This window comes from Lampris incognitus, chromosome 8 (genome assembly GCF_029633865.1).
Source record: "Lampris incognitus isolate fLamInc1 chromosome 8, fLamInc1.hap2, whole genome shotgun sequence".
In the NCBI taxonomy this organism is placed as follows: domain Eukaryota; kingdom Metazoa; phylum Chordata; class Actinopteri; order Lampriformes; family Lampridae; genus Lampris; species Lampris incognitus.
The window spans coordinates 27,556,812-27,628,900 of NC_079218.1; the positions used below are offsets into that span (position 1 = coordinate 27,556,812).

General features: G+C 43.2%; 1 protein-coding gene across 2 annotated transcripts; it reads left to right on the top strand.

Moving 5' to 3' along the window:
• The first annotated feature begins 8,417 nt into the window (after positions 1-8,417).
• LOC130117224 (moesin-like) lies at positions 8,418-20,435 on the top strand. Of its 2 annotated transcripts, XM_056285415.1 has the most exons (12): positions 8,418-8,513; positions 9,885-9,980; positions 10,129-10,403; positions 12,795-12,878; positions 13,357-13,503; positions 13,684-13,780; positions 13,900-14,063; positions 15,371-15,501; positions 15,643-15,803; positions 15,933-16,025; positions 18,473-18,703; positions 19,724-20,435. In XM_056285415.1, the coding sequence occupies exons 1-12, from the start codon at positions 8,451-8,453 to the stop codon at positions 19,886-19,888; spliced, it is 1,707 nt and encodes a 568-aa protein (XP_056141390.1). In that variant the 5' UTR covers positions 8,418-8,450; the 3' UTR covers positions 19,889-20,435. The 2 variants fall into 2 exon arrangements, with proteins under 2 accessions (XP_056141390.1, XP_056141391.1); XM_056285416.1 differs by lacking the exons at positions 9,885-9,980; positions 10,129-10,403 and having other exon boundaries at positions 8,455-8,513.
• The last annotated feature ends 51,654 nt before the right edge of the window (positions 20,436-72,089 follow it).

Sequence of the window (72,089 nt, forward strand, 5' to 3'; positions counted from 1 at the left end):
TTAGACTAGTCATAAGAAAAAAGGAAGTGTAGAGAGACAAACCCAACAGCAGATGCTAACCAGTGAGAGGTTCATAAGTCCAGTCTACACCCTGTGAAAGATGTGTGCCATTGGTTTTGTTGCTTTAAATCCACTGCTAGTTTACTTTTGGAGTGAGAGCTGTTTATGCTAAAAATAAGTTATTTCCCCTGTGAGGTTTTAATATTTTGACAGTATGGTTAAAGCAGATTGTTTCCACAGTGGATTTCGTTAACAGTGTTGAATACTAGAAGGAAAGGAATAAACTGTTATTTTTACTTTATGTTGATGTAAGAGATAAAAGTTTTTTGCTTTAGGTTACCAGCTATGTATATCCACCTTGGTACTGGTTGGTTCACAATAACAGCAATTATTCAAAAGCCATGCCTTTGCCGGACTCTTTCTGGCATTGCTTCAGTTTCCCAAGGAAGTCATGTTGTGACTCAAGGTTTCTGCAATTACATCAGTTCCTTTCTGGTTATTTCCAAGCCTGCAGCCTTATATGGACTTTCACATCACATTCAGGCTCTTCTCTACTCTGCTGAACCCAGCGTGGTCCTCAGCAGTAATACAGCAGGATGGGATTGCTACCCCTAAACAAAATTACAACAAAGGCAACTGCTAAGTAAAGGCCTTTGTTTATTTTGTTGTAAAATCTCTTTTTTACTTTTTTTACATCAAAATTAGCCACATCAGGCAGTTTGTGGACCTCATAATGGTCATGCAAAAGTGTACTCATTACTTCATGATTTAACACACAGTAGAACAGGCTGACGTACTTACCACTTGACCATTCTTTTTCACTGATACCAAACAAGCACAAAAAATGAAAAGTCGTTCTTGGTTCAGTCGTCCTGTCCTGTAAAAAAAAGTTGGTTTTGTTTTCAGTTGCAAGGACTATTTTGCAGAGGAGCCTTTAAAGCAATGATGATGCTCTGGGTCACAAAGATTTCATGTTTACAGGATGCTGTGAAAGAAGCTGCTACATACAGCAAGTCTGTTGCAGTGATCCCACAATACTAAGTTCTTCAAAAAACAAGACAAAACAAAATAATTCCATGTCCTTTCACTGCCGGTGGATCGTCTAATGATGCTATTATCCTCTTATTACACAAGGAATAAGTGGGAATTAATTTGCACTGTTCCCCTGATATGGAAAAAGCACAACACAAGTATTTTTTTCTTTTTGTTAGAGAGGCCAAACATGTAAGTGGGTATGCCCGAGCAGAAATGGTAAAGTAAAAAAGTCAGAGGTATGCTAGTGGGGGATTAAAGGAATCCGTAGTGCACATAGCACAATGGATTAAGAGCTTGTTAGCTAAAGGTGTTTGAGAGAAACTACAGCTACTTTTTGGACTTTACACAAATGCATAGATGCTTTCTATGTGGAATTTCTGCACAATTGCTTGAGAAAAGCAAAACAACTTAAGAGTAAGTGTTCTGATGCCTTTCTTTCTGTCTTTGCTCCTTTCTGTGTGTTTCTGCACATACATTTCTTTTCTAATTGTATTTTGGCTGTGGATATTAGATAACATTTTAAAAGGGATGATCAACCCAATGTTCTGTACAAAATCTTGTGCAACATACAATTGAACATGCCAAAAAAAACAAAAAACAAAAACAGCTTAACTTTAGGAAGAATCAAGGCTATGGCAGTGTTTCTTTTTTCTTTTTTTTTTAAACTACTGCTAGATTTTTGACAAAAATAACAACTAACCAAAACCAAAATAAGACTCATTTTTTGTACCACAGAATTCCACTAGTGACTGTGCGTCATGATAAGTGAGTGAATTGTAGTGCTTTTGGCTGATAAATTGGTCTTGTACAGTAATCAGCCAATGAAGTGCAGATGTCCACCACAAGACAGTGTACAGAGCTCCTCAGCAGGCCTTAGTCAACATATCACAGCATAGCACGACGATAAGGGCTGCAGCGTGGGAATGGGGGGGATCGCTGGAGGAGTCCTTTATCAGCGAGTCTGTGTTGCTATGGTAAAGGGTCTAATATGCTGAGGGTGACTGCTCTTGGTACCAGGACTCTGAATGTGCAGCAAATTGCAACAGCGATAAGATGCCCTTGCACAAGGCACCGCATATTTCTCTGTCTCCACTGTCTATTACGGTAAACTTATTTAAGCTGACAACTGTGACCCCGAGATATTAATGGTTATGTTAATTATCTTGTTTATGGTTATAGAGCAGAGCATTAATTGGTATTTAATTGTACAATGAAAAGATGCATTCATAAAAGACTTTACAAATAGATAAATCAATCCATTCATTTTAGATGAATCAATTTGACAATACTTTTTTTTTTAAGGGAATCATGAGGGGGATTCATTTTTTCAATTTGTCTTTTGATTAACCAATTGTTTTTCCATTTGCCAACTCTATTATCATCTGGGGCCTTGCTGTGGCAGAACTTTGCTAATCCACCGTGGAATGTGACGGGAGCTCCCATTGGCCATCGCCTACACGTGTTGGCGGTGGGCCCGAACATAGCCAATGAGAGCTCTTATTAGAGCCCACGGTGGAGTAATAAAGTTTGGCCAAAGTAAGGCCCCAGAGTGTCATTGAAATGATAATGGAGTCATCAAATGGAAAAGCAATTGGTAAATCATAAGGCAGATGGGAAAAAAATGAATACCCTTTTTGTTTCCAGTTTAATAAAATGTATTGTCAAATGGATTTATGATCCCAGCAATTTATTTCCTTTTTAAAAACTGTATTAACATACTGACTTACAAATTCTGCTATTTATTTAGGCTTTTATTTATTATATCTAACTGAATTTATTGATGCTTATTATTTTATTCAGTTAGCTATAAATCCTTTTTTGATATAATCAATTTATTGATGGACTGATGTATTGATTTGTAAAGCCTTTTGTTAATCCCATTTTCATTTTCCAGTTAAATACCAATTAAGGAATTGCTCTATAACCATTAAGAAGACTCTTTCGGTCTTTCATAGTGAGTGAGATAAATCTTATGGAAAATAAAGGTGCTAATGAACAAAAAACCTGACAAATGAAATGCTTCATGGAGTAATTGCTACATAGGTTCAGATCTTCATGGAGGGATGCAAACCATTACCATGTATCCATCAATAAGGACATGGCAGTGTTGCAAATGAAGTTAATGCAGTTTTTAAAATCTTTGGCTTTAATTTAGTTTGTAATATGATATGAGATGGTATTTAGTGGGTTATTTTATTTATGCAAACTCAATGTGAACATGAGTAATAGCTAATGGGGCGTTGAATCAGAAGTTGTCTCCCTGCCTTACTTCCTACATATAATGTCCTCTTAACAGTTTGAGATTTGTTCTGTGTCACTGTTTCACCCCTAGGTGTTTATTCTGAAAAACTAGTTATCTTTTTCTTACTCTGCATAATGATTATTTTGAAAAAGTATTTGAGGAAAGATGGGATGTGTTCAATTCTGTTGACTGAAGATGAACACATGCTCATGGCGGGGTTTACTCTAATTAGGGTTGCATTTTAAGTGGACTATCTGTACACAGACATGGTTCCCTGTCTTTTAATTTGAATTAGATAGGACATTTTAACAGCTTTGGCTCTTCCTCTTAGGGGAGAAGAAAAGGTAGATAGATTTCTTAAGTCAGATACTGTTGAAACAAAGTGTCATGGGGAATATTTATGGGCCACCCCAACTCTTGTGCAACTTCTATTTCAGAGAGACACCATCCTCTTCATCTTCATCACCCCCCTCCCTCACCTCCTGTCTGCTTTGTCCAGACATTGGTATCCCATAATGCAGTGTTGTAGAGCGCACAGCCAACAACAATAGGGCAATTTGGCACGGGAGTGTGTCCGTTTCCCCTCAGCCCTATGTCCCTCAACCCTATTTCAGTGAATTTACTTAAACTTAATCTAACCTACCTTACCCTGAATTAACCTCAACCACTACCTAACCCTAACCTATTCGATAGCTAACCTATTAGATAGCTAATCCACAGGGCTGAGGGGACATAAGGCTGACCCCATTTGGCACAGGGTGAGAAGTTCAGACATTGTCTGTAGTGGTGTGTAACAGCAAGCCCAATCCATGGGGAAATCCGTAAATTGCAGTCAGTCATTACACATAATTACGTTTTGAGAGCTCAAAGTGTGTGTGGCTCATGTCTCCCCTATTTTACACATGCAAAACAGTTGTGCAGCTGGTTTGTAAATTAATAGCTTTTTTATTTTCAAAAATTCAAATAAAGTGCATTCGCACCAATGCAAATTACCTCTCAGTAGGCATGAATGCGCTTAGCCTTTAAGTCTATAGTTCTCCAAATACAAGTTTGTGTTGTGTATGATCTGTGTTTAAGGTGGCAGGGGAATTAATAAGAGGTCTTGTCTGATTATCAGTATAGCTTGCAAGGAAAGGATCTTTTTCTCTCTCCATAATTATAGGCCTATATTTTTTCATGTCCTTGGTGTTGAGCTAGATGTATAGGTTCACGGGCGGGGAAAAGACTTGACTGTTGCTATGTGATTATTGGCTTCGGACAATATTGAATGTCCATTGAGTTGCTCCTACTTTCTTTATCCAGGATAAACAGCACAGAAAAAGAAAACCGAGGAGTTGTTGGAGGATGTCATTGTTAGCCCCCCACATTGAGTAGATTTTCAGCCAGACAGTTGGAAGTGTAAATATAGAGAAAAACATTTGCAGACATCTTTGCTCCAGCATCTTGTGTTGGCCAGTGTCTGTCTAGGCTTTCTAGAGTAACACAGTTTTGACACGGTTAATACCATGACTTGTCCTGAATCGGATGAGTATGGCTCTTGTATTGCTATAACTGGATAAATAACTTGGCATTCTCATGTTGACCTATATACTGTATACTGATAATCTGATGGGGCAAAGGACATACTTACTTTCAAGTTTCTAAAACACATTTTTTTCATTCAATAATTCCAGTCAGTAGCAATTTGGACTGCTGAGGTAGAGTATCCTGACCAGCATGAGCGTTTCCGTGTTAAGACAAAACTCCTCATTCGGACACAGGGCTAATGATTCTTAAAACAGCTTCAAAACACATAAGGATCTTTATATTAAGTTTGTTTTTCTCTATATGACATGGTGCAGTAAAAGGTGGAAGCCTAAATGTTGTGCACACCAGTGTTTCATATGACATTATAGTTTTAGGTTGGAAGAAATTCTAGTAAAAGCAGTAGGCATGGAAATATTTTAAGTGGGTCTATCAGGCCCAGCCCCGAGAGAGATGTTTTGTGCATGTGCTAATAATAGTGTGTTAAGTGTTTTTTTTTATGTTCTGGCCAAGTGAGGCACACCCTTACCAGGCAGAAATGTTCCTATCTGTCGTTTAATACAAGAAGTCATTTTTACACAGAAAAGAAAACATATCACCTCTGACGGCTGGTCAAATACTCAACCCCAAAACAACACATATGAAACAATATTCAATATAGTTTTAAAAAAAAAAGCCAACTTAAGAAGCATACCGAGATGACACTTTGAGATCTGAGTTGGGACATTGTTTCACTCTTAGATTATAACTCTCACGCCTACCCCAGCCGATGTGCTTTTCAGTGCCGATGACAGGAAGTGGTGGGGTGGCAAGTGTTTCCGAGCAGTAAATAGGGTGTTGCTGACACAAATGAGAAAGAACGCAGCTCTAATCAGCCCCACAACTGGGAAATAATGCAAACCATTGTAGTTCTGGCCCAGCGTGGGCCTCAGCCTGTACAGTTATTTTCCAGTAGACAGACATGCTGATGTTTTTGTCATCTGTGAGTACAGACAGAATAAGAAACCCAATTAGTTTGCTCAGTTTAGAATTATACACATCCATACATCCATCCACCCATACATGTGCATGCATGCATGCATGCATGCATACATACATACACTCTGTGTGTATGGCTTTGCCGCAGAACACAATATGTGTTTGTGTGTTGCCTAAGGAGGAATCAGACCAATCTTTACAATCTGTTTCTGCTAACCATGAAATTCTGTGAGGTAGAAAGTTCGGTTTTGTTAAATAAAAATGAAAACTGTTAAGTTGTCTGACACATGACAGGAAGTAGCCCACTCTCCAGAGAGTTCAGTGTTTAGCAGCAGTACCTCACAAGGCCCAGCCATCAGAGGATGTGGTTACTTCCTGTAGATAAGTTCTATAAAGAGGCCAAGTCAGAATCACACATTTGTTGCACATTCTGTGTTTCTCCCTACATATAGATGCGTAAGGGGAATAAACATCATCGCATGGTTTTTGTTATTTTTCTATTTGTTCTCTTTATAATTGGGAGTTTCTTCAATCATATAGACTTACATCAAATTTAAATGCCAGGGTGTTTGTGGGTCAGCCTGTTTAATTATTCAGGATCATAAATTCAACATTACCCACATGAGAATAATTGAATTAATTTAATGAATGAAAGCATATGTCACTTTTATTTTATGTCAGATTTTATGTCAATATCACCCAAACCACATTTTCGTGAATTTTCTTACAGATTATTGGCAAAGTGCCAAGCACAAGTTTCATGTAATTGGCTGTTTTCTACTTATAAAGTGAACCTGGACGTCTTGATGTCATTTTTAGTCACTTAACAACAGTAGTAATAATAAATTATAATTTTGATAAGTATAATAACATCAGTGAACAAAATTATTAGTATCATGTTGAGGCATTCCAAATTAAACTTAACTTCCTGTTCTCCACCTCTAAGTCTACTAGTGCCTGGTATATATGGCAAGTACTTGTCTGCACTGAACAGACGTTTGAATCACAGTGCTGACTCTCGTTTGTTGCTTTGGATAAAGGTATCTGCTAAATGAGCAAATGTAACATAAAATGAGTCAGCTTAAAAAAGGGGAACCCGGGGTCCACTTCATGTCAACTGCAGTATTGTTCATGGTTGGTATAAACGCAAACCGGTCTAAGTTGAGCAAATTTACTGCTGTTTATTATGTATATTTTGCTGAACTGTCACACACACGTGCACATGCGCGTGCACACACACACACACACACACACACACACTCATCGGCGGTCACTCGGGGTTGAGTATGGCTGTCCTCCTTCTAGGTCCTTGTGGATCTTCAGGTGGGCATAGAGGCTGATCCTGGAGCCACATATTTTTGGGGCAGTTTGGGCAAGGGTGTGAAGAAGTGGTTGAGGATGTGGTTTGGGCCTTTCTAGTAACTTGCTCCTTTCTGAGTCTGCGCTTGTTTTCAGCAGCACAGTGGAGGTTGCACACACGCACACACATACACACAAACACGCCCCAGCTCCCCAAAATGATGAAATATTAGGCAAGCGACAGCTGTGATCGTAAATCTCATCAATGCCTGTGTTCTCGAAAAATGTCTCCCTTGAGCGGTGCACCTCCTACTGGTAGGTAATGCAATGGTGATACAATGAACAGTACCAGTGTGTGTTGAGGACCGATATGCGCCACTTATTAATTATGTTATCATTGAAATAAAATGCTCCACAGTTCAGAAACCACATTCTAACAGCATTCAGACTAAAAGAAAAACAGCCACACAATCCCAGCCACCCCTTAACTACACTGAAAGTGGAAGTGAAAATGGCAACAAATCCAATTTTTACAAGGCTGTGTATCAACGCAGTAAGGCACCCCCTATTGAAACACAGTTATTCAAGCAGATAGTATATGACAGTTTTTACACATTTTGTGGCTTTTTAAGGTTTAAGATAACATTGCCAATGTTTAGAGATGCTGAAGGTAAAAGGCCTACACTGACAGAGGTATGATGGGTAAAGAGTTTGATAAAGCATTATATCCGTTTAAGTCAAACTCATCAAGATCAGTAAATCCAATATCAATAGAATCGATCAGAAATCCAAGTGTTTGAATGAAAGCACAATCTTTTCTGCGATTTATAACAGCAACGGTGTTGCATGTGTGCCATATGATGCGTATGTTGTACCTGCATATACAGCCTTGGTTCAACCCATATCTGTACCCATACACGGTGTTCGACAAAACACAGATTTTTCCGGAGACAGACTTCCTCTACTTTGCAAGCTTCTACACGGTGATATCCACAGTTATCCACAGTTTTATAGCCAGGGGGAGAGGTGCCATCTTTGGGCCGAATAACATTATCAATGAGCTGAAACTGAAGGAAAAGCTCATCTCTGGTTAAGGAAGTCTATAGACTGTGGTGTTAAATCTCAATGCAATAAAGAGATTCTTTCATATTACAGGGAGTCATTTGAGTCACTATTCATTTCAAAAATACCGCTTAATGCAGCTTTAATGTAAGACCAGGTCTGAAGTGATTTCGTTGACAAATCATCTTGCAAAACCAAAGAAACTATGTTGATGACTGATTTTATTACGGTCATTGAAACACCAACTTGTTTTTGATGGTGGTTCCTCCTGATTTGCTTTCTTCCACAGATAAGTGTGAAGGTAACCACAATGGATGCAGAACTGGAGTTTGCCATTCAGCCCAACACAACAGGCAAACAACTCTTTGACCAGGTATGATGAATTTCAGACAGGTCAACTTGTTATAAGGTTAATTTCAGTGACAGCTGCAGACAAACTGTGTTTAGGTTTGTGCATTCATTCTGTTGCCTACCAACACGGGGATCACTGGTTCGAATCTCCGTGTTACTTCCAGCTTGGTTGGGTGTCCCTACAGACACAATTGGCCGTGTCTGCAGTCGGGGCGCCTGTTCGGGGGAACTGGGGGGCTGCGCGATCCTCCCACGCGCTACGTCCCCCTGGCGAAACTCCTCACTGTCAGGTGAAAAGAAGCGGCTGGCAACCATGACCTGGATGAATGAGAACATTCACAGAAATGAGAACATTCACAGACAAGCGGCTGGCAACTCCATACATATTGGAGGAGGAATGTGGTAGTCTGCAGCCCTCCCCAGATCAGCAGAGGGGGTGGGGCAGCGACTGAGATGGCTCAGAGGAGTGGGGTAATTGGCCGGATATAATTGGAGAGAAAAGGGTGGAAATATCCAAAAAAATTAAAAATTGCACATTCATCTGTTTGCCCTCTTTCATCTCTCAGTGGAATTGTTTGAGATGCGTAATGGTCAAGTCTCAGAGAGAAGAGTTAATGGATAATTCATGTTGATTTTGTTTTTCATTTTTTTGTAAATCAAGGTAGCCATTAATCTTTGCAGTATGATACACTGTTAAAAGGTTGACATAAGAAACTTTATTAACCCTTGTAGGGAAATTCTACAGCTGTCAATACAATAATTCACTGGCTATCCAGATAGTGCTGTATTTCACACTGCAATATACACAGTTAAAGCAGTAATGTAAGCTATTTATGATGCCAGTTTTGTTTCAAAAGTGAATGAATGCAGAGAGCAAGGTTTGATAATGTCTTATAATGTAATTATAGTGTCTTATAAGCAAAGGCAACCACAAACAGTTGCCCTTAACATGAACAAATGGGTCTAAATTTGTGCCCTCTCAACCATCATCTGAATGAATTTGATAAAATTGTAGCTCTGAGGTTTTTGGGACAGACCTTATGAATTTTAGCAAGTAACTTAAAGGTAACTTGTATAAATTCCATAAAAATACAAATGTAAACATGCCAGCCACAAATGTGTTGGATATTCTGTTAAATTGAAGAAAGAAGATTTACTGTGCATTAACACAATCTGCGTTCTTTAAATGTGAATCAGCTGTAAGTGCCAAAGCTTTTACGAAGGTCTTTCAATAGCTATTTGGTATTTCATTTCAGCTGCGACATCAGTTTGGCTTCAGAACATCTCCGTAAGGGTTTTAAACTGGGCTCTCAATCAGATCCCATGATGTTGGTGATTCATGATGTCTTTGTTCATTACTTTAAGATTACAATTCCACTTATGTTATTTTAAGGTTGTTAAGACCATCGGACTGCGGGAGGTATGGTACTTTGGACTCCAGTACCAGGATACGAAGGGTTTCTCCACATGGCTCAAACTCAATAAGAAGGTGAGTTCTTTGATATTTTCCTTGATGAAATAGGTCAGGAGGGCCTTCGTGCTTATTTGGGCAATAAATGAACTTCTATGATAAGCTTATAATGTTTAGTTTTCTAAGTGCGGCTTTCACAATTCATCTGTATGATGTTTTACATCAGGTGACAGCGCAGGATGTGAGGAAAGAAAGCCCGCTGCTCTTCAAATTTCGTGCCAAGTTTTTTCCTGAGGATGTGTCTGAAGAGTTGATTCAGGAGGCCACCCAGCGGCTATTCTTCCTGCAGGTGAAGGAGGGGATTTTAAATGATGACATTTACTGCCCTCCAGAGACAGCAGTCCTGTTGGCCTCCTATGCAGTGCAGGCCAAGTATGCAGACTACAACAAGGATGCCCACACACCAGGATACTTGTCCAGTGACAAGCTCCTTCCTCAGAGGTAAATCATCACAGATGATGCTCCTTTAGGTCCCATGAAGTGAAAAATGCATTTACAATCGTTACGTATTTTATCTGCACTTAATTTACATCCATCTAACACTGTTTTGGAAGTTCACACAAAAACAAAATCTCTTTTGTAATTATGAAAATAACGTTTTTACTTTCTTGACAAATTCAGTAATTTTTAGTCATGTCACCGTCCTGCACTTGCAGGTGTACACTAATTAAAATATTCAATGAATTGGGAGCAAGAAACTTGAAACTAGCCAACAGCATATCAATGTTCATGTTCCTCTAAAAATGCCCAGCCATTATTGGCCGCGCAATAATTCATTATTATTGTCTTTGGAAGGAACTTGGGATATTATCATATGGGGATACACAAGTTAGTAGCCAAAATTTATAACAAGAATATACGCTAAAATGTCTCTCAAAACGAGGTGTGAAATATTTGATCAAGTATTATTTGAAACTATGTTGGATTTTATACTTAAGAGTACAATGTGATGAATCTAGGTAAGATTTTTAAACATGGTATCTTTTACATATGTAAGCATATATATCATGCTATATATATATAAAATCCAGTGAGTCAGGTAAATTCTTTATGAGAGAGCTTGTACTGTCTCATAATTTACTTGACTCACTGGATTATTTTGCTCCTTATTTGTTGAGAACTTTCCCTACCATTGAGTGTTTCTTTTAACAAAGTTTTATATAGATATATAGATAGATAGATAGATAGATAGATAGATAGATAGATAGATAGATAATCATGTAAAATTCCATATGATTATTGTGATAATATTTTTCCAAATCAAGTCAAATTAAACGCCCTCCCATCGCAAAACTCCATCGTCAGTTCCATTTGATTCAGATGTAATGCTAAAACCAAAACTGGAAGTTTGTAGTGCTCTAAATGCTATTTCATGCCATCCTTAAGACTAAAGCTCTAGATTTAAACTGAATCCATTCTCACTAGGTCCTAAATTTCGATCATTTATTCCCTAAGCTCTTTTATGTGTTGCCAAGTATTTCCAAACATTGGGTTCCAAATAAATGCATCTATTTTACATAAATATATTACTGAAAATACCATCAAGACCTGTCTCTGGTTGTTTCAGTGTTAGCATTGGATAGTTAGGTAACATATGGATAGCTTTTGGTTGTAATGTTATATTTTACTGTAGCTGGCTAGCATTTTGCTTACTGAAACATTAGCTTGGTGTTTGTAAACAGTCAGCTAGATGAGTTAGCATATCAGCTTATAATGGTGACATTTTGTGCTAGCTATATTCAACAAGTATTTGGCCGGGTTTCGGATTTTGTTTGAATTTTGCAAACATTCATCTGCTAGAGTATGTTCAATATAGCATTTTGACAGCTTTATTTTGTGGAATTTGTAGCAAATGTCAGCGGTTCATATCACAGTAGTTCACATCTGTACAGCTAGCAGTGTGGTTGACAGCGCCGCACTACACAGCATTTGGTATCTCAGTACCTTACACTTGTCTGATAACAGTATGTTTAGTTAACCAGTACATGAAATATCCTTTTGTGGAAATATGTTGATATGTAAACAATGTATGTGCAGGCGTTCACACACCAATACACGTTCATTACCTACCCCTGCCCCCTCCATAGCACATCAACACACACACACACACACACACATGCTCACACATGTACGCATTTGCCCCTCATCTGAACCAGGGTTTCTATCTGGCCGGAGTCAACCCACACCCCAAGCCACGTTTCCTTACTGCTAAGTATCCTCACCCAACACTGCATCACCCATCAACACGTGCACAACCACACACCATACAACCGTGCATTTGGTCCCTTTACTTCATGGCTCATATTCCCCCCTCTATACATGCGCACACAGACTTCTTTCTCACGTGTGGCTTCTCTAGTAATGCAGTTACATTGCTGTAAGCTACGTGAATCTGTTAAGAGACTTGTTGAGAAATGTTAAGGAATACAAGGCAGTTGAGCCTCTTGGTAGCAGTGCCACAGCGAGGTAGTTTGAGATAGCTGTTGGTGTGAATGGGGGACAGGAAGCTGCAATGCACTGTTGAACCTCGCAAGGTGGGCCTACCTCAAATGTACATTTGAGAAGGAAGCTTCCCTTGATTAAAAATGTACATTTGAGAAGGAAGCTTCCCTTGATTAACCCGCTGACATGCCAACATGCACACAAACAACCCTGTAACAGCTGTTTTAGGTAAACATTGAATGATGCTGCATGTGAGATCGGCCAGTAGGTTCACGATCGCGTATGTAATGATTAACCTAAATCTTCTTAAGTTAAGTATATTTACTAGTCCTTTTGTTGGGGAGCATTTTTCTTTAGTTGACCTCCAACTGTCATGTCCTATCCTCTCAGAGTACTGGACCAGCATAAGCTCAACAAGGAACAGTGGGAGGAGAGGATTCAGGTGTGGCACGAAGAACACAAAGGCATGCTGAGGTAGCCACACACACACACACACACACACACACACACACACACACACACACAATTGTGTCTGTATAGGTGTTCTGCTTGGTTTCTATTTCTTATCATAAACATACAAAGGACAGAATCATACATGTCTTTTCATTTTTTAAATTAAATGTTCTGACCTAGGAAGCATAAATTACAAAGACCCTCTGTTTGTTAGCAATGCAAGGACTTACCTGGTAGTTTAAACTCCAATGTGTGCATATTTGCACCATAGCTGTACTGTCAAGAGACTCTTTCTTGACAATACCTCTGATGTGTTTAGTCATTAAATTATTTTGCCACGAATTTTTAACGGGAAACATTAGGTGGAGAAAAACAGTTTTTAAAACTACTGTACTGATGTATTATTGTAATTACACTAACAGACACAGCCCTGTAACATGTCAGGCCTACTTGTCCTATTGATAATCTCTTCTCAACTTAACATTTTATTCTTGCACAGAGAGGAGTCCATGATGGAGTATCTTAAGATTGCTCAAGATCTAGAAATGTATGGCGTCAACTACTTCAACATCAAGAATAAGAAAGGATCAGAGCTTTGGTTGGGAGTTGATGCCTTGGGTCTCAACATTTATGAACAGAATGACAAGTGAGTTTCCACAATGCTACAGTATTGTTACTACATGGATGTTTATCAGGATATGTTTCATGATTTTTTACTTCATGAAACCAAAATATTGCAGGAACTGTGATCTGATACAAATAAATAAGCTTGGTATGCATATACAATGTTCTTGACCCAAACCTTTTTTTACTCTCTTTTCAACAGAATGACTCCAAAAATTGGATTTCCTTGGAGCGAAATCCGGAACATTTCCTTCAATGACAAGAAATTTGTCATTAAACCAATTGACAAGAAAGCACCGGTATGTTAAGCCTAACGAATATCCACCTAGGAAACAAATTCATGAATATTGTAAGAGCACTTGCACCTGTCGCTCATTTTTATGTCATCTAAAATAAATTTGTAATACTGCCATTGTAGGACTTTGTATTCTATGCTCCAAGACTACGCATCAACAAACGAATTCTGGCACTCTGCATGGGCAACCATGAGTTGTACATGCGTCGCCGCAAACCTGACACCATTGAGGTACAGCAGATGAAGGCCCAGGCTCGGGAGGAGAAAAATCACAAGAAGATGGAGAGGTCAGTGTCATTGTCTGTATTGCTCAAACAGGGTCACTGGCATTAACATAAAATAAGGAAATGTCATGTCAAAAGTCCTTTAACCTATTAGCAGCATAACATGTTAATGACATGTTTTAAATGACATATATGTTATAGAACAAGAGCCCACAGTTTTCTTCTTTGTGCAATTCAGTGTCAATATGGCTTTCAGTAAAACAGTGAACCACTTCCTGTTCCTGCACAACCCAAATGGGCATCTGACCGATTTCATATTTGATATGGTAACCGTATATATTATTGACAAGTATTAGTTTTTCCTTTTATTTAACATGTTGGTATGGCGCACATGTACCCTGACTCTGCCAAATGACAGAAGCTAAGCAGGTATGGACTTGGCTAGTACTTGGATGGGAGACCTCACAGGAAAACTGAGTTGCTGCTGGAAGTGGTGTTGGTGGGCCAGTAGGGTACAGTCTTCCCTCTGGTCCTAATAAAAAAACAACAAATATCAAATCCCAGTGGCACAGTGGTTAGTGCGGTCGCCTCACAGCAAGAAGGTCCTGGGATCAAGCCCCGGAGTAGTCCAACCTTGGGAGTTGTCCCTGGCCATCCTCTGTGTAGCTTTGCATGTTCTCCCTGTGCCTGCATGGGTTTCCTCTGGGTGCTCTGGTTTCCTCCCACAGTCCAAAGACGTGTGTGTCGGCCTTGTGATAGACTGGTGGCCTGTCCAGGGTGTCTCCCCGCCTACCGCCCAATGACTGCTGGGATAGGCTCCAGCATCCCCGCAACACTGAGCAGGATAAGCGGTTTGGATAATGGATGGATATCAAATCCCAGTGCCCCAGCACAGTGACGGGGACACTGTGCTGTAGGAGATGCCGTCCTTCGAATGAGACGTTAAACTGAGCTTATGACTCACTGTGATTATTAAAGATCCCATAGCACTTATCGCAAAGAGTAGGGAGTTCCCCAGTGTCCTGGCAAAATTCCCAACCTGGCTGTCTCCATCTGGCCACCTAATCATCCCCCCATGTAATTGGCTCAATGATTCTGCCCTCTCCACCTCAATTTGATGTGTGGTGAGCATTCTGGCGCAAAATGGCTGCCATGCATCACCCAGATGGGTACTACACATTGGTGGTGGTTGAAGTGAATTACCCCCTTCAATGTGAAGTGCTTTGGGTGTCTAGAAGAGCCCTATATAAATGTAATGATTATTATTATTATTATTAACAAAAACAAGCTTGCCATGTAAAGAGTTTTCTCCTATAGTGAGTCGATCTCCGTGTGCTGCCTGTACAATGTACTGTCTTTGTGTCCATCAGGGCTTTACTGGAGAATGAAAAGAGGAAAAGAGAACTTGCAGAAAAAGAAAAGGAAAAGATTGAAAAGGAAAAGGAAGAGTTAATGGAGCGATTAAAACAAATTGAGGAGCAGACCAAGAAAGCTCAACAAGGTAGGTAAACTATAAATGTTCTACAAAAGCACATTTTGTTGCAGCAGTTATTAACAATAATCTGTTTTGCTTTTTTCCCCCCAAAATACCTTCCTCTTCATTTTTAATTTTTAATTTCTCTGTGTCGATCTGTGCACTCAGAGTTGGAAGAGCAGACACAAAGGGCTTTGGAGTTGGAGCAGGAGAGGAAGCATGCAAATGAGGATGCTGAACGCCTGGAGAGCGAGCTCAAGGCTGCCGAGGACGCCAAGGTTGCTCTGCTTCAGCAGTCCGAGAACCAGATGAAAAACCAAGAACACCTGGTCAGTTATACCTGTTTATAACCAAATAATTAATGCAATTACATTTTTATGAATAACTTATTGCCTAATTATAAGCACTGGAACTATGCAAAAATGCAAAAAGAACAAAAATAAACTTTGTTCCCTCAGGCAACGGAGTTGGCTGACTTGACCTCAAAAATTTCCCTGCTGGAGGATGCCAAGAAGAAGAAAGAAGATGAGGCTGTACAGTGGCAGCAGAAGGTATGGGAGGAATTTCTACTTTTCATATAATGCTCTTATACTCTGGCTTTGACTGCAGTAACATCCAGTTTGGGTTTTTTTCCCTCAATATTTACATGTAGCAGTCAAGGAACATTATTATATTGTATTGAATTTTGGAAGGGAACAGTATCAATCTCTAAAGTGGCTCATCATTTTTATGCCCACGTTCAGGATTTCAAATCCATACTGGTTTTACCTCAATGGAAAAAATCCAGAGATGTATAAATGTATCCATTATTATTATTATTATTATTAGAAAGGGGTGTAAATATGTTCTATGATTTTCATTTTGATTAATGCTCCAAGTAATGCACTTCTTTATCTGTTGAAATTAATTTTGGTGGGCTTTCAAGTTGAAGTTAAAAGAAATCAGAAAAAAATCATTAATACAAATACTTCATTGCCTAGATTCATATTATTTAATGTCACTGTTTCTTCGAGCGTCCCTCCACAATCCTCCCTCCACCACCATGCTCCTATACCTACACCAGGAGCTATACAATGTTATATGAATTGTTGACATTTGTTAAAAGATGAAAACAGATGTGTTAAAAAACATTTTGTATCTGGGCCCATAGCAAAAATATAGCTTTTTTTCTAGCTTAATGGCTTTGTCAGGTTTGGCTGTTAGAAAGGCTGTAGCATAATTTTTGTTTCATATATAATAAGTTGTTTAAATATATAATAGCCATGCAGCGTATCCTCTATATCCTTTGTATTTAACATATAAAGGCAGAGAGATTTGTAAAAAAGAGATCCAGAGGTCCAACTTCATTTTTCATACAGCAATAATTGAATGGGCCTGAATGTGCTCCGAGGGACACAAACTGACACCATCCTTTTAGAGGTCTATTGCTATTTTGTATGTTGATAAACTGTTGTTTGACAATGATGTGTGAATGTGTGCTGTATGTGCACATGCGTAAAAGATATGGGAAAAAACTATGTCTGAAGTAGCTTTATATAAGCGGTGTTTAAGCTGCAGAGTCAGAAAAAAACTGCTTTTACCTTGTTGTAGTTGCTAATGACAATGGATTCATTAGCATCTAAGCTTCTGCTGTTCACACTGGTGACTGCTGGTGGGTCATAAAAGCAGGAAATTAGTAAATAAAGTGGCATTTTTGGTTTTGATGTTCTGCTGAGTAGATGACTCCTCTGGGAAAGATGGAAATTCCTGGGGCTCTGTGTGTGTGTGTGGGGGGGGGGTTTATAGGGAGAGGGATTAGAGTTAAAAGCTCCTGTCTGATTTGGTAAAAGTCATGTTGGCTGACCTAAACCCTTGACTTAGGGAAGAGTGACTCATGGCTCATGGCATCCTGTTTGGGGTAGCTGCTAAAATGATGCTATAATACAGAGAGGATATTTCTCACCCCAATAAACGTTCTGGCTTACTAAACAAGGTTGTATGAAAATGTAGTGTCCATTGTCTTTTTAGTCCAATATTCATAACTGGAACTGAAACACTCCAACTTAATGTAAACAAAAATGGTAAATTTTGTAAACATTCATACATTCACATAATTAACAGTCATGCAAGTGGTATGGTACAGATAATAAGATGGCAGACCAAGGCAAAGGGCACAAGGGTTAGAGCTGAGATGGAACAATACAATGCATGGTCTGCTTTTCTGTGCAGACCTCAGTGAAGACAGCTATTTTCTTTACTAAAATGCCTTTAATTGGCGTCCGAGTAGTGTAGTGGTTTATTCCATTGCCTACCAACACGGGGACCGTCGGTTCGAATCCCTGTGTTACCTCCGGCTTGGTCGGGTGTCCCTACAGACACAACTGGCCGTATCTGCGGGTGGGAAGCCGGATGTGGGTGTGTCCTGGTCGCTGCACTAGCGCCTCCTCTGGTCAGTTGGGGTGCCTGTTCGGGGAATAGCATGATCCTCCCACGCACTACGTCCCCCTGGTGAAGCTCCTCACTGTCTGGTGAAAAGAAGTGGCTGGCAATGTATCAGAGGAGGCATGTGGATCCAGGGAAGGTTGAGGGGGTAGAGCAGCGACCAGGACAGCTCAGAAGAGTGGGGGTAATTGGCCGGATACAATTGGGGAGGAAAAGGGGGAAAAAAGATGTTAACAGATATGAAGGTTTAAGAGTCCCCCCTTCAACTGCTGCCTTATCTGCTCTTTTGTCTTCAGTAAAAGGGGCCAAGACTTCTGAAGGCAACTGTAAACGTTGGTGAAAGATAGATAGCTGGCACTATGCTCCCACTCACATGCGTTCATTGCTTTCATGTTGGGCAGTCAGAAATGTTTGTGACGGCCCAAATTAAAAGCTGTCTATATATTTTATCATCGTTATGCTCTGGTCCTTAGTCAGCAACTTGTATTTGGATGTGTGCTTTCCATATTTCCCCCCTTTATTCGGGAACTGGAGACACTGGGTGACATCATCTCACGTCCACTGTGTTGTCCCTCAGGCTGCCATGGTGCAGGAGGACCTGGAGAAGACCAAAGAACAGCTGCAAACCAAAGTGATGGCGGCCCATGTACAAGAGCCTGTGAACGCAGAGAACGAGCACGACGAAAATGACGAGAGCAGCGCCGAGGCCAGCGCCGAGTTCACAGCTGCCGCCACCTACAAGGACCGCAGTGAGGAGGAGCGCATGACCGAGGCTGACAAGAATGAGCGTGTGCAGATGCATCTGCTTGTGAGTCCTCATTTCTATCTAGATATAACTTAACTCTAACTTAGCGTTTTAAAATTTATCCATATCCACTTGTTGTGCTACTTCTTGTTGTTGCACAGTTTGGAGTTTGCCAAAAAAATAATTTCACTGCTCGTTGTACTTATACGTGAAGGTCCTGTCATGAATCTTGAATCTCTAGATATGACACTGGATGTAATACTGCACCAGAGGGGATAGGAAATTAGAATACAAGATTATTGAATTTGGATGAATTCCACAATTTTATAGATCCAATTAATTGATTCACAGGAAATCTAATTTCAGAGCCTCTAACTCACACAACAAACACAGAAATTAAATTGTTTTAAGTTAAATAGTAAATATGGATTAACACTTGAAAAGAAATGTTTGCTATGTCAAGCAACGTGAATACAAAAGAAATTACCAAAAAAGGGCCAACGTGCCTACTGAAGTAACTATTCATTCAGTGCCAGAACGTTAAGTCAGTTCATTATTATTATTATTATATAAAATTCATTATTGGTCTTCTTAATAGTATTGTTATTGTAGTGGGCGGCTGCCCACTGCTCCTAGCTACACAGCTAGGACAGGTTAAATGCAGAGCATGAATTTCCCCACGGGGATTAACAAAGTATATCAAAATCCTAAAAATAAAAAATTCTCATGAGAGTATGACAAAGTCACTTAGATGAGTGATGAAACATTTCTCCTACTAAACTTTGTGTCCAGATGAACTGATTCAACTTTCTGGGATTTCCTTACCTGGATTATTGAGCATCAAGATAATCATTCAGTGTGTAGTTGTTCATTCTGGCTGACTAATCATGCAGTACCTACAGCTGAACTATCTTTAAACTGTTCTTTTTCCTTTTACCACTCAAGGTGAGAGTAAGTGCGTGATACATAAGCTGCTGTTTCTACATAATAAGAATGTGTTAACTGTGCCTTTCTCAGTGTGACTTTTAACTGTGATTTAACCACTGAGATGTGGCATTAACGCTCCGTTCTCTGTTCAACCAGGCTTTGAGCTCGGAGTTGGCCAATGCCCGGGACGAGACCAAGAAAACGGCAAATGACATGATTCATGCAGAAAATGTGCGAGCAGGACGTGACAAGTACAAGACCCTTAGACAGATCCGGTCAGGCAATACCAAACAGCGCATCGATGAGTTTGAATGTATGTAATGTATCCATGCAGCAGTGCAAAAGCCCACACACCACGGCCATTCTGCTAAGACTGCAGTCCCGCCTCACGTAAGATAGAGTGCCTTATACCCAAATCAATCAGACACACCAAAAGGAAATGGTTACAGAAGTTAATTGTATAACTGGAAACTTCCACACAGTACGGTTTTATTATCTCCGATAATGAATTTATGTAATTGAATTTTTAAAAAGGGACATACTTTGGCAACATTCCCCCCATTAAGGGTTTACAGAACATATTATAAACTGTCTCATGCCATATTTCATGTGACATCAAATAATCAGTTTCAACTCGAGCACGTATTTATGTCACATCCCTGTAAGATGATATGATATGATTTTAACTTTTAAGGCTTTTGGACCATCACAATGTCATATTGATTTTTTTTGTCCAACTGCGGTAGCACTTCAGCAGCAAGGTTGATTTTTCACAAACAGTATTATTTCTGCCTTGATGGATTGTCATTGGTTCTCAACCAAATGCATTGTAATCTACAGCGGCAAATACATGTAATATGACTCCAGAGTGTCTGTGTAGAGCATTATTTCTCACAATCAACAGAGGCAATGCTGCTTCGTTTCATTTTCAGAATTTTAAACAAAACTCACTGCTGTCACAATTCACATAGGGGTAATGAAGTCTTGGAAAATTTGTATATTTGTAACTACAAAGCTTCATTCTAGCTCAATTAAAAATTCATTCTTAACATGTTGGCATAAACAAGGTCATGCATTCTGTATGCATGCAAAGTCAGTGCAGCACTTTCAGAATATAAACATCGCAGTGAGCTCTCTTATGAATCATTCCAGACAGAGATAAAATGCACAATTCATCTTGCTAATATTTCATCTTTATTTTCAAGAAACTACTGTATTTTTGTTTCATTATTGGATCATCTGGGATTTATCTCGATAGGTTTGTTTACAGATATTTGGACATTTTGTAAATGCAACAAAAAGATGCTCCTTTTATCCAAGTTCGCTGTAATGGATGCTATATTTGGCTTTTTGGTATGAGTAATTTATAAATAATTTCCCAACGTTAGGTAGCTAAGATTTCAAAGATTTCATTCAAATACAACTACTACATTAATACTAATTTGCACAAACCAAAACCATACACAAAGCATACACTGAATACAGCATGTTGCACCACTTAGTTTATAATTTTCTTTGGGATTTAGAGAACACATGCACATGCACACGCGCACACACACAAACATCATTCACTCTCCTTCGTGAGTCTTGTTGCACAATTTTTTTGCAATCCCCTGCTCCCACCATAAGAAAAGGTCCATCAGCAATATCAACAGCAGGACTTGGGACTGGAGGAAATAAATATCAGATCACAGTACAGACTGTTTTGGCAGGCAGAATTCTGCAAGTCACTCATTTAGGTTTAAAAAAAAGTCGATATTGAATATTCATATGAAGGCCGGAATCGTTTTCATCATGGTAATTGCAGCAGAGAGAGGTAAAAGTACATACTTTGGTAAAAGTGTGGTACAGTGGTAGTATTTCCTTCTTAATATGCAACCCTATTATCTAAATTTGAAATTCTGTTATTACTCAAACACTTTCAAGTAATGCAATGCACACAGAGAAGAAAAATTATATCCTCCAGATATACAAGTGATGATATACTGAATGATATTTTGTGTCATGGTTTCTGGATACAAAAGGACAATTATGGGAGTAACATGAAAATGCTACTCAGCTGAGATTTGAGGATTTTCAATTCAATTTTCAGTTCAATGTTATGAATTAGCTACTGTTCATGTAAGAACAAGGTCAGGGTTTTATACACCATGACAACATCTGACATTGCACAGAAGCATCTCAAACTTGCTCCTCTAATAATAATAATCCCACAGTCCAAAGACACGTAGGTCGGGTGAATCGGCCATACTAAATTGTCCCTAGGTGTGAATGTGTCGGCCCTGTGATGGCCTGGCAGTCGGTCTGTCCAGGGTGTCTCCCCGCTTGCCGCCCACTGACTGCTGGGATAGGCTCCCGCATCCCCGCGACTCCAATTGGGATAAGCGGTTTGGATGGATGGATGGATGACTAATGACAATAATATTAAATGGTGTGTCAACTCCAACATTACTGTCATCATTCTAAACCCAAATTTCAATTGGCATAGATAAATTCATGAACTTCTTTGTGGACATTTGGAAAAAAAAAGCCTTTTTGTAAAGCTCGCCTGCTGATGAACATTACTGTTTTAATCTAGAAGCATAGTGAATTAAAATAATATTTGGCAATGTGATATTTGCATAGGAGCTGCTACAAAATGTTGATTTGTCAGCTTGAGAAATATAATGATGTGACTTGATGTGATATCTCTGCAGTATTACGGTGGTTTATTCATTGACTCTCGGACTGGCACACAATAACAATTTACAGCCCTTAATCTGTGATTTCATTGACTGACACTCGAAACAGCCAGTTAAGGACATGACTGACACTTGGATAGGAGGCAGACTTTGATCGGCATTGGCATTCTGATAGGGGTGAGGACAATTGAACCCTGAACATTCAGCTCTAATATTGCTTCTGTTTTTTAAAGGTAAAAAAAGCAAGTTTGACACTCAAAATCTGCTTCAGTTTACTGTCATTGGTGTAGCTCCAGATTTACAACCTCACAGATTAAAGTCTAGTGGGGGAGTTATGCCCCCCTCTTGAATCCTGAGCTCTTACTGTAGAAATGCCTGACTGGTTGGTGGTCAGAGAAAATAATGGTATTACTATTTGCATATTATTTGCATTGAAACTTCCATAGCTCTTCCATTGGGGGGGGGGGGGGGTTGGAGTTATTTCCCCCCAAATGAGAGCGTGATCCAACCTGACTATTCAATTCAAAGTATCACGACACATTGCCACTACACCTACAAATAGTGATGAAACTGAATGCATTCAATGGGGACTGGATTTGCTCTTCAGCTTCGATGTAGTGTTATTGTAATCTATATCAATGTGGATTACAAGTGAAGGACATTTCTTGATCTGCATATCGTACTGCTTATCTTCACATACAATTCATTTTGCATTGGTACAGCCCATAGGGAATTAGTGTAATGATAATTTTAGGTGTCAAAACATGTTTGTCTTCCCCCAGAAGAACAGGTATTTTGAACACACTGACAGTATTTCTTACATAGATGATGACAAGATGCATGTTATATATGTATTTTTCTTCTTTTTGAAGTGTCATTTGAAATTCTAGTATTATAAAATCTCTTGTAGGAAATGTTTTTTGGTGAAAATGGAAATATTTCCTCAAATCCGTAAAAGTTTTTGTTTGGAACAACTACATTCTGAAAACACACTATGAATCCTGGCAGAGCCATGTCAGCAGCTCTGAGTTGGGACTGCGTTATAAAACCTCTAATTAGACCGGTTAAATGCTCATTTGAATACAGCAATTATTACTAACAGGCAGGCGGAGGTAACATCCACCTGTACATCCAATGTAAAGGAGCCACAATACTTACACAGTATTCAGGCTCCAATGTAAAACCATTTAAACCTCTTGAGTCAGAACCTCCATATAGAAATAACTGCATATCCCCTCAAAATAGGCACATCATGTGGCAATTTACACAACTTGCTTGTAGCTTTTGTTTTTTGGTCCAGTATTTAATTTGGCATGAGATTTTGTTTTGCTCTTGGGTAGAAATAACATTTTCAGAAATGTCTTTACAGTATTTTGAAAGGACAAAGTTAATGTATTTACTGGTATATACATTTCTTTTTACCAGTATTTTGTTCTTTATTTTAGTAACTTTATTGAAGGAATATTTGTACTTTGTAAGAAATTACATTTTGCCAAATTTTACTCAAGGTTTTTATACTTGCCATGACATATACAGTAGACATGCAGAGTTGTAACATTAGCTTAGTAATTTTTATTTTCACTAGTCTTTGGCTAAAGCTTTTGTTATACTATATCCAAAGCTGTAGTTTCAAGGCCTGCTTGGACGAATTTTGAGTAATTTGAAATTTTCAAATTATCAAGTCATGGTGTGTTAAAGACAAGCATGTCATTAAAATTTTGGTTAAGACTGGTTGGTCAAGTAAGTTATAAATAAATGACTGGAATCTACCAGGATAAAAGCATGATAAATATTGTAATGATACAGTAAAAGGCAGTGCCTTGTCCAGGATAGTCAAAAGGTTTGTCTGTTTAAAAGGTATTTCTGTCAATAAATAAAAGAAAAATGCCAAACACATTATTTTTTGCCCAGGTTTGTTTCATTTGCACCCCATTATTACACATTACAATGTTTTTGAGATTGCAGCAGTATGTTTCATGCCCTTTGTCTATTTGTCTTTCATGAGCATCCTAACTCTTAGTTCCTCCTGAGCACAGTTTAACACATTTTAAACTGTTAGTGTGACATTATGCATGGAATAGCATAGAATTTGCAGTTCATGCAACATTAACATTGTTTTTATATTACTATGTAAACCATAGTGCTCCCACTGATATATCATATGTGGCTTATCTGTTTTTGTTCTTGTGGTAGGTAAAACAGATAAACAGCATGTTGTCTGAGTGATCCATCGTGCATACTGGTGTATTTTATTAATTAAAATCCTACCAAAAAGCACCACTAGGTGATGCTTCACTTCCTGTTTATGAGAACACTGCATTGAACTGTTTGAAACTGGTTCAGCTGAATTTATTCAGGTTAATTAGGTTAATTATTATTAGGTTAGTTATTAGTTGTTATTAGGTTAAATATTATTATATTAATTAGGTTAATGGTTAATTATAATGCTGGTTTGTGTTTAAAGCACTCTGTATTTGAGGAACTTTAATGCAGTCCCTAAAGGCTGCTTGCACTCGGGTAGTTAATTTATCTTCAGCAGAGAAGAAGGGAGTGTTGAATTTCAGGCTTTTTTTTCTTCTTTTTTTTGTCTTAAGGGTGCAATTGGTAATTCAAATTATTAATAATTTTTCTTAGCATGTAACTGACATTTTTGAATATTATTCTGTTATTAGGGCTACTTTGTTGACTGTCTTTCTGTCCGTTTTGCACTACCTGGCATGAAAGCTTCAGAGCCTGAAATATTCAATTTACATCATCAAACTTTTGTTTGCCTCAGGCCTTTGTCCTTCGTTTCTCCCCATACGATTCCAAGCTGGCTAGTTTGAGTTTATCTCAGGTTTCTATCATTCCTCTGAATTTTTCCCTTGTGTTCCATTTATTCTCTGCTTAATGGACAGCTACACATACACTACACATGTAATGTATACATATAATACACATGTATTAACTCTCAGATGTATGTCGCTTTGGATAAAAGCGTCTGCTAAATACATTTGTAACATTGTAATGACACCCAGATTGACTGAAGTGGCAGGGCTTCACTGAAAATATCAAATCTAAAAACTACTTAAAAGGTTTAAATAAATGGAAGAAGAGTGAAACTGCTTGATAACATTAAGGGTAACACTTTACATTATGTGCATGTGATAGGTGTTAGTTTATAGGTAATAAGTCCTTATAAAATGCTTATTAACAGCGAAGGCTTGCGTGTCTGGTCCGATCCCACAGAAGAGGTACTGTAGCTCAAACTGCTGAAAAAGTTAATGCTGGCTATGAGAGACACGTGTTAAAACACACAGTGCATCACAGCTTGCTGTGTATGGGGCTGTGAAGCTGCAGACTGGCCAGAGTCCCCATGATCTCTGTACACCGCTGAAAGCACCTACAATGGGCATGCGAACATCAGAAATTGACCATGGAGAAATGGAAGAAGGTGGCCTGGTCTGGTGAATCACATTTTCTTTTACATCATGTGCATGGTCGGGTGCGTGTGTGTTGTTTGCCTGGGGAAGAGATGGCACCAGGATGCACTATGGGAAGAAGGCAAGCCAGTGGAGGCAGTGTGATGCTCTGGGCAATGTTCTGCTGGAAAACCTTGGATCCTGGCATTCATGTGGGTGTTATTTTTACTCGTACCATCTACCTAAACATTGTTGCAGACCAGGTACACCTTTTCATGGCAACGGTATTCCCTGATGGCAGTGGCCTCTTTCAGTAGAATAATTCACCCTACCACACTGCACACATTGTTCAGGAATGGTTTGAGGAACATAATGAAGTGTTCAAGGTGTTGCCTTGGCTTCCAAATTCCCCAGGTCTCAATCCGATCGAGCATCTGTGGGATGTGCTTGAAAAACAAGTCTGATCCATGGAAGCCCCACCTCGCAACTTACAGGACTTAAAGGATCTGCTGATAACAGTTTGGTGCCAGATACCAGAGGATGCCTTAAGAGGTATTGTGAGAGCCATGCCTCAATGGGTAGGAGCTGTTTTGGCAGCACGAAAGGGGACCTACATAATATTAGGGAGGTGGTTTTAATTTTTTCGTTGATCGGTGTAAGTGTTAAGAGCGTCATAAACACATTTTCGGCCACTAGGTGGCACTTGCGAACTATGCAAAACCTACTTTTTCCACTTGTATTATGTTGTAAATCCAATTAGCATAAAACTTTTTACACAGCATCTAAAGACCCTCATGATTAAAAGTGGTTAAAAGAATTTTGATAGTCCACAAAACTCAAAAGTTATGACTTAGAAAGGCCTAAGCCCCTTGAGGCAAATTTGTAATTTGTGATATTGGGCTACACAAATAAAATTGACTTGACTATTACCTATCAACTAACGCTTATTATAGTCTTATGAATACATAATAACAATTTTATAAGGGCCTTCTTACCTATCAACTAACATCTATTACATCCACTTGTAAAGTTTTACCCCGTTAAGTTTATCACGTTTTTGATTTTTTGTGGTCTGAGTTTATGAGCCCTAAACCAAATGCTAAAACTCAGATTCAAGTAGTCTTTATGTATGCCCCATAATCCAGGTAAGAAAATCAAAGAAAGTATAATCCGTTCATCTGACCACAACGTTTATTGACAGAAACGTTTCATCACTCATCTAAGTGACCACTTCAGTCTAAACTGACGGCAGGTTTCCCCACCCTTATAAACAATACATCTACCACTACTATTACTTTCGGCTGTTCCCGTTAGGGGTTGCCACAGCGGATCATCTGTTTTAATTTCTTACAGCTGCAACAATTTCTGCCACACCTACTGGCCTCTCCAAATCTGAGGCAAGATCCTCACTAATTGTTAGAATATTTGAATTGCTTAAAAAAAATCATCATTTTGGAACTGTCTACTGGTGCTTCAGAAGTGTATAAAGTGGAGTAAAATGATGTAAAAAAAAAAGAAGTGTTAATCTCTTTAGGATCTGTCACCAGGTTATTACCAGGGTCCTCCACCTGAGGTATAAGCCGAGATGCAGACTGTCGTTTTAATTGATGAGCAAGAAGCCTACTCCCTTTTTCTCCATACTCATAATAAAAACCACGACAACAGAGTAATGAGTGCTCTGCCTTATATGTAGATGGCAATTTGAATAGTGATTGTAGATCTATTTTTTTAAGGAGTTTCGGTGTAGGATTTGTGGAACATTGACGATCTATGTTTAATATTGTAGCGAATTCGGGGGGGGGGGGTGACCACAGGAACGGCCGCAGCTGGGACGGACGCGGACCCGTATCTCCCGCACCGCGGGAGACATCCCTAACCGCTCGACCAAAGGATCCGACCCCTTAGCCAAGGGCTACCAAGCCTATTCATCCGTGATCATTACATTGCCCCCTTCCCTCGGGAACCTGGGCTTCCGCACCGCGAGCGACTACGTTAACCAGTTGACTAAAGGGTCCGACCCGTCAGCCAAGGGCTAACGTGTCTACTTGTCCACGCACGTTACACTACCCCCCTCCTTCGAGAGGCGCGTCCGGGCGCATCCCACTTCTGACACCAATGTAGCGAATTCGGGGGGAGGGAAGGGGGCAACCACAGGAACCGCCGCAGCCGGGACGCGAACCCGCACCGCGGGAGACATTGCTAACTGCTCGACCAAAGGGTCCGACCCCTTAGCCAAGGGCTACCAAGCCTATTCATCCGTGATCATTACAATATTTATTCTGTTCATTCTTGAAGTTGTTTTTTGCGTTGTTTACTTATATGAAAGAAATAGGAAATTACAAACCCCAATTCCAATGAAGTTTGGACGTTGTGTAAAACGTGAATAAAAACAGAATACAATGATTTGCAAATCCTTTTCGACCTATATTCAATTGAATACACTACAAAGACAAGATATTTAATTTTCAAACTGATAAACTTAATGGTTTTTTGCAAATATTCACTCATTTTGAATTTGATGCCTGCAACACGTTCCAAAGAAGCTGGGACAGGGGCAACAAAAGACTGGGAAAGTTAAGGAATGCTCAAAAAACACCAGTTTGGAACATTCCACAGGTGAACAGGTTAATTGGAAACAGGGGAGTGTCATGAATGGGTATAAAAGGAGCATCCTCGAAAGGCTCAGTTGTTCAAAAGCAAGGATGGGGCGAGGTTCACCACTTTGTGAACAACTGCATGAGCAAATAATCCAACAGTTTAAGAACAACGTTTCTCAACGTACAATTGCAAGGAATTTAGGGATTTCATCATCTACAGTCCATAATATCATCAAAAGATCCAGAGAATCCGGAGAAATCTCTGCACGTAAGCGGCAAGGCCAAAAACCAACATTGAATGCCCGTGACCTTCGACCCCTCAGGCGGCACTGCATTAAAAACCGACATCATTCTGTAAAGGATATTACCACGTGGGCTCAGGAATACTTTGGAAAACCATTGTCAGTTAACACAGTTCGTCGCTACATCTACAAGTGCAAGTTAAAACTCTACCATGCAAAGCGAAAGCCATATATCAACAACACCCAGAAACGCCGCCGGCTTCTCTGGGCCCAAGCTCATCTGAGATGGACTGACGCAAAGTGGAAAAGTGTGCTGTGGTCTGACGAGTCCACATTTCAAATTGTTTTTGGAAATCATGGACGTTGTGTCCTCTGGGCTAAAGAGGAAAAGGACCATCCAGATTGTTATCAGCGCAAAGTTAAAAAGGCAGCATCAATGATGGTATGGGGGTGTGTTAGTGCCCATGGCATGGGTAGCTTGCACATCTGTGAAGGCACCATTAATGCTGAAAGGTTCATACAGGTTTTGGAGCAACATATGCTGCCATCCAAGCGACATCTTTTTCAGGGACGTCCCTGCTTATTTCAGCAAGACAATGCCAAGCCACATTCTGCACATGTTACAACAGTGTGGCTTCGTAGTAAAAGAGTGTGGGTACTAGACTGGCCTGCCTGCAGTCCAGACCTGTCTCCCATTGAAAATGTGTGGCACATTATGAAGCACAAAATACGACGATGAAGACCCCGGACTGTTGAGCAACTGAAGTCGTACATCAAGCAAGAATGGAAACGAATTCCACCTACAACGCTTCAACAATTAGTGTCCTCAGTTCCCAAACGCTTATTGAGTGTTGTTAAAAGGAAAGGTGATGTAACACAGTGGTGAACATGCCCCTGTCCCAGCTTTTTTGGAACGTGTTACAGGCATCAAATTCAAAATGAATGAATATTTGCAAAAAAACAATAAAGTTTATCAGTTTGAACATTAAATATCTTGTCTTTGTAGTGTATTCAATTGAATATAGGTCAAAAAGGATTTGCAAATCATTGTATTCTGTTATTATTTACGTTTTACACAACATCCCAACTTCATTGGAATTGGGGTTTGTATTTGGCCCCTTAGGAATGCTTTCAAAGTTTCCCACAGTAATGAGGGGGAGATGGATTCATCTATATTTGTATCTAGGAATGTTTCTATAGATTTTGATAGGCAGTCGTAGAATTTTTTATCAGATATCAACACTGAGTTAAATTTACAAGGAGGACAATCTGTTAAGAGATTGGAGAAGTTAATTTCGAGTGTCAATGGGGCATGATCTGATATGATAATTGCCAAATATGCCACAGATTTGACTTCACTAAGAAGGGATGAGTATAAAAATAAGTAGTCTATCCTAGAAAATGTATGATGGACATTTGAAAAAAAAGGAAAATTCTTTAGCTGAAGGGTTATAAAACCTCCACAGGTCCACACATCCATTCTCCTCCATAAACATGGCCCACGCTTCTGCCATTGCTGTTGTGGGGACTACTCTCGAATGATCCAATCTTGGATTGATTGCACAATTTATATCACCTCCTAATATCAATCGGCGTGTATTTAAACAGGGGAGAGAAGACAAGAGTTTGTCAACAAATTCGGCGTCGCCCCAGTTGGGTCCATGTACACTGAATAAAAGAACTGGCATTTGAAATAAAGAACCCATTGTGGTGGACACGTATTGGGGACAGAATTCAACCCAGGAACTAAGGGTTAAGTCATGGTTGCCCTGGCAGGTTAACGCAGGGTTAAGTTATGGTTGTCCAGCCAGTTTTCTGATTATTCTTGCCACCTCCGCTCAGTCGAGCTGTGGTTTGGTTGCTCTCTGATTTACCGTGGATTAAAGAAAGTTGCCTACACGGCTAAAGTGTGAACCTACGGTCTTCTCCGTTCCTTCGGCTCTACACTGGTGACCCCGACGTCGGTTTTCGGATAAGTTTTCTGAAACCACACACATTATGGCTACGAACGCCGTTGCAATTAAACTGCCGGAGTTTTGGGAGTCTTCCGCGGCTACATGGTTCGCGCAGGCTGAGGCACAGTTCGCGCTCAGAGACATAACAGCAGACGAGACCAGGTACTACTACGTATTGGCAGCGCTGGGGTGCGCTACGGCTTCCAGGATAAGCGGTTTCATAACCAACCCACCGGCCGATGGTAAATACGCCGCACTTAAACATCTCCTCCTTGAAACTTTTGAACTGTCAACAACGGAGAGAGCACGTCGCCTCTTCGCAATTCAGGGCTTGGGAGATGGCAAACCATCGGAGCTAATGAGCAGGATGTTAAACCTACTGGGTCAAGAAAAGCCATGTTTCCTGTTTATGGAGCTGTTTCTGCGCAACATGCCGCCCCACGTCCAGACTGCGCTCGCTAACTCCACCATCACTGATCCCCGTGAGCTGGCAAAGGAGGCTGACCGATTCTTCGTCGCTACACAACGTTCCTCCCATGCCGGGGTGCTGGCTCCTACCTTCACTGGCCCCCCGCCGACATCGCGGGCGTGGCCCGACGGTGGCGCCACAGCATCAGACCGCTACAAGCCCTCTGGACTCTGTATGTACCACGCTCGATTTGGTGCGAAAGCTAAACGGTGCCGTTCCCCCTGCAACTACAGGCCGACGGGAAACGAGAGGGCCAACACTCAGTAGTGGCCATGAGTGTTGGCGATACGAGCAGGCTACTCTTCATCCTCGACACCATCTCCGGTCGGCGATTTCTTTGTGACACGGGCGCACAGAGAAGCGTGCTCCCTGCTACTGACGTCGACATCATGGGCGGGGAGCGGGGCCCCCAGTTGGCGACGGCTGACGGCAGCCCTATCCACACCTACGGCGTGCGGTCTGTAGAACTGTGTTTTGGTGGACAACGTTTCACGTGGGAGTTCGTCATGGCCAATGTAACGCTTCCCCTCCTCGGAGCTGATTTTTTGTGCGCTTACGGTTTGCTAGTGGACATTCAGAACAGCCGTCTGGTCGATGCCTTAACCTTCTCCTCCTTCGCATGTACGCGGAGGGAAGCGGCCTATGCAGGTCTAGCCAACTCTCTCTCAGAGGCAGACAAGTTCACCCGCCTCCTCGCTGAGTTCCCTGACCTCACCCAGCCTACCTTCTCTGCACCCACCGCTAAGCATGGGGTGGAGCATCACATTGCTACGAAGGGGCCCCCGGTCTACGCCAGAGCCAGGCGTCTCGACCCCGCCAAACTCGCCATTGCCAAGTCTGAGTTCGAGCACCTGGAACGCATGGGGATCATCCGCCGCTCTGACAGCCCGTGGGCGTCCCCACTCCACATCGTCGCTAAGCCTGATGGAGGTTGGCGCCCATGCGGGGACTACCGCCGACTAAATGACGCCACCACGCCCGACCGCTATCCTGTCCCGCATATCCAGGACTTTTCTGCAAACCTGTCTGGCAAATGCGTCTTCTCAAAAGTCGACCTGGTCCGTGGTTATCATCAAGTTCCCGTGCACCCCTCAGACATCCCCAAGACAGCGGTGACTACCCCATTCGGCCTATTTGAATTCCTACGAATGCCATTTGGACTCAAAAACGCGGCCCAGTCCTTTCAGCGGCTGATGGATTCAGTGCTCCGTGGCCTTCCTTTCCTCTTCGTCTATTTGGACGACATACTCATCGCCAGCGCCTCCAAGGAAGAACACCTGTCCCATCTTCATGCCCTCTTCACACGCCTCAGCCAGCATGGGCTGATCGTCAACCCAGCGAAGTGCCGGTTCGGGCTGACAGCCATTGATTTCCTCGGGCATCGCATCACTGGGGACGGGGCAGTCCCCCTGCCCTCAAAGGTGGAAGCGGTGGCGGCCTTTCCGCGCCCCCAAACAGCTCGTGCGCTCAGGGAGTTCATTGGGATGGTGACATTCTACCACCGCTTCATTCCCCGAGCCGCCTTTATCATCCGGCCACTGTACGAGGCGCTGAAAGGCATGTCCCCCAACCAGGCGGTCGACTGGACAGCAGAGCGGGACCGTGCGTTCACCGAGACTAAAGCTGCGCTCTCCCAGGCTACCCTGCTAGCGCATCCTTCACCTACAGCGCCTATTTCCATAACCACGGATGCATCGGACTATGCTGTTGGTGCGGTTCACGAACAGTGGGTGGGGGGGGCTTGGCAGCCTTTGGCCTTTTTCAGTCGCCAGCTTACACCCCGAGAGCGCAAGTATAGTACTTTTGACAGGGAACTCCTCGGTCTCTGGCTCGCTGTCCGGCATTTCCGTTTCCTGCTAGAGGGCCGCGAGTTTACTGCGTACGTGGACCACAAGCCCCTCACGTTTGCCATGTCCAAGACGGCCGAGCCATGGTCCGCTCGCCAGCAGCGACAACTCTCCTACATTTCGGAATTCACTACCGACATCCAGCACGTCGCTGGTAAGTCTAACCAGGTAGCTGACTGCCTCTCTAGGGCAGTGATTGGAGCGGTCCACCTAGGCCTTGACTATGCACAGATGGCCGTTGACCAGGCCACGGACCCGAGCATCCTCCGTCTCCGGGCCTCCGACACGGGGCTCCGCCTGCAGGACGTTCCTTTCAGCGACACAGGTGCCACCCTCCTGTGTGACGTCTCCACAGGACAGCCCAGGCCCATCGTCCCGCACAGCTGGAGACGCCCCGTATTTGAAGCTGTGCACGGCCTCTCTCATCCAGGCGGTAAGCCATCCGTGCGCCTGACCTCTGCTAAGTTTGTGTGGGAGGGACTTAAGAGAGACGTGAAAGCGTGGGCCGACTCGTGTGTTGCCTGTCAGCGGGCTAAGATACACCGCCACATTAAGGCGCCCCTGGAACGCTTCGCAGTGCCGGAGAGACGATTTGACCATGTCCACGTCGACCTGGTTGGTCCCCTACCCCCCTCCCATGGGTTCACCTACCTCTTCACTGTGGTGGACAGGACTACGCGCTGGCCTGAAGCTGTTCCCCTGGCATCCACGACGTCTGCTGATGTGGCCCGGGCTTTTATTGGGTCGTGGGTCTCACGTTTCGGTACGCCTTCCGACCTTTCATCTGACCGCGGGCCACAGTTTACCTCAGAGCTATGGAGTGCTGTGGGTGAGGCTCTGGGCGTCAAGCTTCATCGCACTACCGCCTACCACCCTCAGGCGAACGGCCTATGTGAGCGCTTCCACCGGTCCATGAAGGCTGCGCTTCGGGCTACTCTCAAGGACTGCAACTGGGTCGACAAGCTCCCATGGGTCATGCTGGGCCTGCGGACCGCCCCGAAGGAAGACCTACAAGCCTCCTCTGCGGAGCTGGTGTACGGCACGCCGCTGCGAGTCCCAGGCGATTTCATGCCCAATGCAACGCGTCCCTGGTCAGCTGTGGACCAACGAGCCTCCTTGCTGGACGGGGTCAGAGCTTTCACACCCGTCCCTACCGCCCAACACGGCGCGCCGGTGTCCCAGGTGCCCCCAGGTCTGCAGTCAGCGGACTACGTGTTCATCCGTCACGACGCACACCGCCCCCCTCTGCAACCCCCTTATGACGGCCCCTTCCGCGTCCTGGAACGGGGAACTAAGCACCTGGTGGTGGATTTTGGGGGCACGGCCGAGCATGTTTCAGTGGACCGAGTTAAACCCGCACACCTGGACTTGACGCAGCCGTTGGAGTTAGCCCAACCTCCTCGTCGCGGTCGTCCCCCGGCTCCGCCTCCTCCCCCCGTGGAGGCCCGAGCTGCCTCTTCTGCTCCTCAGGCCGACCTCCACAGGCCCGCGTCAATGCCTCCCAGAGACACTCCGGCCCCTGTTATCCGGAGCCGCCGCGGACGGCCTGTTGTCCCCCCGCGCCTGCCTGACTTCGATTACTAGGGCGAATTCTGGGGGGGCTCATGTGGTGGACACGTATTGGGGACAGAATTCAACCCAGGAACTAAGGGTTAAGTCATGGTTGCCCTGGCAGGTTAACGCAGGGTTAAGTTATGGTTGTCCAGCCAGTTTTCTGATTATTCTTGCCACCTCCGCTCAGTCGAGCTGTGGTTTGGTTGCTCTCTGATTTACCGTGGATTAAAGAAAGTTGCCTACACGGCTAAAGTGTGAACCTACGGTCTTCTCCGTTCCTTCGGCTCTACACCATAACAATATAACATAACGACCGTTTGGGTCAGAAATAGTTTTAGCAGGGATGAATTGATTTTTTTTTACTGATTAATATCGCTACACCTCGAGCTTTACTGTTAAAGTTAGAATGGAAGGTTTGATTAATCTGTGGTAATTGCAGCAAAGTAGAGACGGACAACTTCTCATTGACTACACGAGCGCGTGCGTCGTTTATTCTTCCGTACAAAATCACAACGCGAGCAACATGGCGCTGCTCCAACAATCCTCGTCCTAGCTCCACCCCGTCAACCCTTTCTTAAAGGACCCGTGTCTACATAACGCAGCGCATCAACCTATTATGGTGAATTGTGCCCATATAGTCCGCTCGTAATGAAGGGTTGATAGCTCTGACTGTAACTTTGTATCTGTTCGGGAGTATGTGACCACTGTAGTGCATCGGTAAGAATGCAAGGATGTTCAAGACGTTGGTGGTTGTGTGTGTGTGTGTGTGTGTGTGTGTGTGTGTGTGTGTGTGGTTCTACAGAGAGAAACAATAGAATGAGTACTTCGACATTACTAACTTATTTCTTAAAGGTAAATATATTCGACTACTACAAATTCCCTCCGTAATGTACTGCCATTAACAGAGTCAAGGAAACATAATATTGTAACGATCACGGATGAATAGGCTCGGTAGCCCTTGGCTAACGGGTCGGACCCTTTAGTCGACTGGTTAACGCTGTCGCCCGCGGTACGGGAGATACGGGTTCGCGTCCCGGTTGCGGCGGTTGTTACTATTCCCTACTAAATTACACCAGCTAATTAGTGAGTTGGCATCGTGACGCAGTAAATATCGGCATGGCTAACAGCATAGCATCAACGTGGGCAACTATATCTTAAACATCTAGTGGCAACATCTACTTACGATTTGCTGCACGTACACACATTTTAGAATGGGAAGAGCTCCGTAACCGGCTTGAAAGAATATTTGTGAAGTGTTTCTCGAATTCTCCAACTCCTCACAGCAACTAGGTAGCCCATTGTATCGCACCTTCACGAGTTTCCTTCTGTTAGATCCACAGACGGAAGTCACTGACTTCTCTGTACTAAACTTGAAGTACGTAATAAAATAACAGGCGCGAAGCGGACTTTCATTGTGCTGTGACCCGACTTTATTCCAGAGAGAGAGGGTGCAGAATAAGACAACCCGGAAACACTGGCGCTCTCTAACGGCACCCAAGGGAAGTGTCCAGAGCAGACAAACACAAAATACATCACATCTCCTCCCCACTTATTTAGCTCGGCGTTCCCCGAAAAACCTGGATGCCTATTTATATCTCCTGAATAACACCCGAATATTCTTGCAGAACAACACGAAATTCTTTAAAACAGATAACTCAAAACATCCTACTATCACTTGCATTAAAAAAGAAGGACTGGCACATGTTACACAACCTGGGTCAGCGGTGGTAAACTGCCCAACTCACTAACTAACCTAGTGTGGCGAGTGCCCCTTTAACCCAAAGTACAGATTGAGGCGGTCTGGGGGTTTTCTTTCCCACGCAGAGTACCTCCTAACAGTCTCTGAGGGAACAGTCTCTGGGGGCACATCAGCCTCAACCGATACTTCTGTTGGCCCCGAGTTTACTAGCTCCGTTTGTGGGACTGAGTGACATTTTGGGGGGGAATCATGCCTACCTACTGGGGGAACTGGCACTGGATCTTTCGTGGGGGCAGTAGCTGTTTGCTCCAATGAGGCAGGTTGTGGTGGCTCTCCAAGCGTGAGCATTTCCGGGTCGCAGGCCCTCATCTGATCTGTGTGGCGTTTCCAGTGTAGCCCTGATCCCACATCTACCATGTAGAAACACTGGCCCCGCCTGAGACACCTCCACACCTGGCATCCATTTCTCCTCCCCCCGTCTATAATCACGCACCAGAACAGAGTCCCCAGGCGTGAAGTCTTTGTCCTTAGCAAATGGGGCCCTGCGACCATCCCGGCCTGTCCGTGCTTGACCCACCACGGCCGCCACACTTGGCTCAAGGAGGTCGGAGCAGGAGCGGAGCTGACGGCGAAAGAAGAGCATGGCCAGCGACTCATTTGTTGTGGCATGGGGAGCATTTCTATAGTTGAGCAGGAATGAATCCAGTCGAGTCGCATCGTGGTCTGCCCCCTGGAAGCTTTCAATAACCGCTTAAGTGTCTGCACAAAACGTTCTGCCAATCCGTTTGTGGCTGGGTGAAAGGGTGCAGAGCGCACGTGTTTCACCTCATTCACTTTGAGAAAATCCTCAAAATAACTTGAGGTGAACTGCGGACCATTATTGCTGACCAAAACCTCAGGCAGGCCATGATGGCTGAACAACCCCCTTAAAGCCTGAACAGTCTTTGAGCTTGTGGTGGAACCCATCAGTTCCACTTCCGGCCACTTCGAGCGAGCATCAACCACCACTAGCAACATATGTCCCTCCACTGGCCCAGAAAAATCCGCATGTACCCTCTGCCATGGCACGCCCGGCCATGGCCACGAGTGCAGCGGGGAGAGGGTGGGAGACTTCTGGTTGTGCTGGCACGAATGACACACTTTGGCCTGCTGTTCAATCTGAGCATCAATCCCCGGCCACTAGAATTAGCTGCGAGCAACGGCTTTCATTTTAACCACTCCCGGGTGCCCCGCATGCAGCTCTTTCAGTAGTTGTGGTCTCAACTTAGGGGAAGGCACCCTAGAACCACGGTGAGCTCTTCTGTCCTTGAGCAATAGGGCATCAGTGCATCGTCCCGTTCCTTGACTACTGGAAATGGCCCTGACAAGACCATCCGCATTTCCATGTTGAGCTGCACTCCTCTATCGGATAGTGTAGTTGTGAGCCACCAATATAAGCGCCCATCGCTGCAGCCTTGCAGCTACCATAGACAGGATGGCTTTACTGGGGCTCAATATTGTCATCAGTGGCCGGTGGTCAGTGAGAAGGGTAAAATGGCTCTCATACAGATATGCAAAAAAATGGCGCACGCCGAATATGATCCCCAAGGCCTCCCATTCAATTTGAGCAGAATTTTGCTCAGCTTTGCTCAAGGTTCTGGAGGCGAATGCTATGGGCCTCTCTTGACCACCAGGCATCACATGAGAAATCACCGTGCCCACTCCATATGGTGAGGATTCACATGCCAGTATGATCAGCAGTTGGGGGTCATAATGAGTTAACACTCTCTCAGAGAGGAGCTGTTCTTTCGTCAAGCAAAACGCTTTTTCATGCTCTGGGGACCACTCCCACTGTGCCCCTGCATGCAGTAGTTTGTGCAGGGGGCTGAGTGTTGTTACCATGTTTGGGGCACATCTGCCATAATAATTTATCAGTCCTAGAAAGGAGTGGTTAGCTTACATTCGTTGGGGCAGGGGCCTCAGCAATAGCCCTGAGTTTTTCTGGGGATTTGTGGAGGCCTGTGGCGTCGACGGTGTGTCCAAGATATTCCAGTGAGTTCCTGAAAAACTCACACCTTTTCCTCTGCACCTGTAGGCCAAAGTTCTCCAAGCGACTCAGCACTGGGTCCAAGTTTTTTAGATGATCAGCATCATCCCGTCCAGTCACTAAAATGTCATCCAGAAAACAGTGCACACTGAGAAGCCCCTGAAGAACTTGGTCCATTACTCTCTGGAAGATCGATGGTGCTGATGTTATTCCAAATGGCAGCCGGTTGTAGTGGGACATTCCTTTTATGTGTGGTGATGGTAAGGTAACTGCGAGAGCCCTCCTGAACCGGCACCTGCAGGTAAGCATGGGAGCGATCCAGTTTGCTGAAATGCTGCCCCCCTGGTAGGGAAGCAAACAGATCTTCTATCTGGGAAATAGGATAATGTTCAGCACAAAGGGTGGGGTTGAGAGTTACCTTAAAATCCCTGTAGATGCGTACATCCCCCTTTTTCTTCATGATCGGCACAATGGGGGTGGCCCACTCACTGAACTGCACTGGGGAAACAACACCTAGTTGTTGCAGGCGCTCCAGTTCTGCTTCCACTTTGGGCCTGAGTGCATATGGGACCACACGAGCCTGACAGAACTTCGGTTGATATTCTGGCTTCAGTGTCAGTGCTACTTCACAGCCTTTCAGAGTTCCCAGTTCATCTTTGAATACATCTGCATGTCGGTGTAGCACGGCTTCCAACGTGACTCCCCGCATGTGATGTATGGATCTGACAGTTTCTATTGCTCTCCAGTTCAGTCTCAATCTTCTCAGTCACTCCTGCCCGAAAAGGGGTGGCGCATCACCTTTCACCACATATAGGGGGAGATGTGCTCTTTGTTTGTTTATCTGCACCCTAATTTTCATGATCCCAACAATGGGGATCACTTGACCTGAATAGGCTTTCAGCAGGATGTGGGTGTGGTGCAGGGGAACGTGGCTGAATTTTGCTTTGTACAACTCTTCTGAAATAACGGAGACCGCTGCACCAGTGTCTAGTTCCATCTCTGTTGTTAGCCCCTCTACTTTTGGCCTGCCCCACATTACTGAATAGGCCGGACTGTCCTGCTTTATGACATTTTCACTCACAGCTATATCTACCTTGTGCAGGGCTAATTCAGTGTCTGAGTCAGTATCAGTGTCACTCGGCTTGGTACTGGTGTCCAATTTATTTAACTGTCTCTTGGAACGATCTGTCCCTTTCTGCCCTTTTATTTTCTACATTGTGTTACCTGCCTTATTTCCCTGCTTGCTCTCTCTGCATGTGCACGAAATGTGGCCTTTCTTACCGCAGCAGTGGCAGAGCTGATCTTTGTAGAAACAGTCACTTTTGGTATGATTTGTCCTGCCACATCGAGTGCATCTCCTCCCCGGAGTAACTGGAAGAGACATGGCATTCACTTTCAAGGAGCCGCAGAGCTGCTGGGACTCCCTTGCAACTTTCTCCATAGAGACGGCGATTTCCACTGCTCTCTGGTAGGTGAGGGCAGGCTCTGTTAACAGCTTCTTCTGAATGGACTTGCTGTTGAGGCCACAAACAAACCTGTCCCTCAGAGCATCATGTAAATAAGCCCCAAACTCACAGTGCTCCGACTTTATTCCAGAGAGAGAGAATGTGCAGAATAAGTCAACCCCGGAAAAAGCGATGCCCCATATATATATAAACACTGGCGCCTTCTAACGGCACCCTAGGGGAGTGTCCAGAGCAGACAAACACAAAATACATCACATCTTCGTCATCTGATCTAATAACAAAGGCGCTGATTGGCTGATCCCCACCACCTTATCAAGTGACTAAACAATTATAACACACAATGAACAAGTCCTTCATCAAACCGGCCCCCAAATTTGCACAGTCAAATTTGCTGTCCCTGGGAAGAACTGGTGGTCTCTGGTGCCGTCTCAGGTACGGCAGGAAGTAGGGTGAGACGGGCAACTGGCCGGGTGTAGTTCCTGGTATTCACCTGAATCTCCACTGTCCTGACTCTCCCATCTGCCCCTGGGATGACCTTGGTGATGCGGCCGACAGGCCAAAGTGCTCTCGGGAGTTGTGGGTCCACGATCATGGCAACAACGCCAGGTTGTAGTGGAGCCGTCTCTTTCTGCCACTTGGTGTGTGTCTGCAGAGATGGAAGGTAGTGTCTGATAAATGTCCTCCAGAATTGGTCAGCCAGGACCTGTGTGTGCCTCCAGCGATGACGACTCAACAATCAGACTCCGGGTACACCACCTGAAGAGGTCAGGCCGCCCCATCAAGAGCATGTTCGGTTTTACTGGGTCTGCGACATCACTGGATTCATACCCCAGGAGCTTTAAGTTCAGGATGCCCTCTACCTCGATCAGTACCATACGCAGAACTTCTTCTGTTACAGTCTGCATCTGGATCGTAGCATACAGGGCAGCTTTGATCGATTTAATTTCCCTCTTCCATACACCACCGAAGTGAGGCGCACTTGAAAGGTTGAACACAAATTTGGCTAGCTCTGACTTAAGAGTGGGGTGCAAAGCTTTAAACGAGTCATGGAGCTCCCTCTCACCTTCTTTGAAGTTTGTGCCCTGGTCTGATAGAAGCGCCACTGGTTTTCCTCTGTGTGAGATGAATCAGGAATGAATCCTGGTCCAGACTTCTCAGGACATCTATGTGGACAGCACAAGTAGTGCGGCACTTGAATAGTATGTATGCCCCAACGCTTCTCATTACACCGTCCAACTCTAACCATGAAGGGCCCAAAACAGTCCATGCCTGTAGAAAAAAAGATGCACTGCTTCTTCGTCTTGCCTTGATCGTGTCACCATCTTTTCACTCCTGTAGGGCAACACGTCCAGTTGCCATAGTTTCTCCACATGATGAAGGAGCTAATCATGATGGATTCAAGGTAAACATATTCGACTACGACAAATCCCCGACTCCTTTAACAGAGTCAAGGAAACACAAAATGCACTGCATTATTAACTAAGCAACAGCACCACATTGTGGCGTATTGAGGCAAAACAGATTACACGCTAAGTATGGTTGGCCTACTGCAATGCAGTGCAGTACATTACGAAGGGAATTTGTAGTAGTTGAATATATTTACCTTTAAAAAATATGTTAGTAATGTAGAAGTAATCATTCTATTGTTTCTCTCTTTGTAGAACCACACACACACACACACACACACACACACACACACACACACACAACCACCAGTTGTTACCATTAAACATCTTGACGATAACATCCTTGCATTCTTACTGATGCACCACAGCGGTCACATACTCCCGACCAGATACAAAGTTACAGTTCGAGCTATCAACCCTTCATTACACCACTACATACGTCCCCCCAGAATCCCCGATAATAAAAAAAAAAAATCAACATGGAGGGGGGCGGATGGCCCGGCCACAATGGCTTCGCCAAACAGGTGCAGAGGCCGGGGTGCCAACAGGAGGAGCCTTAAGGACCCTGCGGTGGTGTGGGGGGTAGGGCGGGGGGTGGAGGAACCTTAACAGCCTTGTTAGGGGGTGGGGGAAGGGTAGGAGGGCGCCCCCGCGATTGGGGCTGGGCAAGTCCAATAGGTCGGTCCAAGACAAGGTGAACCGGTTTGAGGCGAGCCACGGAAATGTGCTCTGGCTTGTTGCTGACTTCCATGACAAACTGCTTGTTTCCGGTCTCCAGGACATGGAACGGCCTGTTGTAGGGAGGCTGCAGGGGTCCACTGTGGGTGTCGTGGCAGATGAAAACGTATTCTGCCGACTGCAAACTTGCGGGGATGCGAGATTGTGGGAGGCCGTGTTGCGAAGTCGGGACCCGTGCGAAAGCTCTGGCGTTATCCAGGAGGATGGTCCATTGATGGGCTGCAGACAAGGGAGCTGTGGTGTTGGAGACAAAATCGCCTGGGACCTGCAGCGGCTGTCCGTAAACCAGTTCAGCGGATGAGGACTGGAGGTCCTCCTTAGGGGCAGTCCTGAGGCCCAGCATGACCCACGGGAGCCTGTCGACCCAGCTACTATCCTTGAGGCTGGCCCGAAGAGCGGCCTTCATAGAGTGATGAAACAGCTCGCACAAATCATTGGGCTACAGGTGGTACGCGGTGGTGCGGTGGAGCTTCACCCCTATGCTCTCTGCAACTGCGTTCTAGGGCTCAGATGCAAACTGTGAGCCCTGGCTCGAGGAGAGGGCAGATGGGTACCGAACTGGGCGACCCAGGTCCCGATGACAGTGAAACGGCTTCTGGCCATCAAGTGGCCCTGTCCACCATGGTGAGGAGGTAAGTAAAACCGTGGGAGAGGGGCAGGGGACCCACTAGGGCCACATTTACATAGTCGAACCTCCTTTCAGGTACCAGAAACTGTGCCGGGGGGGCTCTGGTGTGGCGGTGCACTTTAGAGCGCTGACACTCCATGCAGGTATCAGCCCAGTCTCTCACTTCTTTTTTGAGCCCATGCCAGATGAACATGGCTGCCGCTAGTGTTTGAGACAGCTTTCTGCCAGGGTGGGAGAGGCCATAGACAGCATCAAAAACACGCCACCTCCAGCCAGTGGGAATGATGGGCCAGGGCCGACCCATGGAGATTTCACACAGAAGCATGGTGCCAGCATCGTCGAAAGCCACGTCCTCTAACTGCAGCCCTGTGACAGCTGTCCTTCAAAGTCTGCTCATCCAGGTCGGCGGCCTGGTAAGCTGCCATACAGGCATAGTCAAGACCCAAGTAGACAGCCCCCGCAATGGCCCAGGAGAGGCAGTCAGCAACGAGGTTGTTTTGCCAGCATTATGCTGTATGTCTGTGGTGAACTCCGAGATGTAGGAGAGCTGTCGTTGCTGGTGGATGGAACATTGCTCAGCCACCTTGACCATGGCAAACATCAGTGGTTTGTGGCCCACAAACGTCGTGAACTGGCGGGCCTCCAGCAGGGAACGGAAGTGTCGAAAGGTGAGGTAGAGAGCAAAGAGCTCCCGATCAAAGGTGCTATACTTCTGTTCGCTGGGGTGTAACTGTCGGCTGAAGAAAACGAGTGGCTGCCAAGCACCAGTCACCCACCGCTCGTGCACCGCCCTGACTGCATAGTCCAAAGCTTCTGTAGCAATGGCGAACAGAGCCTTGGGTGATGGGTGCGCCAGTGTTGTTGCATCAGCCAGAGCAGTCTTAGTGTCCACAAACACCTTGTCCCTCTCCGCAGATCAGTCCACAGTGTATTTGGTGGCCTTGCCTTTCAGGGCCTCATAGAGGGGTCGCATGAGTTGAGCAGCTTGGGGATAAAGTGGTGGTAAAAGCTCACCATGCCAAGGGACTCCTGTAGGGACTTGAATGTGAGCGGTTGCGGTAAGTTCATGATGGCGTCCACCATTGACGGGAGTGGTACCAACTCGGTGTCTGACGAAGTCGATGGTTGTCAGCCCACTTCGCTGGATTGACGATCAGCCCATGCTGGCTGAGCCACTCGACAAGAGTCCGGAGGTGGAACAGGGTGGGATGAGGACAAGTGGGACAAGGATGTCGTCCAGATAGATGAAAACAAAACGCAAGTCCCGTAGCACCGAATCCATGAGGCGGTGGAATGTCTGAGCAGTGTTCTTGAGGCCGAACGGCATATGCAGGAACTCAAACAGTCCAAATGGGGTGATCACCGCCATTTAGGGGACATCCAGCGGGTGGACGGATGCCTGATGGTATCCATAGATGAGGTCCACTTTTGAAAAGATGAGTTTTCCAGCCAGGTGGGCGGAAAAATTCTGGATGTGTGGGATTGGGTAGCGGCCCATTGTCATCGTACTGCTGAGTCGGTGGTAATCACCGCACGGGCGCCACCCGCCGCCAGGCTTCGCAACATTGTGGAGGGGTGAAGCCCATGGGCTGTTGGAGCGGCGAATGATGCGGAGACGCTCCATATTCTCGAACTCCTCTAGGGCGGCGGTGAGCTTGGCAGGGTTGAGGTGCCGAGCCCAAGCATAGACTGGTGGGCCAGTGGTGGCAATGTGTTGCTCCACTCTGTGCTTCGCGGTGGAAGACGAGAAGGTAGCTGCATGAGGACCGGGAACTCAGCGAGAAGCTGGAGAAAATCGCCTGCGGCAGAGAGCATGCTAGAAGAGCCCATTCTCACTCCCAACTCGTCGCATATGGACGCTTGTTGAGGACGACCTCTTCGTCACTGTTCAACGCTCTAGGTACCCCTTTAACATCAACTTTCAACGTAGAGGGACTGACATCACTCATAGGCACAAACAAAAAAACAAACAAAAAAAATACAACAAAACAAAAAAACAAAACAACCCTCCTAACCCTAACCCTAACAATAACTCTAACCTCATTACATCAAAATGAGTTATATCACACACAAATCAGTGTTTTTAGAGAACAACAAAATCGTCCCTGGTGCCGGCATGTAATTTTAACGAAACAAATTACGTGCCACAACCACATAATGAGAGTGTTAAGAGGTCGTGGTCACTTCATGTATTTCTGTGAGATCGTGTTGATGAATGCACACAGATAAAAGATAGCTTTAGACTCTGTACTTCTGTTAAAAAAACAGTCGGGATAAATGTCGAATATTTTTATGTGTTTTTTTTGTGTGCCTACAACTACCCTCCATGTTGAAAGTTGATGTTAAAGGGGTACCTAGAGCGTTAAACCGTGACGAAGAGGTCGTCCTCAACAAGCGTCCATATGTGATGAGTTGGGAGTGAGAATGTGTAGTGCACACATGAGAGCAGGATTTCCAATCCAGTCTGTGTTGAGAGAGAAAAAAATGTCAATAATGTTAAAAACGTCCTGTCCGGTAGTTCTCCCCGTGAGTTTCTCGCAAAACAGAATGTGCTCGTTCATCTTCAGTGTCTTTGTAACGCACAAACGCAATCAGCTGCGCTTCCCCCCTGACATCCGCTGTTTCACCCAACTGCAAAGCGAACGTACCCGACTCTCAATTTCTCCACCACTTGGTCAACAATGTCAATTTCTATGTCGTCGATCCGATGGCACACAGTATTATTTGACAACGGCGCTTTCTTCAGGACATCAGCTGCTTTCTTGTTGATCATTGTTTTGCGAGAATGACAGTAGCAGGCAAGATTAGCTCTTCGGCTATGGTAAATGGGTTTTTTCTTTTTGATTTAGCCACGAGTAGCAACACAGCATATGATGCCTCCAAAACCTTGGTGGAGACTGATGTCGCTTTCTTTAGTTTTTCTTGGCTTCTCTTAAATTCAGCCAGCTTTTGATGGGAAAACTCGGCGGGTTTACCCACACAGGAGAGATGCTTAGTACTGAGGTGGCGATGTAAATGGGACGGTTTCATGCTATTATTCGAAAGCATGTCGCCACAGAGGAAACACATTGGCTGCAGCAACTCTGTAGTTGTGGAAGTAAATCCAGAGAGCACATATTGTTCACCAAACTGACGATGTTTTACCTTCTCCGTTTTCTTTTTCTTCTGAACGGGTTCTCCCGATTCAGCAGTATCAGCTATGCTGTTGTTGCTGGATGAACCCGCTCGACGCAGCCATTTATTCATAACGTTAACTGAAACTTTGAAAGAGGCTTGATATTTTACTAGCTAGCAAGAAAAACAGCGCACCAGTATGCGCTCGTGAGCGGAGTGACAACTGGCAAAGTCCGGTGGGAAACTGTTGCACATTACAAAAAAGTATAGTCAATAATATAATAATAATAATAATAATAATAAATCATTACATTTTTGTAGTTTTTCTAGACACCCAAAGCGCTTCACATTGTAGGGGGGAAACTCACTTCAACTAACACCAATGCGGCAGCCATTTTGCGCCAGAACGCTCACCACACATCAGCTTGCGGTGGAGAGGGAGGAATCATTGAGCCAATTACATGGGGGGATGATTAAGTGGCCAGATGGAGACAGCCCGATTGGGAATTTTTGCCAGGACACCAGGGAACCCCCTATTCTTTGTGATAAGTGCCATGGGATCTTTAATGACCACAGTGCGTCAGGACCTCGGTTTAACGTCTCATCCGAAGGATGGCGTCTCCTACAGCACAATGTCCCCATCACTGCACTGGGGCATTGGGATTTAATATTTATAGCCCGCTGATACACTGCAGGATGCTCAGCTTCCTAAATATACAGAGATCCCTCACAAGAGCTGGACTTACTAAGTTAGCATGTCTCAGATCAGGGGGACAGTGGAAAGTGGCTGACATTTTGAGCCCAAAAAACTGGTTTTAAATCTCTTTAATGGACAGGTTGCTGGAGGAAGTGATCAGTGAACTTCCTGGCTTCTTCAGAGAGGCACTAGGAGCAGAGTGCGGAGAAGATCAGCCAGTTATGCGGCCTGTTTTTCCATCTTTGTCCATCCGTGCAGTAGTGGAGAAGCCGGAGGAAGTGAAGGCGGCCACTCTGTCTTTCAAAACACCAGAACTACAGGACTTCTCAAGTACATCAAAGAAGGCCTTGTATGCCGTCACTGTAAAGGTTCTCAACAGAACATCAACTAGCCGGTGTACAGGAGTCGAGGTGGTTGAGTGTGTTACCAGGTTCATCTACCAAAGGCAGCTGGAGGTCCCTGTACAACCCCCCCTATAGAGAAATGCACTGATGATCTACAGTGGAGGGTGGTACATAGGGCTGTGGCTATGGACAGACATGTGGCACATGTAGATCCTAGAATAGGGAGTCACTGCTCTTTCAGTAATGATGAAGAAACTCTACAGCACATATGGCTCAGATGTCCCCGATTGAGCCCTCTTTTCTCTGTACTGCAGCAGTGGCCCAGAGGTTTAGCAGAGGCCTTCGAAGACAGCCTGTTCATCTTTGGTCCTAGGTACACGGCAGCAAAGTGCAGACGCGTCACCTTGGTTAATTTTCTGATAGGTCAGGCAAAATTAGCATTTGGCTTAGCAGAAGAAACAAACTGCAAGGCACAGGGTCCACAGATGCTACACCCGTGTTCAGGGGTCTAGTGGCTGCTCAACTGAAAACTGAGTTCACATTTTTCAAAATGATTTCAAACTTAATAGAACTTGTTCCTGTTTGGGGACATGGAACTGTTCTACGCACTGTAGAAAACCAATTACTTCTTAATTTCTGAAAACGGGAAGGTCTGTATTTTTGTTTTTACTGTGTATGGGGATTGTTGCGTTTCACCATGTATATGAGTATCTGTGTTAATATTGTCATTTTAGTGTAAATGGAAAATTGGACCATTAAAGACTTGGTTAAAGGTCAAAAGGTCTCTCTGTCTCTTGCGCCCCCCCTCTCTCGCCCCCCCTCCTCAATATATGTGATCAACAACTACGAGGACTTATAACTTTTCCTTCATTTATTTACCATATGGCAGGTGAGTTACCTTGAAGTGCAGGAATGTGTCATTCCAATTCACCTTTTTGCACCTGTGATGCTCAATTAAGTGCCATCAGGATTCCTGCGTATGCTGGTTTAAATTTCATCCAAGAACAGCACCAGACGATTTCACATTACAGTACTTTTAACAGGAGAGGGGGTAACTAATAAATGGAATCAGCTGTTATGTTTTGGCTATAACTGCAAAGTCTTGGCCTTTGATAGCACATGGATAACACCCTGATTTATATGTGCATCAGTGTGTGTTACACCCCCTTTTTTTTTGGTAATTCCAGCAATATTTGCAATGTGAAATTCAGTTTTTATTGCATGACTTGATGGAAATCCACCACTCTCTTTCTCAACAAAAAACAGAGGTACTTTTTTTTTCTCCCGTTTACAACTTCCCCTCTATTTGTGGCCTGAGAAAAGGGTGTTGAAATGAGAGTTACACATGAGGAGCTATATGGTTCACACTCTAAACTGTCACATATCACATACTGCAGCTATTTGCACAAGTTACCCAGCCAATAAAAGCTGATTTCTTTAATTGTTTCAAAAAGGATGTCTGGCAAGAATATCTTCTTCCTCTCTGCTACATGTTTTACATCTTCTACACACTGGAGAGATGGCCCCTGCAATGACACAAGACTCACCATCTTACTGTATAATATCTTGCAAAGCCTAATTTCCAAAGCAAAATATCAGACAAACAAGTATTTGTCTGATGACTTAGATTTTGTTATTCAAGAGCTGAGTATTTGTATTTCTCTGGAGTTAAAAAAACCCCAAAACAAAACAAAACATTGTGCTGTCAGAAAACCGTTGCTAACAAATATTATCCAAAATTGTGTGTGCATTAGACCATACAAACCCAGCAGTTATCAAAGCAAACATTAACAATTATCATCATTAACAGCTGCATATTTGTTGCCAAAGTGTACCATAAACTGCAGTTATCATCACCCTATACATGTTTACATGATGGATGGATGGAAACAAATTTCCAAAAGGAGGATGATAATGAATCTATCTTAAATTTGACACGGACCACCCGCAGCACCTTTTGAATTGCCCCATGTTCATGTTATCTAATTACAGCTTTAGCATACTGCTTTCAAACCTCTGAAAGAGATCTCAAACCCTCCAACGTGATTGAGATATTCTCTGAAGGTGTACATTGAAAATGGATCAATGGAAATATATACTGATAATCATTTGAACAACAGTGCACTATGGATGTTCAGGACACGTTCCACCATCTGATGTCTTGAAGCATCTCCATGGGGGGCTGCCTGTGTGACTCATCCGAGCCCTTTCCCCTTTCCCCTTATTGATAAAAGTAAGATTTAAATATTATTCTTTTTTTAGCCATTTGTAAAACTGTGGTTTGTGAGAAAAATAAAACAGTCCTGACCCACATACATTGAGAGGACATCTTTAGTGCAACCGAGTAAAATGTAATGGATTCACAGGAATTTGTGTCAACGGCTTTTTTTGTACACAGACATCCTGATAACAAGAGAAGACCCGTGCAATACATGTGTGCATTCAGGTAATGAGACAAACAGCAGTAGGGGCAAGTTGATGAGTGATCTATGACACAATGTTTCACCAGTTATTGTAACATGAGCTAGTATATTGTCAAGACCTGAGAATTAACTTTGAACGTAATGGGTCTTGAACTGAAGCCGTCTTCCAAAGACAGAGCTGCTTTGGAGCTGCTGCCTGCCTGGAGGGTCATGGTAACCTTCCCTGTCCTCCCTCTTTGTCTTTTTTTTTTTTTTTTGGTCTTACAGTGCTGTCATGCAGCTTTTTGAAGGAGAGGAAGTGACAGTTGTTAGCCCACTCATCTATGGCAATGAAAAAAAAAAGACTGATTCTTATTCTGACAGCGGGAAGAGGCAGGCACAGCTAAGGACAACCGACTGCAGAAAAAGAAAAAAAGACGACATTCCAAAAAACAAATGTTACTGACTTCAACATTATTGATCACAATAGATAGGATAACACTGACAGGGAACCTAACCCTTACTTCTGCATCACAAACTGTCAGACGAAATTCACTTGAATTCCCTGAAGCAGTGAAACATATTAACTTCTCTCAGACAATTATCATCACACAACTGTGAGCCACCAAAGCATTCCACAGCATTTCACAACTCTGACATGTTGACACTTCATTTCCACACATTTCCTGTAAGCTAGCTTTGCAGTTATCTTCCTTATTTTGACTTCCTCTTTGCCATGTTGAAGCTCAATTGTCAAGCATTTCGTGAGATACAACGGATCATCATTATGACCTCTTACTGGACAGATAAAGAGAGAACACCATTGTACTGGGACACGTCTGCTGTATCGTCAATGGATTCAGCTACGTAGGTAAAAGAAATCTGTGTCTTCTGCAATTTTGAGATCAAAATACAGTAATGATATAAAGGCATATAGAAATCATGTACTGCACATAGTATACCTAAAATTTTTCTGTTCATTTATTCTACAGATTGGGATTTTGAGAGAACAGGTTCCCCACTTGGTGTATTTGACAAGCTGAGCTAGGCACTATTGGAATAAGTGTCAGTTTGTCAAATACCCCAAGTGAGGAGTCACTTGTCTTCAGTTTTACTGTAAGCCATCCTGGCCTCCTCGGGGGGATCATTGAGCAAACTTGCCAGCCGACTCCATGTGACTCCCCACCACGCTATGTGTTCTGCTGGTCACTGAAACACATGGAAAAGTGGCTCCAAGTGCTTTTATTTAACCTGGAGAATTTCAAGAAAATGGGAAGAAGAAAAACGACATTTACAGTAGTACAGAAGGGACCTTGCAGGGGCGGTAGCTCTGATACATGTTGCTGTTCATGTGTTCATGCACATTTTACAAATCACCAGCAAATAAGAGTAAAAAGTAAACCTTTGGATTGCAGATTGTTGTTTTAATAAACAGTGAGGTCCTCTATCCTGTTGTAAACTGGTTTTAAGCTATTTATGACACATCACTGGCTTTACAGAACATTTTGAAATTCATGCGACAGTTTAGGGGTGAGGAATTGTTTGGGACGTCATAGTACAGACAGAAATATCTCCATGCATTGAGGTTTTGCACTTTTTCATATTCTGTGAACCATTGTTATGTAAAATGTAAATATTTGGGAGGTTTTTTTTCCTGTAGAAAATTTGAGAAAATTACTGTGCATAGGGGTGAAATTTAGAAAGAAAAGAAAAATGTGGACTGTAAAAGCATACATCAGTCTTGTTATATCTATGCTAAATGGTATCATCTTCTTCGTTTGTATGACATGTTGTATAACAAGAGTTGCATTCTTGTCACTGTGTGTTACTGATTTGTGCACTAATTACACAAAGGGGAGCAGTTTAGGTGGCAGGATGACAAGATTAATTCTGCATGACATTGAAAAGGCAAGAACTGGATTTCAATACACTCTTCCAACATTTTCTGATTTAGAAGTCTAACGTACAGTGAAAAAAAATCACAAAAATATAAAAAGCAACCCAATATTATGATGTTTGATGAAAAAGACTGGCTTGAATGAAAAAGTATTGTGATAGGCTTGACTGGTCGTTACGGTTATCCCAGCCCTTCCATGTCTCAAGTTTCCATTTTGCCTGTGTTTGTGTGGATTTCCTCTTAGGTTCTCCAGTTTTCTCCCACAGTCCATAGACATGCATGTTAGATGAACTGATGAGTAAACAGCTCAAAGTTATGATTGTTGTGTGAGTGATTGTGAGTCTGGGCCTTGTGATAGACTGTGATGGACTCGCTGTCTTTTTCCCAATGACTGACTGATGGGATAACCTCACACCCCCCATGAACCTACATTGAATTAAAAAGGTACAGACAATGAATACATGAATGAAACGCTGTTGAAAAACCCATAACTATAATGTGGTCTGCTACCCATATACAAACACATAGAGGCAAATGTCTACAGCAGTAATCCCACGCCACAATCTGCACGTGAAAAACAAAGTTTTGAAAGGTTGAAAACTTAGTTTTGAATCTCTGCAGACATGCGTTTGTACTTGTATTTTTGATTCCGCATTCACAGAAAAGTTTTGCACGAGCCACAAGGTTATTCTCCTGGTTTGCACTCCTGTAAATGATGGTCTGCAAAAGTGTGGAAAAAAGCTGAGAATAAAGCTTAGAAATACCAAAACTTTGGTTTTCAAAGGTGAATCTTGATGGTGAATGCTTGCAAATATGCATTCTTCTTATCACCCTCGAGTTCCACAGGTTTTTGAGAGACATTAAAACTGTAAAATCATCATCAGATTATCTCTCTAAAGAACAGTGAATGAAATTAAATCTGTGATTATGATCTAATCAAATCAATTTTATTTGTATAGCCCAAAATCACAGATTACAAATTTGCCTCAGTGGGCTTAACAGCAATACAACATCCTGTCCTTAGACCCTCTCATCGGTGATGAAATGTTTTAACGGCTGATTCAGTTTTGATTGGACGATATATAATTTCAATGCTGCAACTTTCTGACTTGCAAGTTAAGTATTGCAGACTGCGGCTTATCATTCAACTGACTTCTTCAAGAAACTTATCTGTGTTTTTCACATTTCCTGTTGTTGCCCAGGCATAGTAAAGTTTTAAGAATAGTTAGACCAAACACTTCTGTTATGTGATAACTTGCAAAGCGGCTATAAACTGGAGTCCAGCAAGTAGAGATAGGCAAATATACTTAATAATCTAACATGTTACAAAGTACAATTACATCTTTGTCAAATGTATCAAAATACTGGCATTAAAAAAAAAAAAATATATATATATATATATATATACACACACACACACACACACATATATATATATATACACACATATATATATATATATACACACACACACACACACACACACACACACACACACACACACACACACACATATATATATATACATACAGTTAAGATACTTGTATTCTGTATTTTAAACACCAAACAATTACATAGCATCTGGAGTGTTTGCATTTCTCCAAAGACAACTTCTGCAGAGGATGGGGACTTAAAATCACTTTGTCTTATGACGAAGACCATAACCGACAGTGTGAAAGGGTTTCCTAAAAAATGTTGGCCTTCATTCTTTCAGCCAAAAATCTTCAGGGCTGTTATGTTGGGCGTACACAGTGGACCAGTGGTTAGTGCTGTTGCCTCACAGCAAGAAGGTCCTAGGTTAAAACCCCGAGGTTGTCCAACCTAGGGGATCATCCCAGGTCGTCCTCTGTGTGGAGTTTGCATGTTTTCCCTGTGTCTGCGGTGGGTTTTCTCCGGGTGCTCCGGTTTCCCCAGCATCAAAAAAGAAACATGCATGTTAGGGTTAATGCTCCTGTCTGTGCCCCTGACCGAGGCAATGGAAAAAGAACTGGAGTTGGTCCCCAGATGCAGCATGAAGGCGGTAGCTCCTAGCTACACAGATCACAGCTAGGATGGGTTAATTTGCAGTAAGTGAATTTCCCCAAGGGGATTAATAAAGGAAACCTAAATTAATTATCCCGTTAGGTGAACGTGGTAGGGTTCGACAATGAGGCAGTAAACGACGTAGTGAAAAGACGGCATTGAAGAATGCATGTACACTTCGTCGTTCACTTAGCCATTCAATATAAACCCTTTTGTTGAAGCAAACATACCTGCAAAAGAGACACTGAATGCAGCCCACACCAGCATCCACACCACATACATGGCATCGATGCCATGTCATTATGTGTGATTTGGTGGCTAACATTCTGCTTATCATCCTCATCCTCACCGTGACATGGGTGAAGAGGCTACAGCTAGGGAAAAAAAGACCACCCCTTTTTGATCCCAAGTCTGATCTCTGCAGATCTCTGCAAGTTTGATCTCTGTAGAAAAGTATTTTGAGTGTTTTCAAATACAAAATGCTGCTCTCACAGGTAACATATCACAAACTGCATTCCATTTTTTACAGACCGATCAAACACAACTTACAAAATACTAAAAGGAATTAGAAAACATATTTCAATTACTTGTTTTCAATTACTTTTTAATTTAAGTACTGCCCATCTCGCCAATGAGGCTTCTCAACTTGGTCTTGCACCTTTTCTTTCCCACGTCAACCAATGTCTTACCATAGGAAAATAATATCTCACTATCTTCATATACAACTGTATGCACATGTAGTTTTTTTGTTATATTGAAATGTATTGAAAATATTATGCATTTGTTCTCCATATCCCTACTTGAGTCAAGAAAGCTATATAACATAAAACCAGTCACGAGGCAGACGCAGTGAGCAAGTGTGCAAGCGTTTGTTGGTTCTTATTATTGAAAATACTTTGCGTTGTAAGATTTATGGCTTTTTCACCGACACCATTGTTGTTTACAATGTAAACAACATTGCGTCAAAGCCAGGCGTGCCTGCAGAATTTCATCTCATAGCACACACAAAAAAGGAAGAAGGAAACACCTTTCATTGTATTCAGTCTCACATTGGCATGTGCACACGCACACACATGCATGCACACGCGCGCGTGCATGCACACACACACACACACACACACACACACACACACACACACACACACACACACACACAGGGCCACTTACATGAACTGTAGTTCCACTCAAATGTAGAAGTATTTGAAAAGTCCCAAAAATTACACAAGTATCTGTGTGTTTTGTCAACAGCATGTTTCCCTCTGCCGCCATGCCACAAGATTACGTTATCTCAAGTAGGCTATAAAATGATCATATGGCTTTAATACTACACTTTGTGACAAAGCCCAAATCTATAAATCAAGCATTAAAATTTTTTTATTTTCCAACAATATCCAAAATACCATCAAAATTTAAGGAAGGAACAGTCAGAGATGAAAATTCAAAATAACAAATGAGCAGTGACAGCTGGTGGTGATATTGGGTGGGTGGGTTAACAACTATAGTATATGCATCTATAATTCACACTGCAGCAACAACAACATAACATCTGAGATACCAAGTTAGAGCAACGACACTATATACCTATAAAAAACTCTCTCACACATGCGCGCACACACACACACCATTAGAATATTTTTCCCTGTAGCACATGCCATTTTTAACAAAAACAATATATGCAGGAATGATGGAATGATAAAACAGAATGCAATAGCATGTAGACTACTATGTCAGAAAAGGGCTCAACTGAGGATGCGCACAAAATGTGTCCCAACCGAAACGACTGCCAATAAATACTGCAGCTGTTTTTATCACAACTGTTTTGCAACACATTGTGTCGAACGTGTCCCGAATAAAACAATTTGGTAAGCACAGCAAAAATAACGGTCATTATAAAAGAGAGACTAGCAATATGTAGACAGGAAAGCTAAACGTGTCTGATGATCGTTTAAGAGGTCTATAGCCTTGGGCCTACCTTATTTGAAGAGAAACTCACATCGACGACCTTTCTGGGACGCAAACAGGTTTATCACCATGTCATTGAAGTCCTGTGATTTTTGGATGAAGTCCCGCTGAATAGACAGTGCAGCCAGGGCGTTCAGCCTATCCTGTGCCATAGTACTTCGGAGGAATGATTTGATCCACTTAAGTGTACTGAAACACCTCACCGACACTGCAGATGTAATGGGGGTTGTGACGGCTATTTGTGTTAATTTCAATGTTTCAGAAAAAGTGCCCTGAATATTGTACCCTGAGCACAATCACGCACTGGCTTACACATGTCACATCGGTTGTCTCATCAGCTCGCACAGCCACAAATGGTGCCAAATGGCAGCCAATTTTGGTCCATAAACAGCTAACATACAATCCAGCAACTCATTTTGACTCGTCTTAGATGTGTGCTTGGCAACCTGTGTGTTTGACTGGTGATCGGCTAACTGGCTATCCAAAAAAGAGAACTGGTCAACGAGGTCCAGACTGAAGTCGGAAATTCGTCGGGACCCCCGCAGAGCTAGCTCATGTGCCCCACAAAATTGAATACAGTCCACAATCCGTGATGATGAATGCCTGTTTTTCTTTACCTGCTCGTTGTGTCTCTGTATAGAAATGCGGTGGCCCTCATCAGGTTGACAGGCGAGCTTAACTTTGCCCAGCATTGATAGCTTTACGCCATTTCCAACGTGACTTGTGCTGCATTCATGTTTCCTAATTTTGTCGGATAAAAATGTTTCAAATTCACAATTCCTTGTTGGGTCCAAGCCGTGTCTCCCCCAAAAAGCAAGCACGGGAAACAGAAAAGTGAATGTTTAGCTACACCTGCCGTTAGCCAGTCCTTTAGTTGAAACCAAGTAACACAACATTTACGATTTTGTCGTTTGTCCTTTTGTGTTATTTGAACATCGTTTGGACGATGTGTCCCCAGTCTCTTCACTTCCAATCTTTCCTCCAAAGACATTGAAGAAAATGGATGAGAAAGTAAATAATCCACCTCGTTCACGCTAACGCCCGCGGCCGCCATTGCCACAGTCGCTCACCCCCCCCCCCCCACTCTCACACAAGTAGCGATTCACTGTATGTGCTGTCTGTGCTGTCATTGGTCAAAAGTCAGTGGCTTGAATTTAGCCCAAAAGAGCAACAAATCAGGGGGGCGTGCCAAAACACATGTCAATCACGTAACACGAAGACGAATGGAAACTGATGCAATTGTGTTCGGGCTGTAAAAAATTAGCCAATAGATGTATTTTGTGTTTTTCTTGCGACCATTAAGTGATGTTGGTGCTCTTAGATTCCACCAAAATTTAAAATAATCTGTTCTAAGATTTTTAACAATGATTTTCTCATCTTTATTGTAAAAAATAGGAAGGGCTTAGCCCTGTTTGCCTATTTATACCAGCCGTCCCTGCAAATGAGTACACAAAGTGTGTACAGGCACGTGGCTGCAGGTGCCCACAATCAAGGCAGGGACTTGACCAGCCATGTTTTAGCTTTTTTTGGAATCAGCCTCACTGAGAAGATGGCCAGACCCTCCCTCCCTCCCTCCCTCCCTCTCTCTCTCCCTCTCTCTCTCTCTCTCTCTCTCTCTCTCTCTCTCTCTCTCTCTCTCTCTCTCTCTCTCTCTCTCTCTCTCTCTCTCTCTCTCTCTCTCTCTCTCTCTCTCTCTCTCCCTCTCACTCAATATATGTGATCAACAGCTATGAAGACATAACTTTTCTAACATTCATGCACCATGTGGAAGGTGAGTTACCTTGAGGTGAAGGAATGTGTCTTTCCAATTCACCTGTGTTAAAGAAAAAAAGTAACGTGCCATCGAGATTCATGTGTATGCAGGTTTAAATCTCAACCAAGAGCAGCGCCAGATGATTTCACATTACAGCACTTTTAATGAGAAAGGGGGTAAATAATCAATGGAATCAGCTTTTATTATGTTTTGGCTATAACTGCAAAGTCTTGGCCTCTGATAGCACACAGATAACACCCCTGATTTATGACATGATGCATGACAAGGTGTCCTGTTATCAGGCCTACTAAGTCTAAGTTAATGTGCTTCAAAGCTGGTTGGAAGGTAAGGAGCTCCAGGCAACTGATATGCTTCACAAAACACCTTGCACAAACTGGACTGACAAAACTGAAATACTCGCGTCTGGGTAGCGTACTGTTCTATTCCGTTGACTGTCAACAAGGCTTGGCCTCCGGCTTGTTCGGGCGTCCCTACAGACAGAATTGACAGTGTCTGCAGGTGGGAAGCCGGATGTGGGTATGTGTCCTGGTCGCTGCACTAGCGCCTCCTCTGGTAGGTCGGGGCGCCTGTTTTGGGGCGGGGGGGGGGGCGACTGGGGTAATTGTGTGATCCTCCCACGCGCTACGTCCCTGGCGAAACTCCTCATGAAAATGTAATAATAATAATAATAATAGTCTTCCCGCCTGCCGCCCATTGACTGCTTGGATAGGCTCCAGCATCCCCGCTTTAAGCGGTTTGGATAATGGATGGACGGATTGATACTAATAAAATAATAATAGTAAAATGTAAAGATGAAAAGATGAAAATGGCAAATATAATAATAATAATAACAATAATAATAATAATAATGTAAAAATGTAAAATGAAAACATGAAAATGTAAATGTGAAAAGAAGTGGCTGGCGACTCCACATGTATCGGAGGAAGCATGTGGTAGTCTGCAGCCCTCCCCATATCGGCAGAGGGGGCGGAGCAGTGACCGGAAAGGCTTGGAAGAGCGGGGTAATTGGCCGGATACAACTGGAGAGGAAAAAGCGGGGTAATTGGCCAGATACAACTGGAGAGGAAAAGGGGGGGACAGCCCCCCCCCAATTTTTTTTGAAATACTCTTCGTGCCTATGCAGAAAATGAAAACCAAATCCAACATGGTCTCTACTTTCAAGGGAAATCTGTTGGCTGTCTAAACTTTACAAAGAAAGTAAAACACAGACCTAATAGAAATAGCAGGGCAAGACTGGATGTGGTAAGAGGTTTAGAGCCCAAGGTTAATGTTACTGTACGAGGCAAACCTGCTGGGCTTTTGCCCTGGTTGATGTGACTGAGTGTGAACACTGAATGTGATGGCCACAACAAAAGGTATAGCGGTTATTGACAATGACTAACTTATACATCAGGAAAGCCAGAGGTCTCTGGATATCTGAGTTACTTCTAGTTAGTTAGCCTAACAAGAGATCAGAGTTAGCTGGGGGGACCAGACGTTCCAGTTTTCGGGGGACTGTCTCACCTTGTCCCCAGCTCACATTGTCCCCGGGAATGTCCCTGAATTGCCCATTTTGACTTTTTCTTTGATGATAAATGTAAATTAACCATCCAATTCATCTTTTTTCTCATTCAAAAGGATTTTTTTTAATTATGTGAAAGCTATTCTAAGCAAGCAAGACTTACATTTCTGTCTCTACTGCCGAGCACACTCACTAACATTAAAATCTCACAAGGTTGGTTCAGCGTGGATTAGTGATGGCTTTATCAAAAACATGAACATTTCAATGCAATTTCAATTTCAGTGACAAACTGCGGGGCAGAATTCCCATTCATCCAACCTGTAATCAAAGATGACACTCTGAGAAGTGGTCAGTGATGATATATTTGGGGGTTACAAATGTTGGAAGGTTTTGCACCCCAAAATTTGGTCACCTTAAAGCTGGCACTAACAGTGCATAAACAGAACAGTAAATAGACACTTAAAGAGGCAGATAACCGACCACGATCAGCACCCTGACAAAGAGATGTAATAGGCCAAGGGAAGGAGGGCTGTCAAGGTCTTAGTCCCGGCACTGGAAACCCTGAATGAAGTAAAATAACAGCAATCCAAAAGAGGAGACTAGCAGTGGAGCGAACACATCTTTGAGAGCAGCAACGTGTGCAAAAGTGTTTTTGTTTTTTTCTAATTTAAAAGTACAATCCGAAATTAATGTACACAGCGGCTGTCTGCTCCACCTCTGCCGTTGTTTTTGACCAGACTTTGTAAATGTTGTTCACTTCATTAGTTGCAAACGAGAAAACCAGACAATGCCACATTACTTTCAATTCCCTTTTAGGTGTTCAATTGTCTCCATTTCTCAAAAAAAATCAAAGTGTTGAGTCTATAGCGAGATACGTCATGTTTCTTGTTTCTTGTCATGTTTCTACTGCTCCACATAGCTATCGGTGGCCCATTCCATTACAGATCGCACCTTTAACTAGGAACACTGGATAAACCGGGACGATGTGGAGGACCAGGTTTTTTTTTTTATTAACTGTGGCATCAGTGATTAAAAAAGATATCATGTTTCATGTTGCCAAACTAAGTGTCAAGACGCTGTCACTTTAGGTAGATTTTTTTTTCAAAAGTGCTAAACGGACCATTTCAAGCCAGATGAGTCCATCCATTACCCAAGCCGCTTATTCACGGGATGCTGGAGCCTATACAATCTTTGGGCGGCAGGAGGGGAGACACCCTGGACAGGCTGCAAGTCCATCACAGGGCGCGCACACACACACACACACACACACACACACACACACACACACACACACACACACACACACACACACACACACACACACACACACACACACACACACCCAGAGACAGTTTAGTATGGCTGATTCACCTGACTTACATGTCTTTGGACTGTGGGAGGAAACCAGAGCACCCAGAGGACACACACACAAACATGAGGAGAACATGCAAACTCCACACAGAGGATGACCTGGGATGACCCCCAAGGTTGTACTACCCTGGGGTTCGAACCCAGGACCTTCTCGCTGTGAGGCGACCATGCTAACCACTGTGCCACCGTGCCACCTGCCAGAAGAGTCATCCATTCCATTAGTCTGTTGTTGCTGAGACCAATAGGGAGGTAAGTAATGATATGAACTAATTGAGCTTAAGTGTAGATACACTGATTCCCGTCGCTTTTGAGAGTGAGGTGGAAGGAAATGGTTCACAGATCTGTGACTGAGCCATCTAATAGTGCTGTGATAAATCACTTAGCTACAATCTGCCTCAATTTCCTCCAGAGATGGACTCAAACTGTATGTGGCTGAGTGCCCTAGTGCATGAAATATTCACAATATTTGCTGAAAAGTGGCATGTCATTTTTTGAGTTTTCCATTTTTTTTTTGCACTTAGGATCAACAACACAGAGTTTAATTACAGTTTTCATGTCATTCGGGAAATTAGGCAGTTTCAATTGAATCCATACTCATTATTATGTCCCACAGAACGCAAAGGTCAAGAATCTCCTCCATGAGGCTGTTTACACCTAGCATTAACATGCGTCTTGGGTTATCCGATCACAGGTAAGTGCAGGTGTGAATACACCCAATGCGTCCTCAATGCATCTTGAGATCCAATCGCTCAGGCGACATTCTTTTCCACATGCTTGGCAAGTAGCAGATCACAGGTCATATCAAATGGCAACGACAAAACGATTTCGCAACAATCTCATAACCCATTATCAAGACTCTGAAGGGACTAAGCCCTACATGACCCTCTGAGGTCAATTGGCTAAAGATACTCCATCATCTAGGTCCAAATGAAGACCACTAAGAAAGGGCAAAGACATGTTCATCACAAATGGCTGTTGTTAAAAAGTAAAACCAGGATATCCACCATATACACGAATCACTGATGGTGGGTAGCCTGATCATTTGGAGACACACAGACTTGTGTATATACAAACTCAAGCATTCCCTAATGACATTTTAGTGATGGCGTGAATAAATTTGATAGTAGACCTCTCTCTCAATAAATCTGTCATTGCCAATGATCAATTATGTTACAAGGAAAAAGTCAAGGCCGATACTTTCGAAATGTCTGTGTCTTTCTGATAACTGAAAAAAAGTTATACAAAACATAAGTATTCTAAAATTAGCCTTTTTTAAATCTAACCCCAAAGTTATCTGACACCCACTTTTAACTCTGACTTGGCTTCAGGTAAGATACTGTTTACTCCAATCATGAACGATCACCACAAGCCAACAAGAGAACCTTTTCCAGGTCTGTTAATGGATGCATGCCGACTATTTAAAAGATAAAAGAACTGGGCGTCCGCCATCCAGGTAGCGTAGCAGTCTATTTCGTTGCTTACCAACACGGGGATCCCGGTTCGAATCCTTGTGTTGCTGCACTAGCGCCTCCTCTGGTCGGTCGGGGCGCCTGTTCGGGGGGGGGGCCGGCCTGGGGGGAATAGCGTGATCTTCCCACGCGCTACGTCCCCCTGACGAAACTCCACACTGTCAGGTGAAAAGAAGCGGCTGGCGACGCCACATGTATCGGAGGAGGCATGTAGTAGTCTGCAGCCCTCCGCGGATCGCCAGAGGGGGTGGAGTAGCGACCGGGACGGCTCTGAAGAGTGGGATAGTTGGCCAAGTGCAATTGGGGAGAAAGGGGGGGGGGGTCCAAAAGCTAAATAAACTTTTTTTCATATCTTTTAGAGCTGACACATTGTTTACTGTACATACTGAGTGGGGCTCTGTTGCCAATAGCCACACAACTGAGGAAATGATTGCATCATTGTGAAGTTCATTTCCAGGAACCAGGAACACAGACATGCACGTCTTCACTGATATGCAGTCTTTACCTCTATTAGACTGGCGTTTTCCACTTTTATCATTTTCTCGTTTCTTTACTTGAAAAGACATTGCTTACGGTTCATTCAAAGTTCATATTTCTTTATTCAATAACTTTCTATTTGTGCTCAAAAGGTTATTCAAGCAATGACTGTGCAACACAACAATGGAGGAGCAATGTTACATGGGTATCAGTGTTCAAATACAGGAAGGCTAAAAAAACAGTACAAATCAATGCTAAATAAACATATTCCCTGGTGCTCTAATGGGATACTCATCTACATAATCTGAAAGCCAGGTCAGACTATGCTAAAAGAAGACCTGCAGAACTTAAACTATGCACAGACCATAGAGTATGTCTTTGTAGACCTTACTGAGTCAACATATTATTGTTGTTGTTTTATATTGTAGCGAATTCGGGGGACAACGCAACCACAGGAACTGCCGCGGCCGGGAAGCGAACCTGTAGCGCCCGCACCGCAGGAGACATCGCTAACCGCTCGACTAAAGGGTCAAACCCGCCAGCCAGCGGCCAGCGTGTCTACCTATCCATGCACGTTACACTACACTCCTCCTTCAGGAAGCACGTCCCCGCGCTTAAGCATATCAGCTCCTTCGCGCCTCAGGGCGCATACGCTTCCGATGGCCTTACGGTCGCTCCATCCCACTTCTGACACGAATGTAGCGATTTCGGGGGACAACGCAACCACAGGAACTGCCGCGGCCGGGAAGCGAACCTGTATCACCCGCACCGCAGGAGACATCGCTAACCGCTCGACTAAAGGGTCAGACCCGCCAGCCAGCGGCCAGCGTGTCCACTTATCCATGCACGTTACAATATCATCTTAATACGAAAAATTACATTGGCGTAAACAGGGCAATAGTTTGCACCAGTTTTCCCAATTGGGGTCACGGGATGCTGGAGCTTGTCCCAGCAGTCATTGGGCGGCAGGCGGGGAGACATCCTGGACAGGCCGCCAGGCCATCACACAGGGCCCACACACACACACACACACTGTTGTGTAGTCGGTTCATTCATTGTTAATGCATTGCAATACCACCACGCCACCAGAGGGCGCAGTAGCCTAATGATTGTTGCTGAGTGTAGTACGGTGCTGAGGGTGATGAAGAAGTAAGATAAAAAAGAAAGGAGTTGAAAACGTACGGTGCTCGTCTCTTGCCTCGTTATTATTTTACAGCTATACTAATGTGATAAAGTCTAGTATAGGACACACACACACACACACACACACACACACACACACACACACACAATTTAGTGCGGCCGATTCACCTGACCTACATGTCTTTGGACTGTGGGAGGAAACCGGAGCACCTGGAGGAAACCCACGCAAACACGGGGAGAACATGCAAACTCCACACAGAGGACGACCCGGGAGGACCCCCAAAGTTGGACTACCCTGGGGTTCAAACCCAGGACATTTTTGCTGTAAGGCGACCATTTAACCACTGCGCCACCGTACTGCCACCAGTTAATTATTATCTTTAAATGTAATCTCACATCAGCTTTGGATGGCAGCAGAGGCCGACCTAACAACTTATTCCATCTGCCTCTGGTTTAAGGACTTCCTGTCTGAGCACCCACAGAGGGTCAGAGTAGGCCCCCACATCTCCTCACTCCTCAGCCTCAGTACCGGCTCCCCACAGGGCTGTGTGCTGAGCCCCCTACTCTACACCCTGTACACACACAACTGCGCCCCTACTCACTCCAGCAGCACCACGGTCAAGTTTGCAGCCCCTACGGTGGTGGGGCTCCTCTCTGGGGGGGGGGGGGGGTGAGTCTGCATACCGGGACGAGGTGGAACGGCTGTCTGTGTGGTGCAGGGAAAATAACCTGATCCTCAACACTTCCAAGACAAAGGAGCCGATTGTAGACTACAGGAGGAACAAAACGGACAATCATCCCCTTTTCATCGGCAGGGACTGTGTGGCGAGTGTCTCAGACTTCCGGTTTCTGGGCATACACATAGAGGAGGGCCTGACCTGGAGCGTTAACGTCACAGCGCTGGTTAAGAAGGCACAGCAGAGACTCTACTCCCTAAGGATCCTCAGGAAGAACCACCTTACCACCTCACTGCTTGTGTCCTTCTACCGCTGCTCCATAGAGAGCATACTGACCTATTGCATCTGTGTCTGGTTTGCCAGCTGCAAAGTAGCAGAGAGGAAAGCGCTGCAGAGGGTCATCACCACAGCCCAGAAGATCATCGGATGCCCACTCCCCCCCGGAAGACCTATGGTTCCCGCTGTCTCAAAAAAGCCCATGGCATCCTCAAGGACCCATCCCACCCAGGACACCATGTGTTTGAATGTCTGCCCTCGGGCAGACATTACAGGACAATAAGAGCTTGGACAAACAGACTGAAGAACAGCTTCTATCCCCGAGCCATAACCGCACTAAATACTGCTAAATCTTGATTCATGACTTTTTCTGCAATATGTTGGTGTCCAGTAGAATGTAGAAATGAATGTGTGTGTGTTTAATGTTTTAATTCTTTTTCTACTGAACTTTGCACTGATAAGAATTGCGCTTTCAAATTTCGTTGTACTTGTACAATAACAAATAAAGTTCTGTTCTATTCAGTTGAAACTGAGTACATTAGTGAGCAGGATATAGTTCTATGGCTTCCTCAATTTTGGATGCGTGTAGATACATGCTCTCAGCGATTGCTTTGCAGGAAATGTGAAACACGGTCTCTTAAGCAAGGACGTGGACCTTTCTGCTCTCCTCTCCGCAGGCTTGTATACCATCTTCTTGGTATCCACTTGCCCCCTGACCGTATGTTGAGAGGATACAACCCCCTTGCTGTCAGCAATGGAAATGTCTCACAAACAAAACAAAGCTGAAAATTAGACTGAAGCTATTTGTTATCTGGTATGTCTTTAGAGACTGGTATGGTTAGTGTTTTCAGCATAATTAATCCTATTTATGTTAAAAGATCACACAATTTCTAGAAAACTGCAGTATATTTTTTCAAGATTCATTCAATATGTCTCCATCACACGTATTAGCAAAGTTTATTATGCAGGGAGATTGAAGATGTGTGGAGGTCCACTGACCTTATCTTGACAGTTTAAAAAAAATTGTTGAGCCTAATTGCATTTTTTTTCAACTACATTTGAGCTAGAGTAATTTGTGTGTTTGGGTCCTGTCTCTTGTGCTGCCAGTCTTGTGGTATAAAGAGGGAAACTATTGATAGCCTTGTCATCTGGCAGGATCATATAGGACAACAGAAATACGAGGCAAATTTGTCCCATCTACTAATACATTCATTTAATGCATCATGTGGTAACTGCAAACAACAAATTCTGGATGAAATGTACAGTTGAGGAGCTTTGACTAAAAGCTTGGTATACGTTCCATACATATACAGATATATGTTATATCTTTGAAGCAGAATGACTCCATGTTCCTTTAGCTGAAATTCAGCTGTAAATTGTGCCATGTTTTCAGGGGTGTTGAACTGGCCCAAACATGTTTTTCATTTCCAATCATCAGACTTGCAGATATCACCTTGATATATTCTGTTGCGTTAATTTCATTTGTCCAACAGGAGATGCTAGAGCACTATTCTGTGCTGTTTCTGTTTCATGAGTTTCTGTCTAGATACAGAAGATAGTTGTTTCTTAAAATTCACAGGACTTTTAAAAATCAAAATAAGATTGATTGTATTTTCATAGTTCCAGTTTTCTTTATTTCAAAGAAAGCTATATATCTACTACAGTGCATATTGACTGGACGAACACCCAATAATGGCAAACACATAAAAAGTATTCTGTGTGAGCTCTGTGTACTCATTATTACAGTTTCATAGCAAACAAGCTATAAGGCTCATAAATAATTCATTAATTGGAAGTGTGCTGATGACTTTGAGTAATGTAATTGTAAGTCATATGTGTGTATGTTCTCCGCAATTTTATGAACTATTTTCTCTATTCAACACTGATCTGCTTTCTGCTTACCCTCCCAGTGCTCTTCTGCACAAGCTCATGGACTACACTGAATGCACACCCATCCACTACACTAAGACTTCACTTTTGTAAAGGCAACACAAGACCATCAGTATTTTGAATTAAAGTCAATTTTTTTCCCCAGAGTATCATTTTGGTTCCCTTTCAGTAATACTTTTTTATCAGTGATTTTTTTCTTGCTTAGTTTGGATTTATGTGTTTAGGTTGGTTAAATGTGTTCTTAGTTTGGATATATGTGTTTTTGTAGTTTTTGGATATGTGTTTTTGTCTTTGTGTTGCATTGCTGTGGGCTGGGGGAAATGATATTTCGTTAAATATCGTTTCCCTCTATAACATCAGGAGGATTCGTAGATTCCTCACCGACGAGATGGCACAGGTGCTCATTCAGGCTCTGGTCATCTCCCAGCTGGACTAAGGCAACTCCCTCCTTGCTGGCGCCCCGGCATCGGCCATCAGACCTCTGCAGCTTGTTCAGAAAGCTGCAGCTCGTCTGGTGTTCAACCACCCTACGTTCTCCCACACAACTCCCCTTCTCATGTCCCTACACTGGCCCCCAGTAGCTGCTCGCATCCAGTTTAAGACTCTGGTGCTAGCCTACAGGGCAGTGAAAGGAACAGCTCCTTCCTATCTCCAGCCCATAGTCAAGCCCTACACCCCTGCCCGACCACTTTGCTCTGCTGCCTCGGGACGCCTGGTTGCCCTGTGGCTCAGAGGCCCCTGCTGTTGATCGACCCAGTCAAAATCTCTTTCTTGTGCTTTTCTTGTTGATAATGCAACCATAACAAAACACTGTATAGTAGTGACATATCTTTTGTCCATACATGTTGCCTCCTACATCCTGTTGTTGTTCCATTTATTTCTTCTTTTTTGTTTTTGTTGTTTTTTTCTTTCTTTCATGTGTGTAGGTAAAGTTTGCAAGTACTAGAAGCTGCTGTGAAATGCAGTCAAATTCCTGGTGTGCATAAGCACACTTGGCCAATAAAGTTTCTGATTCTGATTCCAATTATCTTTTGTTGATAGGCCTCTTTAATATAGAAAGTGTGTGTGATGTAATCAAGTATACAATTTGTAAAACATGTGTTTACACACGGCGGCACGGTGACGCAGTGGTTAGCACAGTCGCCTCACAGCAAGAAGGTCCTGGGTTCGAGCCCCAGGGTAGTCCAACTTTGGGGGTCGTCCCAGGTCATCCTCTGTGTGGAGTTTGTATGTTCTCCCCGTGTCTGCGTGGGTTTCCTCTGGGTGCTCCGGTTTCCTCCCACAGTCCAAAGACATGTAGGTCAGGTGAATCGGCCATACTAAAATTGTCCCTAGGTATAAATGTGTGTGTGTGGGCCCTGTGTGATGGCCTGGTGGCCTGTCAATGGTGTCTCCCTGCCTGCCGCCCAATGACTGCTGGGATAGGCTTCAGCATCCCCGCGACCCTGGGAGCAGTATAAGCGGTTTGGATAATGGATGGATTGTTTACACAAACAAATGAACAGATATGTAGAGTTAATACATTTTGAGAAGTTTTTGTCATAAATTATAAGCGTACATGTCATAAATGCCAACCTTGCACATAAACAATTTCCTTGTCATTTCTTGATTTATAGGATACTGTTAACCAATAGTTTATGGATAGCTTCAGGATTTCTTGTAATATACACAGTTAAATCATTTGTGACCTAAAAAAAAAAAGCATATAAATCAAATGTATTTTCTTCAGATGACACTGTTCTTGACCTGGTACTATTTGTTATCTTATGGCAATGCTTTAGATATTCATGGAAGTCCACGAAAGATGTCTGGCAATTTTTTGTGATTCCACAAAGATGGTGCCATTTAGTCTTTGGTATTGAATAGATCGTAATAATCCATTAAAAAAACCTGTTAAACTCCCAAGAAAGTCACTGCTTTGTAATAACTGATCAAAGTTGTCATGTAAATTACATGATAACAACATAATAACAACAGTGGCAAACCTGTAAGTTACACAGGACCATACCTAGAACTGTGTGTGCTTTTAACCTTGGGGGCAGCATGGCTCAGGAGGTAGAGCGGGTCATCTAGTAAATGGAAGGTCGCTGGTTCGATCTCCGGCTCCTCCAGAGAGCGTGTCAAAGTGTCTCTGAGCAAGACACTCAACCCCTAACTGCTCCTGATGAGCAGGTTGGCGCTTTGCATGGCAGCCTCCACCATCAGTATATGAATGTGTGTGTGAATGGGTGAATGTGAGGCATACACTGTAAAGCACTTTGAGTAGTTGGTAGACTAGAAAAGCACTATATAAATATAGTCCATTTACCATTTGACTTTTCTCTAAAAATGCACTTGGCTCAGAAATGTTTATGTAACATCTCAGCATTGCAGATCATAGTGCTTTGTGTATGTTTTGTAGCTGATCTCTGCACATCATCTGATTGTTTTATTTGCCATAAGGCTCAGCAATTCTAGGTTTGAGTCTAGAGTTACGATTTTATCCATCCATCCATCCATCCGTCCATTCATCCATCCATTAGCCAAACTGCTTATCCTGCGCTCAGGGTCGCGGGGATGCTGGAGCCTATCCCAGTAGTCATTGGGGCGGCAGGCGAGGAGACACCCTGGAAAGGCCGCTTGTCATGTTTTTGAAATACCAATTACATATAGGCATCTGATATTATTTGTGACAGTTACAAGTGGTGTTAGTATGGTAAAAAGTTGAAGTGAACAAAACCACAGCACCACACCTAACCTCAATGTTTGATTATTATGAAAGTTACCTTGGAAAGAATATGAGAAGCAGTCTCTTTCCAAAGATAACATATAAATCACATAATGAGGTAACTTACAAGATAACTTTCAAGTCAAGTTCAGAACGAGGCCACGAAATATATGGGCTTTGTGTTGATCTTTTTACTTCTTTGCTTCTCAATGTTATTACCTGTGTTGGGAGGGCTACTTTTAAAATGTATTCCGCTACAGATTACAGAATACATGTCATGAAATGTAATTTGTAACGTATTCTGTTAGATTACTCAGTGTAACTTATTCTAAATACTTTGGATTACTTTAATATTTTCTTACATTTTGTGTAACAGTATATGTAGCATTCACACAATACTACTTACTTGAGTAGACTATTCTGTTTCTTCTATTGTATCAACTGGATGCATTTGAGTCACCTTAAATATATATCAACAAAGGCTAGAAGAGTATGTAAACACAAAAGATCTATGATCTTTTTTATCTGGTAAAAAAAAAGAAGAGAACTTTTCCATGTCCTTTTCTTTATTTCCATAGCTGTTAGAATGAAAAACCTTAGACAAAGATGAAAATATAGCATACTGTTTTGCTGAATTTACTGTTGAACTAACATTTAGGTATCACTTTCACTGCATTTTGTGTCGCAATCCTCTTAAAAATAAGAATGGCACCAAAGGAAAAAAAAATTAAGTAATCCATTGATTTCAAGAATGTAACTGTATTCTGTATACCATAAATTTAAATTGTAACTGTATTTGAATACAGTTACTCATGTTTTGTATTCTAAATATGTAACGCCGTTACATGTATTCTGTTACTCCCCAACACTGGTTATTACATGGGTACACAGAAAGTGGAGAGTTAAATTGGAAATTTGTGTAGATGGTGAAGAGCAATACTAAACAGGAATACTATATATTTATTGTGAGAGCAGTAAACAGTTCTCGTAGAACTTATCCATCATGCTTTAATATCAATTATATCAAACTGGAGGACAGCTTTTAAAATACAAAGCTAAGAGCAGAAAGATAAAATAATTATCTGACTAAAGCTAAATGTGAAACGCAACAATAGACTGCAGGGTTAAATGCATCGTGTCTTACAGCTGGATGCCTTTTTTTCCTTTAGAGTAATTTTCTGGGAATTGGAAATGCAAATGATAGAAGTCAGTGTAGCTTATTAGTCATGAATAGAGTAAAATGGGATGTTACAATAGACACATGCATTGTAGCTCCACTCAGTAATCACAACGAAGCAAGTCTTGGATAGGAACGGGGTTTATTCCTCGGGAACAGGCCAACCCGTGAGACTGGGTTGAGAGCAAATAAACATATAAATACATAAATGAAATGCATACATGTACGTCAATTCTCAATAACTGCACAGATATTTAGCACATTAGCAAATTAGCTAGCAAAACAGACAATTAGCAACACATAGCGTTACCTCATCAGCTGCTTAGTACTGAGAGGGGCTAAATTCTTCACTTCGTCTGGTCTCCGTCTAGAGTATCTTCTTTCCTCAGGTCTTACAGGTAAGTATACAATTAAATCTTCTTGTTATCTTAACTTGTCTTTCTCTTAATTAGCTTTGTCTTGTGTGCTGCTATTTTCTTGTTGTCGCTGTTAGTGCTATTATTTTTGGCGCTTGATATCGGGGTGCTACATTATTAAATTGCCGGTAATAATAGAGCCACGGAGATTAGTTCCGCCCTCCGTACTACAATATATAGTTGAGAAGTAGGAACCAAAATTATAATGCAGAAAACAAAACTAAAAACTTAACTGACACTGTCTGCAGTTACACTCCCACCAAATCATTAGTGATTTCTTAGAACGACAGACTTTGAAAGACGTCATGTTGCATAGAAACATTAACTTAAAAAATATACTATGAACCACCTGAACTACTGGTGGAGGGATTGGAGATAAAGACAGCTTTAGAAATGATTATTATACTGTCAACTTAATTCACAATTCTTATCTTTAATTAAGCTATTAAATACTAGCTTCTACTGTATTTGTATTAGTCTTTAGATATACTAAAGCCTTCAGTCTTCAGCTTCCAACAGTGTAACTGTCTTCTGGATAGGCCAGGTGAACTGGCTTGGAGATGCGCTTTACTTTAGAATCCAGAGTTGAGTCACTGATGAGCAACTTGAGTCTCCTGACTCTTCCATCCTTTCCTGGGTACACTTCGATAACCTTTGCCAACTTCCACAGGTTTCGTGGTGTAGCATCCTCTTTCAGCAGAACGATGTCGTTGATCCTTGCGCTTCTGCGGTCTTAAGTCCACTTCTGCCTTTGCTGGAGGTTTAGGAGATACTCCTTTTTCCACCATGCCCAGAAACTGTTGGCTAAGAGTTGCACTCGGCGCCATCGCTTGCGGAGGTAAAGATCTTCCTTGACGTAGAATGGTCCAAAACAGTCGATTACACAGTAAGTGAATGGAGGCGTGGTCTCCATCCGCTCTTCCGGGAGGTCTGCCATCCTTTGTTGTTCTGTGCTTCTCCTGAGTTTCCTACACATTGTGCACTTGAAAATATGAGATACTGCATTGCTGCATCCTAGGATCCATATGCCATTGGATCGAAGCTCATTCATAGTCATTCCTCTGCCCTGATGGTGCACCTTCTCATGATAGTGCTTGACGAGTAAGGCTGACACCTGACTGTCTCTTGGCAGGACCGCTGGATGCTTTACATGTGGATGTAGGGCAGCATGAGTTAAGCCTCCGACTGAGGATTCCTTGGTCATCTAGGAATGGATTCAACTTATACAACTTGTTAGCCTTGTCTTTGGTTTGTATCTGCTTATGACACTAAAGGCGCTGTATTTCTTGAGAGAGGGTTGCTTGTTGAACCATTTTGATTATAGTCCGCTCTGCTTCCCTCCGTTCTTCTAAACTGGTGGCTTCACATGACTTTGACTTGAGGCCTTTGATCTCCCTTGCACGACGCTTTAGTCTGGCAATAGCTTTCACCAATCTTAGCCAGTCGGAGAACTTGTGTAGGTGATCTAACAATGACCTTACTTCCTCTGCCTGGGTGTCATAAACCTGAGCTTTCTTGAGCTCTGGGTCGCCACTTTTAATTCCTCCCACCTTGACTTCTCCACTTGGTAGCTCTTTGTGCCAGAGAAAATTTGGGCCTGTGAACCAGTTACAGGCTACAAGCTGCTCTGCTGTGAGATCTCTTGAGGCATGGTCTGCAGAGCACTGAAGGCATGGCATCACTTGCTTCATGATGACCTGGTGACTTACTCCAATTACATCTCCATAATCGAGACATGGATTGCCATAGCCGACTACACTCCAGCCCAAGTCTGTTCTCTGAGCGAAGGGCAGATTGTCCTCCTTACTTGACACCACTTGTCTTGTGAGGAGAGCTTGAGGACAGTTGTAGCCAATTAGCAAGCCAACTTCACATTTTTGCAGAGGAGCGATTTCGTGCGCAATGTGTTCAAGATGAGGCCAAGCCATTGCAGTATTTGGTGTAGGAATATGATCTCTTTTTGCAGGGATGAACTCTCTAGTGTAGGTCCCTGGCAGAGGGATTATCTTGTCTGAGAAGTATCCTCTCACTTGTAAACCAGTCAGTTTCCTGCATGACACAAGCGTGGTTTTTGCAGCCATTGTGGAGAGCTTTACCTGAACTGGTGCATTCTCTGTGTGGAGAGCCTTTGCTGTGTCTTCGAGGATAAACATTGTGTCACTTTGTGTATCGAGAAGTGCATACACAAGAACTTCGTTGGTGGGCTCACTTGCTGCTGACACCCACACTGGAACAATTGAGGATGTATGAGTGTCCTTGACATTCTGAACAACTCTCAATGACCTTGCTTCACTTGATGTGCTTGGTTCACTTGAGGTTGTTGCTTTACTTGATGTTCTCACATCACTTGATGCTCTTGCCTCACTTGATGTTCTTGCCGGTGTATCATGTGAGCATTCCACTCTCCTTGCCTGTGACTTGTCAATGTTCCTTGCTCCATCAGGCCTTGTTGCCATCTTTTCTTCTTTAGTGCGATTATCGTGGAAGCAAGTTGGAT

Coding starts and splice junctions, on each gene's coding strand:
- LOC130117224 (XM_056285415.1), top strand. CDS start 8,451: ATGGATGCAGAACTGGAGTTTGCCATTCAGCCCAACACAACAGGCAAA. Junction 9,981..10,128: donor GGCTCAAACTCAATAAGAAG/GTGAGTTCTTTG, acceptor GTTTTACATCAG/GTGACAGCGCAGGATGTGAG. Junction 18,704..19,723: donor GTGTGCAGATGCATCTGCTT/GTGAGTCCTCAT, acceptor CTGTTCAACCAG/GCTTTGAGCTCGGAGTTGGC.